Source organism: Platichthys flesus, chromosome 17 (genome assembly GCF_949316205.1).
Source record: "Platichthys flesus chromosome 17, fPlaFle2.1, whole genome shotgun sequence".
Taxonomy (NCBI): Eukaryota; Metazoa; Chordata; class Actinopteri; order Pleuronectiformes; family Pleuronectidae; genus Platichthys; species Platichthys flesus.
This window is the reverse complement of record NC_084961.1, coordinates 6,054,777-6,126,865: the sequence shown is the minus strand read 5'-3', so window position 1 is coordinate 6,126,865 and position 72,089 is coordinate 6,054,777. Positions and strand designations below refer to the sequence as shown.

Below are 72,089 nucleotides of genomic sequence, written 5' to 3'. Positions count from 1 at the left end.
CTCTTCTTTTTACTTTATGACATTTGATTGACTCGTCTGTCATTGATTTATCAAATAACCATCAAAAGAAAAATCCACATTTAACATGAGGTGTGGTTGAACTAGTTTATTTCATAATCTCTACAACTGTCAGATTTCTCAGTTTCATATTTGATGTTCATAGGAACTTTGAGCAGCGTTTCCTGTTTTCCTCGTATCAGGATCTGTCCGATAACCAAACCTGGAAATCGGAACAACGTGATTATTAGCACCTGACAGTTTGTGACACGTTGTAAACACGTTATAACTCAGAAGCGCACTGAGGGCTGCTCCACAGCTCCACAGCTCCTCAGCTCAACAGCTCCACATCTCCACAGCTCCACAGCTCCACAGCTCCACATCTCCACAGCTCCACAGCTCCACAGCTCCACATCTCCACAGCTCCACAGCTCCACAGCTCCACAGCTCCACAGCTCCACAGCTCCACATCTCCACAGCTCCACAGCTCCACAGCTCCACATCTCCACAGCTCCACATCTCCACATCTCCACAGCTCCACATCTCCACAGCTCCACAGCTCCACATCTCCACAGCTCCACTTCTCCACATCTCCACATCTCCACAGCTCCACATCTCCACAGCTCCACATCTCCACATCTCCACAGTTCCACAGCTCCACAGCTCCACAGCTCCACATCTCCACATCTCCACAGCTCCACATCTCCACATCTCCACAGCTCCACAGCTCCACATCTCCACAGCTCCACATCTCCACATCTCCACATCTCCACAGCTCCACAGCACCTCAGCTCCACAGCTCCACATCTCCACATCTCCACATCTCCACATCTCCACAGCTCCACATCTCCACATCTCCACAGCTCCACATCTCCACATCTCCACAGCTTCACAGCTCCACATCTCCACATCTCCACAGCTCCACAGCTCCACATCTCCACAGCTTCTCGTGGCTCTCAGCTCTCCGTGTTGTTTCCCTTCTTCTGGATGTGTCTCCTTCTTCACGTCCAGCTGCTGCTGTTGTTTAGATCCACACTCACACTCTCATTGTGATTTATATTCTGCCAGCCTTAATCTAACCGGTGCAACAATCTAATCAATCACACAAGTGTAATTGGAATCATTCGTAGCTTAATGCTGTGCTCCACGTTAGTCACGCTTCACTCCTCCCTCTAACATTTCTGTTTTATTTCTCCTTCCTCCCTCGTTCCCGTCGCTGTCTTTATCTCCACTGGTTCTGCTCCACTGCTCTCCCTCCATCTCCCTTGCTCTTTATTGACTGTTGAGTGTAAGGCGGTGTTAAACCAGCATTGATGTAATAGTGGGCATTAGCCCTTTGAACTGCTCTTAATCTGACTCTAATAAAGCCACATTCATTTCAGTGGCAGGGGCATTTTTTCTTTTTTGGTCTGGAGGCACATAAATGTTTGCGGATGGATGGATGGATAAAGAAAGTGTGTGCACGTCAGGAGTTGGTGATGTGTGAGGGAGAGAGCTGGTCCCTGTGCGTAGACGGCCATTGTTATGAGGACAGCATACAGGCCTGTCAGGAGCTCCTCTGCGGTGAGAACCCTGCTTGAGACTCGCCTTTAATTGGAATGTAATTGGAGAAGCTCCATTGATCATGAATCACATTCAGCTACGTCTCCCTCCTTCCCTGAACTCGGGGGCTGCTCTGTTTTCCACTGACTGACTTACTCCTTTCTCTCCTCCTCCTCCTCCTCCTCCTCCTCCTCCTCCTCCTCCTCCTCCTCCTCCCGTAAAGGGAACGTCAGTCATGTGCAGTGGTGCGATGCAGAGGAACAAGGCCCCCAACTGGGTCCGGAGCGCGTGGGTCAATGTGCGTCTGGGGCACAAACCACCAGAAAACAGGCAAAAAATATATTGCCGGAGGAAGGATGGCGAGAGAGAGAGAGAGAGAGAGAGAGGAAAGAAAAGAAGAGGAGATTAAGAGAAGAAGATGGTGTGAGCACCGAGATGGAGTGCACGAGTGGAATCATTTGTAATAGCCTGCGCGCTCTATTGCGCCATTTCATCCGGCATTTAGTTAAGCGAGATTTGTTTTGTTTTTGCCTTTGTTGTTGGGAATGCTCGGAGAAGTCAATTTGCCGGCTCATTTGTCAAACGCTGGACTGCGTCAGTGGCGTCTCAGCGGTGTCGTGGAGCGGAGAGCAGCTCTCTCACTCAGCTGGAGTTGAGATGGGAACTGGGCGCGTGCAAGATTGCCTGCGCACCATTTTATATGTGCACAGGAAAAACAATGAAAGCTAAGGGCACCGGCAGAGAACCTCTGTCCCAAATTGATTCTTAAGTGGAATAGGGCAGCGTGAGTGAGGGAGGAGATAAAGACAGAGAGAGAGAGAGAGAGAGAGGGGGAAAAGAATGATTGCAGGATACAGTAGGTATAGCCGGAGCTGAACAACAAGTAATAGTTTTAAATTGAAGATATTTGAATCATGAACCCCCGTGAATAAGCGTCTTCGAGGGAAACGTTCTACTTCACAAACATTCATCTCAAACCCTGATGACTACTGCTCCAGAATGAGTCAGATTGACTCGGCTGGAGCTCCTTGACCAATCAACTCACAACTATTTCTTGGTGATGACTGTGTGATTGATGGGCTGCGTGCAGGTGTACACGGTTTAAAGTAGTTTTTTTTCTCCAGGATGAATCACTACTGTTCAGTTTTAATTCAGTAAAAAAAATGGATTTTAGTTTTAATTTGAATGATCTATTTGTTTGACCTCTGATCGTTTTTATTTGATCCAAAAGGGGATTTCAATCTGCATCGCCATAGCAACACTGAGGATCCACCTCATTGATATTTCATACATGAGACGTTTATTGTAAGTGGTGCAGTAAAAGCATATCATAGCATAATTTTCAGCTGACCTCCAGGATTTACGACTGTGAAGCAGTTCATCATGTCGGTGACTGAAGTTATCGGTCCAGCGGTGACAGTTGAAACCATCAAGGCTTGTTTCAAATCATCAGAGCCAACGTGTGAGCAGCTGCACATTAATACCGAGATAATGTTCTCAAGTTCCTTCTCATTACGATACAGATAACGCCAGATTTAAACATAAAGATACAAATGTAAACATTAATCATTGATGTCACATATACCACTGCCATAATTTATCAAGTATAATGGTAGAAAGCGGACCACAGTCCCTTTCATTTCAATCATACTTTTGTAAAACAACAACACAATGCAGGTTATGAATTAATAATCTCCATTGTGGAAGAATTATTGCATTTTTCATCAACATCTCTGCAACGTTTTCTCGGAAATCAGTGAAAATGTTTAAAAAGGTGAATTTTTTTCCTAAAATCTCCCTGGAGGAGGTAGTAGATGTGGTCTAAATTGTTATAATATCAAATCAGGGTTTGAGCTCAACCTGTATGAAAATATTAGGGTTCATCGTCCGCATAGAAGTTCTCTGAGCTTTCAACTGCATTTAGAACAGAAAGTGACTGCATCATGCATAATGACATACAAGATTCAGTATCCTTAAAATAAAGTAAATATAGTTATTTTTAGCACCCTGACCACACCAATGCAAACATTTAGCAAATTGAAAAAAACCTTTTCCTCTGCGTTTCTAAATCACTAAAAATTACATATTTTCTAAAGCAACCTTCTCGTGGATGGAACATTTTTTCTTTTAAAGGCAAGATTTAATACATATTCCAACAAATATCTGCAGTAGTGAAGTCAAAATCTACTTTTGTTATTTTACATAAACCACAGACAGTGTTTGATTTATAATCTGAAAGGAAATATGACATTTTCTTTCAGTCGCTCGGCTCTAGTAAAGACTGGAGAAGGTAGAGGAAATATGAGAGGGCAGAAAAGAGAAGGGGATTGTGCTAGAAACCAGAAGAGGGTCAGAGACGCAGCTTGGATATTTATGAGACATTAAGTGCGACATGAAAATGTGATCAAATGAAGGACAGTTTGAACGAGCAGCGTTTACTGATGAGGAGCTGAGAACGGATGTCGGCTTGCAGCATTGGAGAGAACAGGAACAAACAGCGAGCAATCATAACAACAAAAACACTCAAACGAAAAGGGACCATGTAGAAGGAATGGCGAGTGGAGACGAACGAGGGATGAGGAAGTGAAGAGGAGGCTTGTGAGAGATATACGTGAGGAGGCTACAGGGGGAGAGGCCAGAGGGAGGTTGAGAGTCAGGGTGAAAAGGGATGGATGGAGAGATGAAGCTGGAGAGGGAGAGGGAGAAAGGGAAGGAGGGGGGTTGAGAGTCAGGGTGAAAAGGGATGGATGGAGAGATGAAGAAGCTGGAGAGGGAGAGAGGGAAGGAGGGAGGTTGTTGTTTTAAGATCAGTACGGATGAGTGCGTTTCCCCTCTCTGGGGACGGGGCCCATCGGCTCTCTGTGTCTGTCACTCCACTCATTTATGCCTCGCTCTGAGGGAGAGGTAAAGGGCGCTGTGTCGTTTTGTGTGTTTGTCGTGGGGCTGTGTGCATTGTGAGGATCGAGACCTAGGGTTAAGACTTGATTTTAGGGTTATGTGTAGAATTGTGGGTCATAATTGGGATAAGAGCTGGGACAGGTTAAGGCTGATTTATGCTTCCTCTGGCCGTCCTCTGCGTTTCATTTTGTGTACGTCTCCTGAACGTTTATGAATATTAACAAAACAGAAGAAGCAATGCAATACCACCGCAAACTGCAGGGGGCAGTGTAGGTGATAGTACCAGCAAGCGGGTGTAGAACCAATGGCAAAAATGGGCAGAACTTTTTAAGGAGAGCCTTTGCAAGGTTATTAGAAAACAGATGATCAGAACCTCCTCCACCTTTGCCTTGTTTGTTGTCGTCAGGAGATGTATAGCTTAACAACAATGGCAAACACAAAGGACGTATGGAAACATGATCACAATGACGTGCATCCTTCGAAACAGACGTGTTTATTTATGTCCTGAGATGCAACATGAATGAGCCTTAATGGGAAACACACAACGACAATGGGTGTCGGAGGGATATGTGCGTGTGTGTGTGTGTGTGTGGCTCATGTGAAAATGGGGGCAATTCAGAGAAGGAGTGTTATGCTCCATTCATCAGTGAATGAGTCAGCCTTCCTTTCATTAGTTTGTTTTTCCTCCCTCCGCCGCCCTTGCAACACCATCACTACACCAGTACAGGTTGTACTCATCTTCCAGCTCGTGTTGTTGCACATCATCTTTTATTCTTGAAACCCATACGTTCATATCCTGTTATTTGAGTCCAGATTTCAAGGGTTGAATGACTACTGGTTGGATTTCAGGCTGCAACTTGTGATCATTTTACTTATTTATTAACCTATTAAATATTATGAGCTATGATATGAATCCATCAATGTTTTTTTCTAAACCACGAGCAGCAGGTCCTTAGTAAAACATGCCCTGGTTCAGCTTGTCAAGCTCTTTGTTTGATGAACGACTCCAATCACCTCAATTGTTTCCAATTAATTTTCTGTCAAGTTGACTAATCAATTAATCAGCACTAATTTCAGTCTGGCTGCCGTCTTGGTCTCTGCGAGCTCCAACGACAAACGGAACAACAGCTAATATTGTTTACACACTGAGGTTGTGTACACGGAAAATACATTGTGCAAATGTGATTGAAGTCAATATCATTTCACTTCACTATTAGAATTGAATCAGTTGATAGTTGTTTCTCATTCATTTTCAATTTATGGTGTTTAAACACTTTCTGTGGTTGAATATGCTTCTAACTTCAGGTGTGGAATGAGCACAAAAGTTTTATTCAAGTTGATAAGAAGTGGTTTTTTGAAATACAGGTAATGATGGTGATGATTCCCCCCCCCCCCCCCCCCCCCCCACTGGAAAGTCTGAGAGCGACACCACTGCTTTTAAAGAAAGTGTAAATCCACAAAATGAATGAATAAAAATGATCTAAATGTCACGGCAGGTTTTACAGTCCGTATAGTTTATTGTATAACCGTGACTGGCCCACACCGGGTATTTAATTAAAGGCCAGGATCAGTCATATATGCCAGCGGGCTGATTTATCTGTCCAACGCAGGCAAAATATCCATAAAAATCAACACTGAGCCTCAGATCTGTTTCACCGCGATAATCAGTTCATTTGGCCGAAATTACAACATTTACAAAACGTAAAATGTTTGGGTGCGAAAAATTCTATCAGTACTTTTACGGACTGGCAGCGGACGCCCCCCCCACCACCACCACACCCCCCAGAGGAAGTTATCATTGTTTTTGCAGGTAGGCAGAGCCGCCACCCCGAGTGTGTGTTCAGCCCAGTTGCCATGAAGGTTATCAGGCCAGTGCACAAACTAGACGGGAGGTGGAGGGGAGGTGGGGCGGCCTCCCCACTGGTTAGGAGGCATAAGTATGCAGCACCGGTTAGGCGCTTATTTTTACCTGTGTGCGTGTCTGTGTGTGTGTGTACAGAGCTGTCCATCCATGTGTCTGTTTATCCGCCCGTCCTTGTGTGTTTGTGAGCGCTTACGCACTTGAGTGTGTGTGTGTGTGTGTGTGTGTGTGTGTGTGTGTGAGTGTGTGTGTGTGTGTGTGTGTGTGTGTGTGTGTGTGTGTGTGTGTGTGTGTGTGTGTGCAGAACCTCCCAGCAGGAGCAGCCAAAGTGCGTTCCTCTAATGTCATCCTGTGGCCGTCCTCCAGCTAAAAGCCAGCGGCTTGTTCTCCTCTACACTCCTCCTCCCCCCAATGTCACCTTTCCTCCGTCCACTTTTCACTTTCTCCTCCTCGAACTTCTCCTCTCGTCTTCCCCTCTTTCTCTCTCTCTCTCTATCTCTCTCTCCCTCACCCCCTTCCTTCCCCTCTCACCCTTTCTCTGTTTGTCATTTTTCATCATCTGCCCATGTTTGCTAATCTCCGTCCTTTCTCTGCTCTCCGTCTCAATTCATCATCTCTACTTGGGTCCTGTGCTGAAGGTTACCGAGTCGCTGATAGAGAGGAGATGAGGAGTAGACGATCATTGAGACTGACGGGGGGGGGGGGGCCAGGGAGGGGGTTATCCTCCTCTTATCTCTCTCTCCCTCTCTCTTTTTCTACCCCTGTCTTCTTCCTTTTCTTTTGTCTATCTTCCACTCTCCTCTCTCTCTCTTCCTCCTCTCCTGATCTTTGCCCCTCCATCTGCTCCTTCCTGTCATCGCTACCCTGACTACGCTCACCTCTCCCTCCCTCTCCTCCTCCCGCTGCTCCCTCCGTACTGACAGCCGTCAATTTCAGACAGACGACACACTTCACAGAAACAGCATGGGAAGTGTGTGTCTGTGTGTTTGTGTTTGTGTGTGTGAGTGTGTGTGTTTGTCTCTGTCTCTTTGGGCTTAATGTGATGTGAAGTGTGTGTGTGCACGAGGTCATTAACCCTGTGTTTGCTTTACCATTTTCTGCATTTTTAATACGGTCACATCATCTTTCTCTGTCACGCTTCAGTACATATGAATGCACACACACACACACACACACACACACACACACACACACACACACACACACAGGTACATACGCAGTTAGACTCTTCTATCTGTACGCCTGTAAGGTCACAGTCAGTGCTCCTGAACGCCTCGCTCCACAGGCCCGGCCGCATTAGGCCCAGGCATCATGGCAAAGCAGCTCGCTCGTGTCTATCTGAAATTCTAATCACCACTCGCTGACATTACTATTCAGCCTGTGCTCCCGCCGGCTGCCTGCACGCCGGCTAGGCTTTGCACTAAAGTTTTGGTTAAACCGTGAAGGCCAAAGCCCATTTCGTAACACCCACATTTGTATTACATATTGATAAACACTATCTGTCTGTTGCTTTCTGCCCCCAAACTGCCGTGTGCCTCCCCCCCCCCCCCCCCCCCCCCGGTCCTGTTACAACTTCAAAACACTGTTTTCTCTTTTTCATTCTCCACATTCGCGGTGCTTTCAGCAGATTCCTTCCCTTTGTCACAAGTTATTTATGCACTACACATCTTTTCTTAATAATCTCTCCTCTCATCTTTCAATTTTCCCTCTTTTGCCCCCCCCCCCCCCCACACACTCCTGCATCCCTTTCTTCAGCCTTCGCTTAAAGCATTTCACCTCTCCACTATCTGCATGCCTGGGCTCACTTCCTCCATTCGACTCAATTCTTATCTCCTGCTCTATATTCCTTCATCTCCTCTTTTCCCGATCCTCATTCTCTATCTCTCTGCCCAGCTAGCTCTTTGCATCCTCCCTCTCCGCGGCCTCTCCCTCTCCCGTCCTCCCGGCCCCTCGGCTGAAATTAAACCCTGTCGGCGTGAGCGCGGCCCGACCACGTCCCCCGCCGAGGCCCTGCCGCGCGGGTCCAAGAAACAGACCTTGAAAAACAAGATAAAGTACATCAAAACTGCAAAGGGTTCACTGCTCCATGGGCAGTGTATATTTTTGGATACCATTTCACATTTTTACACTCTCCCCGCCCTGCTCCTCCCAGGCTGTGTGTGCGTCCCACCCCCCCCTGTACGTTCTCACCCGTCTTTCTTTCCCTTCCCTTCTTTCTTTCCCTTCCCTTCTTTCTTTCCCTTCCCTTCTTTCTTTCCCTTCCCTTCTTCCTCAGACAGACGTTGTCTCAGTCTTGACAGTGAGGCGAGCCTGCAGTGATTAACATCGATTAACGCAGCTAACGAGTCTCCTTTTCATTCTGTTGGCGTGGGTTCTGTATGCGTGTGCGTGTCTGTCTGTGTGTGTGATTGTTGGTGTGAGAGTGTGTGTGTGTGTGTGTTAAGTGTATGCGCTTCTGTGAGTGTGTTTTTGTGTCCATAAAGCTGTCACTCATCTGGGCTGGCGGCGTGGAGAAAGAAAAGCCCAGCTGTGAGTGCTTAGCGGTGGAGGGACCTGTGTATTTAATGGGATTGTGCACAGGCAAATGTGTGTGTGTGTGTGTGTGTGCGTGTCTGTCTGTGTGTGTGTGTGTGTGTAGTATACATCCTACATGCACGTACAAATCCAGTTGCCTGTTGAGCAGAGACTCAACCTTTGTTTTCTTGCCACATTTGAAATGACGAGAACCAAACCGCCCCAAGTGACCAATCAAATCCATCATTTTACCTCGAGAGCAGCATGTGCATCGTTGTGTTTCTCTATGTGACCAATCTGGGTTTTTTTTTTTTCTTTTCTTGATAACAGTATGTGTGCCACTTTGGCAACTACACAGATGTTCAGTGCTTATGTGGCTTTGTTTGAATATGCCTCTCATGTATTACATATTTGATTCACAAAAGAACAAGACATTATGTAGATATATAAAAAGCATGAAAATACAATCAGATGTGGAACAAGCTAAACTCAAATGAATCGTCAAACTCTTTATATGTTTAAAATACATTGAGACTCGTATTCTTTATTTTAATTAAAGTTTTATGACCCAATAAAACTGAGAAAACAATAACACCACACATTCAAATCTTTTAGTAACATTTTAGAGTTGATCATTATTATTTATTTCCCCTGTGCTTAACTTTATTGACCTTTTACTATCTTAGTACAATCTATTTTATGTAGTACTTGTTATTTATATTATTATCTTGCATCAACTTTTATTTCATTGTTCCCCTTTCTATCGGTCTCAAGCATCAAAGTTTGATTTGTATTTTTACGAGTTTGAAAGGTGCTGTATGAATAATGGTGGATTGATTGGTTGAAATCACAACATCATGTCTTTATCTAATATTCAATATTAGCCCCGCAGAGTTTTCGGCAACATAAAAACACACAAGTTTGATTTCCCTGCACAGTGATGTTGTGTGTGCACGTTGAAACAAAAGCACAGAATCTGCATACGCCACGTGACCCGTGTGTGATTGAGCGTGTGGACACAGTCTGGTACGGTACCTGAGCACAGCGGCCCGAGCACTAACCCTCCTGCCTGAGCCTTTGAGGCGCACAGATTCACATCCGACATGGCTGCCTGAGCCATAAGAACAACTCCATGAATTATGAAAGGGCACAAGCCCTTCGCTGGGCTGCGCTGAGAGGGGAAGAGACGGAGGACGAGATAAGTGAGGATCGGAGATGGCCAGAGAGATAGTGCAGAGCGAAGCAAAGTGGGGGGAAAAATAAAGGAGGGAGAGATGGCACAATGAGAGAGAGAGGGAGATAACGCATGAGTGTGCAGTGGAGTGAGAGGGTGTTTGTTATGGAGTTGGGAGAGAAAGTGTGTGTGTGTTTGTCTCTGCGTGAATTTGTACTGACTGATTGTGTGTGTGTGTGTGTGTGTGTGTGTGTGTGTGTGTGTGTCGACGCTGCATCGTCCCCCAAATCTAACCAGCTGCGTGACGAATTGTTATCCAATGCAATTGGATCTACGCTCATCACTGGGTCCACAGATGCAACATGTTCACACAGACATGACGTGCACCACGCAGGCTTTGTTCCAGCCTCTTCAAACAGTTTACACTGCAGAGGTGGACGCAGCGCGCCAGGCGGGGGTCTGCTGCCCACCATCTCCAGACCCCAGTGGAAAACACCACAGCGAAAACACGGGGGATGATTTTCTCTCTTTTACGCCAATTATCTAATGTGTGATATTGGCGCCTGGCTGCTGTCACACGCAGCCGCCGGTTCATTCTGTCTTTTAATCTTTCCAGTAATCTCTCTGTGCCGCCGCTGAGCCGGTGTCACAGCAGTGAACTCCAAGACAAGGCAATTCCATTAGGAGATGGCATGAGGCGGCATTCATTAGTGGCCAGGGCCAGATGCTGCACTGCACTGAAGGAAGCAAGTGTGTGTGTGTGGGGGGGGGGGGCTGGGGAGGGGTGATTGAATTTGATTCCTCAGGATAATGTATTGTGCCTCATCACAAAGTTGTTCCAGAAAGGGGATGGGGGTGGGGGGGATGGTGACTATTGAGAGAGCAGGAGTATTATTGTGCGGTGTAACAACCTCGCTCCCATCCCTCGCTCTGTTCCAGCTCTATCTCTGTGGAGCCACACCTGAGCCTGCTCAGTATTCAAGGCTCTCCATCCTCCACTCAAATCTCTCCATCTACTGAGGTGATTTAAACAGGAAGCCGTGGCATCCCAGCCTCCTGCACCCAGTCCTCCCAGTCCAGTCCCCCGCCCCTTCTCCCCGGTCTGCGTGCATCACCAAGCAGCAGCTGTGCTGTTAGAAACTGTCCCGAAGAAGTAAACATGCTGAGAGAATGCATCGCCTCTCGAGGATGTCTCACACCAACTGCTTTCAGATGCTCCTCTCTTTATCTCCTCGCTTACATAAGTGCCTATATGTACCGGCGGCAACCTTCACAATTCATAGCCTTGGAGAAGAAGAGTGATGGAAGGGAGAGGCGAGATAGAGCGGTAGGCGAGAAGGTGTGAAAGAAGACACAAAAGGCCAGAGAGATGGAAGGTGGATGGGGGGGGGGGGGGACAAAAGAAGGGGAGGAACTGTGTAGGTGACGCAGAGGAGACGGAGGAAGAATGGAGGGGAACCAGAAAAAACACGCGCTGTCAATTATTCGAAAGAGAACGAGCGTAATGCTTTGAAAATGCCCGGCTGGCATCACCTGCTAATGGGACGCAGATTGACATGCTGCACCTGAGCAGAGTCCCCTCACCCTCCTCCCTCCTCCCTCCTCCCTCCTCACCCTCTCCCTCCTCCTGTACAGGCTCTTATCAGAGCTCTCTGCCAGAACGTGTAAATAATTACTCCCATGACCACTCTGCTGTGCGAGCTGGAGGCTTGTTTGCACAAAGAAAGGAGAATATATTTAAAAAGGGGGCTCTGGGTTATTTTAAGAAAAGGGTGAATTATTTATGGGGGGGGCCCTGCGAGGAAGTGTTTGTGCCTCTTAATGTTGTGCGTCTTAATGTTCGTTGTGTTACCGGGGATATCAAACGCTAAATGACATCATACAAAAGATGTTTATCTGTTTAAGTTAATTACGTTAGGCCCGTTACAATCAGGGAGCAGGGTCGCTTTGTTTAGAGATTTCGTTTATGTTTTTAAAAATGTGTGTGTACATGCGTTTGTGTGTGTGTGTGTGTTTGTGTGGTGGTTTCTATGGGGGGGGGGGGGGTTACGTACTTACATGAGAGCCATGCAGTTGCCATGGCTCGCGGATAAAAGAGCAGATTATTCTTCTTGGCATCCTTTGGGCTGGCACTGCCTGAATATCATCCAGTGTTAATCTGACCCAGAACTACTTTCCTTCATCTTTCTTCTTTCTTTCTTTCTTTTCCACCTCTCCCGACTCCCTCTCTCCTGCTCTTTGTTCCCCTCCTCCGTGTGCCAGCCAGAGTCGTGGCTTAAAGACGGAGGTTTTCTTATATTTATTTTTTTGAAAGTGAACACCCTACTGCGGTTGACTTCCTGTGAGAGGAGCCGGGGTCCCTCGCACACCGAGCTTCAAAGCTTTGCATATTGCACTTTGTAAAGATAACAGAAGCGCTGCTGTGGCCTAGAAGTTCATGAGCCTCTCTGCGGTTTCACCCTTGCGTCATATTTTACTCATATTTTCTCACATGTGCCGTTTCTTCTGTTTAATCTGAAGCTGCTGCACAAAGAGCTGTTACCTGTTTAATCAAAGGTCAGTGAAGCAGAACCAAAAACTGGAGAATAAGTTGTTGTGATTGGGTTCCGGCCGCCGCTGCTACACAGTGCTGGTCTTCTGTTTTCATTTTTTTAATAAATACCGAATATCTCGTGTCCAAATCGCACCAAATTAGAAACTGCACTTCCTACATGCCAAGAGTGGAGATGGATAAAGGACATAGTTAGTGTGAAATAGCAACAGGCTGAGTTTCTCCACCTTGTCACAAATTTAAGAAACCAATCTGGCTTGTGGGTGGAGCTCAAAAGGCTCCTCGCCTGCAAGTGACCTGTGAGGGTGGGGAGCTGGAGACTAGGGGCGGGGCCTGATTTGCATATTCATAGATCCCAGTCACAAAAAGAAGGAGGATGTCGATTTAGAGGCACGAGAAATCTTTTGAATATGTCATTTATAGGAACAGAGACATTTTACGGAGTGTCATAAACTGTTGGAGTGGGAAACCTCTTTAAATCCTCATCCACTTCTATCGCCCATGCAGTTCATTCAGATCCCCTATATTATTTCCTCCGCTAAATTACAAGATTGGATTCCTATTTAACGAAAGGTAAGATGGATACATAAATACACAATCATTCTGCCACATTCAACAACCTGAGACCATAATAAACGAATTGTTTTGATTATACTGCATCCTCCCCTGAACATGCACATAAAAACACACACAATTACTTTGCTCAGGGTTGGGCGGTCATCTTCACGTACCAATGTGTGACCTTTGTGGGAGAGCAGGCGACACGGGAGAGTGAGTTGTGCGCCTCATTATTCGACAGCACGGCTCCGCCAAGCCGACAAGTGGCGAGCGAGCGGCAGGAGGTTCAATGTTACGCCATTAACTGAGGAGTGGGCCCGTGCGGAGAGCAGATGTGGGTGATCAAGCCTTTAATAGTGAGGTACAATTAGAGCGTCACCTTGAGAGAGACGGACTTGTGTTATCGCGGCGTGTCGCAGGATACAACAACACGGCAGAGGCCTCGGTTCGGATGAGTATTCGGGGGACAGGCATCACCTCATGTGACCTCCGGGGGTCTCATGGAAAAGAATTCCAATTTCTCTTCTTCCATTCTGACATTTTAATTATCACCAGATATTTTTGGGAACATCGCAGAGACCACAGCTTTGATTTTTTTCTTTTAAATCTCAGTTGCATTAAACCAAACCCGGCTCATTAAAACTGGGAGTGTTTATAGCGGGATTTGAGTGCTCACTAAAGTGTAAGTCATCGTGCTGCCAGTCTGAGTTGCCACACCGATGCAAAGCCCTAAGCCGAGGGGCCAATTATAACCAGAGAAACCTTCCCAAGAGGCCCCTGGAAAGATCCCTCTGTAATAAAAGTAGAAAAGATGCCCAGTGGCCTCTCTTATATTTATTTTTATGCAAAGAGTCTAGTTGGAGGAGAGCCACCGTTTAATATTCAACTGTGTCATCCATATTTCTGTTTGATATTTAAACTTCCTCTGTGGATGTCTAGGAAGTAAAGAGCAGCTTTAGTCCCATAGATTAATCAGGGAAATTTACGCCTGTTCATGTTTCTTCCGAACGCGCCGGCGGCAAACCCATAATGCTTTGCAGGAGATTTAATCATAGGTCAGAGCTGTGGAAATGGCGTTATTATGCCGATCGTGATCCGTTTTGTTTCCCTCCCTGCCACTACTCAAATACGCACGACCACCGAGCGTGACGATCAAGTTCCTGCTTGACTTCTCACGTCGGATCTGTTTCGATGCAAATGTGAGCAGTTCAACCAAAGGGGAGGTTTTATCTTTGTGACTTCTTTTATTGAATGACTTTTAAATGTTTGTGTTGTCAGTTTTCTCTTTTCTCTAAGTCTGCTTTGTTAAAAAGCTCAAAGTCCAAATAAACTAAAAGAAGAAACACTGAGTCATGTGAGAAGTAGTGTAACAGCTTTTTTGTGCACCAAAATCTAACATTTGCTGCAGCTTCTGAAGTGTGTGAAGTTTTTCTCTGTTGTGCGTCACTGTAAATTGAGTTTATTTGGTCGGCTGGTTAGACAAAGCCATCTGAAGATCTTCCCTGGGGCTGTGAGGAATAGTGATCGGGCTCTCTCACCACATTCTGGTGTTCAGTAAACGAAGGGATCCATCAGAATAACTGACAGGCAGCCCTTGTACCAGACATTTTCATTTTTTCCTCCCGAATGGCTCCTCCTGGCTCCTGACTCATCCCTGCATCATTTCCCTCCACCGGCTAATAAATCCACTGGTGCAACCAGAAATCCCGAGTCGATATGTGACACTGCATGTTTGTCACAAAGGGACATTTGCCTCAGGTAGTGCTTTATATTTCTGGAGCAGCTCCCTCCAGCTCCGCCCACTTTACTAAAGAGACGCTGGGAGCGAGGCTGCGAGAGACAAAGACGCCGCGGCGACCAGACCGCAGGGTGGAACAGCGAGCAGGGTGAACAGCCAGCAGGGAGACCATCCATTAAATGAAAGCTCCATTTCGCAGCCCCTGTGTCGGCAGGAATTGGCCCCACAAGCTGCTGGAAGCTGTTCTTCAGCCGAAAACTGCTCTGTGACCTCCTACTGAGGGGGGACTGGGGAGATTGCGTTTATAGGAAATCACAGAAATATCACTTTAAACTTTCTTCATATTCAGACTACAGCAGCAATCATTTAGTGTTTCACTCGTGAGGTTGTTTGAACTCATTGATGCCGGCGTGTAAATGCCACGACCAGGCAACATCAACAAACATGTATTAACTACCGAAGTGATTAATTCATTTGGTGTTTCTCTGCAGCACAGTGGAGTTTGTGTACTCTGTGATTATTCAGCATTTAAATCTTAACGCACATAAAGACGATCAATATTCATTAGAAAACATCGGTTGTTATCTTTGTGTTAAAGTTTGATGAGCCTCAGCTTCATATTCTGTGCATTGAGCTGCAGGAAACACACTGAGTCCTCACTGCAGGCCACCGAGAGCTGACCTGTGATTGGTTTGAATTGATAACCAGCCGTTACTGTGATTGGTTCGAGAAGCTGATTGCCTCAAGGTGTCCTAAGCAACACTTGTAATTGCTTCAGCAGTAGAGTGTATTCTGTGGGTGATGCAGGGGTCAGGAGACGACGCTGTGGATTCACAGGATTCAAGGTGCAGATGTGCGTAAAAGTAAAAACGCGGTTGCAAAGCATTTCCCAACGTTTATAAAAGCAGGGGGAAGAAACATGGCAGACGTTTTCAAGTGATGGGAGTAAAGGTGGAAGGTCTGGGGATAAACCGTGGAGAGGTTTATAGAGAATGGGTAAATATGAAAAAAGGTGATCCTCTTCAATTTGTCTGCAGCCAGGGAGGACAGAGGTGGTGGAGGAAACCGGTGATGAGTCCCGGTGGTGTAATAGCGATAGAGGAGAGTTGCAGTGTCGGCCTCTTCACACAACTGGCTCAGCACTTGTTTCCCCCTCGATCCTCCATTTTGGATCGAAACGCTGTAAATCGGGCCGTTGATTGCGGCGTTAACTCAATCAGTGGCCACTCGCAGGAGATAGTGTGTTTGTGTGTGTGCGTGTGTGTGTGTGTCTGTGTGTGTGTGTGAATGCATGTGCGTGTGTAATGGGTGCCGTTGTCTTTTGTGTGCATGCGTGCATCCACGAGTAATGAGTTTAGGTGCTGAGGTAAAGAGAAAAAACCGCGTAGCTTAGCTTGTCCCCTGCCAGGGACCGGAGAGGATGAGTCTTGTCGATGGTAAACAGAAGACTGGTGAATGGCATTCTACCTCACGCCATTTCGTGCATCGCTGGCTTATCGTCCTGATGAGGCTGAGGTTGATTACCCAGAGAGTGTTTTTTTTAAGGGCATCAATGACAAAGCCATGCTGACCTCATCTCTAATGAGAGACAACAATACAAACCCGGCGCCCGCGGTACCTGTACAATATTGTAATTTCGATTAAAAGTTCAACAAATGATGTTTTCGTCTGAGCCATTGATGAAGAAAAATAATAAACAATGCACACGCACATAAAGAACAACATCGTGCCGTCAATTAGACCGAGATTAGTTACTGTGGGTGTAGGGAGAGAGAGAGTCTGAGCAGCGACAAGAGCATTTATGCAGAAGTCGATTCTTTCAATTAAATTATCCTGACTCCGCGCTGCTATTTTTGACACTGAAAAGCTCTGTTCAAAATTGCTTTGTAGATATTTGAGCACATAAACCAAGAGGGGGAAGGAAAGCTCAGGAAATCTTGGCAAGAAATTAAATCCGGAGAAAGAAAAATCTGCTCAAATAAAGCAGAGAACGTCAGAAGATAACATTTTCATTTCCCACTGATGTTATTCTGTAACAGTGAGCACTGACAGCTGCTGATATATAGATTCACATCAGATCCACGAAGAGCTGAAAGCCACAAGTGTCTCGTTCTCCACAGTCAGAAGTTATTTCTGGGATTTGGACGATGTCGTCAAAAAGCAACCACTTGTCTCTCTCAGCTGCTCTTAATGGATTTGATTTTTTTCTGGAGAACAGTTGGAGCCTGTGGCAGTAACGTGAGGCGAACCCACAGCAGAAGAAACAGCACTGACTTCAGACTGAGGGATACCTCTGTGGATTCAGACTCCTCACACCCATTCATGTCGGGAGGAAAAAAAATGAAACAAATACAGTTGTACTAGTTTTATTTTTCCTTATAAGTCAGCCCATGTGTCTGATTTCACTTTAAAGCAAACAGAACCTATCACACAGGACCAGGAGTCTTATTCTACAAAGGACATTGGTTCGGTTTCATTTGAGGCTTTGATTGACATCAGTGGTGAGCAATGTGAAGGAAACTTTCTAATTTTCGTGGTTTCAATCGACTGCATCATGATGTTTTTTACTTATAGATTTACAGCAGGTCGTAGAAAATGCTTTGTTTCTGTCCGCTGCATGTTTCTAAGTGTTTTTAGCTGTAGTGCTACGTTGCCATTGTTATTTATTGATACAGGCGTTATTCTCCAAAGACCCTTTTTAGCGCTGATGTGAAAGGTGCAGCGGTGCTATCTTTGTCTCCGTCTCCCTCACTCGCTCTTCCTCTCTCCCCCTCTTTCTCTCGGCCTCCCCTGGCAGCCTTCGACAGCTTGTGCAGCCCTTGCTAACTAGCTGTGCACTCCCACTCATAGGAAAATGATGATGAGACAGCGAAAAAACCACCACGGAGACAATGCACGGCCGAAAAGGGGGGGGGGGGGGTTGCAGGCTGCAGGAATAGAGAGACAACAGCAGAATGAGAGCCATCAGTCTTTTTTTATGCACTTTTACCACACATGTGTTCATCCCTGGGGGAGCACTATGTCTCTGTCTCGCCCTCTGCCTCCTTTTCCATCCCTTTCTTCATTGTCATCATTCAGTGCATTCTCCTCTCCTCCCCTCCTCCCCCCAACGTCACTTATTAAATCTTATTATCACCCTCTTCCTCTGTCTCTCTTCTCATCCTCTCGCCTCCCGTTCCTCTCTGGCCTGCAACCCTTCTGTCTTGTCCCACTAAGTGGACTGCTTATATACCAGTATACACCTAGCGGGACCCCCCCCCCCCCCCCCGCCTCTTCTCACCCTGCCAGCCTGTTCTTCTCACTCCACCCTATTAGTCGTCTTTCCTCCTGCACCATCTTACCTCCTCTTTTTCCTGCAGAATAAAATTCTCTCTCCTGCTTCCCCTAGCGCTGACATTTACCTTATTATTTAGGTTATTTCCTCCCATCCATAATCTATAGAGAATAGGGGGTTTAAGCTGGAGCCAACCCAAGCAGACATTGGGCAGGAGGAGGCGTACACCCTGCACAGGTCGCCAGCTTATCGTAGGGTCAACACACAGAGACAGACAGCCATTAATACCTACTGACCAACAAATCTCCAATTAATCTGAATTAACCAGTCCAAGGAATTTAACATGACGGACATGAACACATTTTGGACAGTGGATTCAATACAAGAAGCAAACTGAAGAGTGTGAGCTGTGAGCTACCTTTCTCCACATATCAAGCTGGGTTCAGACATTCACAGATACTCTTCTTCTCCAGAGGATGTGAACTCAAATGTCAGAATGAGAAGCGCCGGACTTTCTCCTTTCTCCTATAGTAAAATAATTCTGCAGAAATTCAGGAGAAGTCGATAAGAGAACAGGGCAGGGGATCATAGTGAGTGAGTGGGGGGGAATTGATGATGCTTGAAACACGCAAAAGAACAAAAAACAGAAGCGGTGTCTCACATGCAGACGACTCAGACGAGGATGTCCAGGGAGATTGTGTTGATGAGAGCTGACGCTGGTGTCTGTGTGTTGTCAAAAGAAATCACATGATCTCCGCAGCGGAGTTAAAACGTCACTTCCTGCCTCCGCCTCCTGCTCCCGGCGGCTCCACCTCCCGCCTGAATGATGAAGAGGATTTGTTGTTGTTGTGAACGTGTCTGTGCAGAGACCCTCTGTGTGCGAAAGGCAAGTGTGAAAGTAGCCGGTTCTCTGGACTTTACCCGCAGGTCATGTCTGAAAACATCCTTTTGACTCACTGATGAATAAATAAACCTGACGAATATATGTATATATATATATATATATATATATATAATTGTTGCAGGCCTGCACTCATTCCCTGCTTTTGGATTCAAGGCACGTGGATGCACCAAATAATCCATGATTGCCCATTACAGAGGCCTCGTGTACATGTTCACTGTTACATGTTCCTGTCTCGGCAGCCAATAAATCTTGAGAACCAATGCAGTGATGGTGGATTAGCTGCATTTGTTTTAGTGTCTCAGTGCGTTTCTTCCATAAATTATATGACACAAACACACACACACACAAACACAGACACACACCCTGCTTCCTTGCGTAGCACATCTTCTCACCCCTTTCTCATTTCTCAACTTTCCACATTCAGTCTTCTCCTCGCACGTTTTCATATTTCATCTCCTATCTATTTACCATTCCACAGCCATTGTACCTCTTTATCTAGCCCTACCTCTCCTCCCCGATCTCAAACTTCCTCCCCTTGCCTACCACCAACCACCCCCCCCCCTCTCTAAATATAGTCCCTTTGAAGTGGTGGCTGTGTTGTCTCTTCTCGCAACACTGCAAGACAAAAGTCTGTCATCTCACATCTGAGCAGCAGGGATAGAGAGCGCCGATAAGATTGATGGCCCAGAAAAGAAAGAGACCCTGGTTAAGAGAACTGATATTCATCTGCCTCAGCATGTGTGTAAATGAAGGGAAGAGGTGCAGATGAAAAGGAGGAGGGGAGTGGAGGAGAGGATCCAGAAAGAGGAGCAGTTGTAACGCTGCAGCGATAAAGATGGCGAGACGGCGAGAGAGAGGTGGAGAGAGAGAGAAAGCCGGAGAGGTGTTATGACATTTATGATCCTCATTTTGTAATTGAATAGTAATCCCTCTGGAGGCCTGACCTAGTAACGTATTGTTACGTATACGTTTGCACGAGCTGTGTGTATACGTGTTTGTGTGTGCTGGCACAGTGTGTACATAGTGAGGGGTGCTTGTGAGTGTTTGTGTGTGTGTGTGTATGTACCCCTTTGTATGTGTGTAACAGAAAAAAATGTGTAAGAGAGAAAAGACAACCAGGAAGAGGAGGAATAAAAATGAGTGCAGAGGAAAAGAGGAGGGAGATTTGCTCCTTGAACTCACTACAGCACAATACCTCCACCTACTGGTGCACTCGAGTCATTACAGCTAGTTGGTGCAGGTTACACATCACTGCAGCCAAGGACAATTCCCATCTCATCAGCTCACCTGCAGGAGCCCTTCTAATGACTTCTACTTTGTCTAATTACTGATTGTGTAATGAACATAATAAGTATACTCAGTGTTGAAAACAGTGAGGATCACAGCGGGGGGGCTTGAAAGGGAAATCATACCACATCATCGTCTCAGGGTTATACTGTGCCCTCATGTACGTCACACACACACACAGAGACACACACACACACACACACTCAACTTGGCCTGTACCTGTTAATACTCACTGCCTCCTCGTCCATCAGTGGTGGTTTTCCAGGAGGAGGAAGTGGGGGGGTGTGTGGCTTGGTGCATCATCATGTGCGCCCCTGTGCAGGCCCACTTCCCCAGCGGCCCCTGGCATACATCGCCCACGACAGGTTCTCCTTCCGCCTCAGTGACCTGGCCTGCAGTGGGCTCAGGGGGGGGGGGAGACAAGAGTGCAGATTATCGCTCTCAGTGCCGCGGGCTCCAGTGAGACTGTGTGTGTTTTTTTATATGGGGGGGGGGGCTGAAGGTGTAGGAGTCTATCTCTTGAAGAAGAAGGATTACAGCTCTCTGGCCTCGTTGTGTTGCTGTTGTGATTCCTGTCGAGGTGAAAAGGTCAAGTCATCGATTAGCTGGTCAATATTTGTGTTTTTAGTGATTTATGACATTTTTCACAAGCAGTGATATTGTCTCAAATGTGAGGATTTGCACGGCATTATAAAGTAAAGACAACTTCATTTGTTACTTATGTCCATGTCGATATTATACTGATGGAACAATGGTTTTTCTGATCATAAAGATGTGATTAAAGAAATATTACTCCCACTTTCGGTTTTCTTTTGTTTTACACTCACTCTCCAGCTTCACTTCCTCCCATTGTTCAGCTTCCTGCCACTTCCCTCACACACACCTGCCCGTCATCGCTCACCCAGTATGAAAACACCTGCTCACACAGCGCTCGCTGCCAGATGAGCTGTGTCTCCATTCAGGGGCGGCTTCCTTCTGAGGCTGCAGTTTAAGTCCGGCTGTGTCACAGCGGTGAAACTGTGCCGTTCCCGTTTCGAAGGCTTTAAATGTAGTGGAGTCTTTAGTCTTTCCATCGCAGAGAAGCTAAGACTCTAATGAGGGGGGGGGGGCAAGGAGGCAAGCGGCAAGACAGCCAATGTTTCAGTGCCATGTTTTAACCAAACTGAACAAGTATAAAACCAAGGTAGAGTGAAAACCTTCTCTGTAGGACGGCCTCATTTCAGTTCGGTCCAGGCGGCTCACGATGACCACTTCCTTACAGCGCCTCCCTGAATTGAGACACAGTCATCTCTGTTCTTTCCAGCATTTACTCCTCCTTTGTATGTGACAATAATATATTTACATACATACACTGGATTCCTGTGTGGGACATCTGTCTGCATTAAAACTGACATTGTTGATTGGACCTCTTGAGTCTTGGCCTGATTCCTGTTCTGAGTGTCTGTCCTTGGTCCAGTCATCACAACACACTGTCTTGAGAGAGCTCAATCTGGAGATAGATTCCAGTTCGATAGCTGCTGAAGGTTTACCTGTGAACATCTCTTCAGCTTAGTTTATATATTACACCCTGTTTGTTTGTAAAGTGTTGAATTGACCAGTTGCAGTTATTTCCTTTAATCTGGTTTCTGAATTAATCTCATGCTGATGATGAAACTGAAAGATTGAAAAAAACATATTTCTTTGAATAAAACAATTGATTATTTGCATCCCTTACTTTCCTTATTAAATTTGTTCCACATACTTAATTCTCCATCTTTTCTGTGTATTTTGAAACCAGGCTACGAAGGGAGGGCTACACGGTGCAGGTCAGCGTCAACGACTACCTGGACATCTACTGCCCGCACTACAACACCAGCCAGCGAGGGACGCTGGAGCGCGTCACAGCCGAGCAGTACATCCTCTACATGGTCAGCTACCGCGGCTACCGCACCTGTGACCCCCAGCTGGGCTTCAAACGCTGGGAGTGCAACCGGCCCCACGCGCCTCACGCACCCATCAAGTTCTCTGAGAAGTTCCAGCGCTACAGCGCCTTCTCGCTGGGCTACGAGTTCACCGTGGGCCAGGAGTACTACTACATCTGTGAGTCAGCCAGTTGGGATGATGCATAGAAGAGTGTGCTGCACATTTAATATCTTAAAGGCTCAGTGTGTAGGATTTATTGGTATGTTATACCTCTCCTTTCGCCCTCTCCCTTTCTGAACACGCTTTCAGACATGCACAGTCAGTCACAATGACATTTCGAAAAACTCTTGGTGATAAGTGCCAATGCCAGTGCTGGTGTTATGTAAACCGCAGAAGTCACTGCTCTCCTGAATCTTCTGGACATTTCCCTGTTGTTGTAAAAACACACCTGACTTGGAAACTCCTGCTGCTTCATATGAAAAACCTCACTGGCCCTCAGGTGAACCAGTTTCCACTCTGGACCAAACCTGGAAACCATAACTTTGTGGAAAAGAACCTCTTCCAATGCATTTAAATCGTTCTTATCCTCATTCCAAAGTAGGAAACAAGTCACTTCTTAATTACAGGTGATAGAACACTAATGAAAACATGATCATGAACACTATTTTTAATACCAATAGCTGATTCCTGCACACTGGGCCTTTATATCTGAGATTATAAGAAGGGGGATGTCTCCTCAGCTGCTGTCACCCACTTTGTCAGAGTGTGAGTGTTTGTAATGGATTCTGAGAGTTCAGCTGAGGACAGGCTGCTGCTGATTTGCAGCGCTGCACTTTAAACAGCTGACCGTCCAGGGCGTTGTTTCCTGCAGAGGTCACAGGGTTGACCTGTGTGTGTCTTTGTGTGTTTGTGTGTGTGTGTTGCAGCCACGCCCACCCACCACCATGGCCACAGCTGCCTGAGACTGAGGGTCTACGTCTGCTGCTCCACCGGTGAGACCTAATAACTCTGCCCCCCCCCCGGTTTCTCCTACTCATTTAGCACAGTTTCCTCTTCTTTCTGTGTCACTTTGTCTCTACCCCCCCCCCCCCCGCTCTCTTTGTGTCTCCCAAGTGTACAAAACACACAGAGAAACAAAGACAAAGAGGTAGAGAGAGAATAAACCAAGATCTGACTGTCATCTCTCTCTCTCTCTCTCTCTCTCTCTCTCTCTCTCTCTCTCTCTCTCTACTGTCTCTGCGAGGTTTTGATGATGGCATCTTCTCCCTGGCAGCGGCGCTTTGAGCCTAATGCCTTAATGTTGCTCTGTCTCGGCTCTATTACAGTAATGCTCGATCTCTCTCTGTGAATGACACGCTCTCGTGAAGACGTAGAAAAAAAGACGAACAACAGGTAGAGCTCGAGAGATGCAGCTCCTTTCGGCCCACCTTCCCTTTATCTCTCCCTCTGTCACTCTCCATCCTCCTCTTCCTCTGCTCTCTTGACCATCTCCCCCCTCCTCCTCCTCCTCTTCATCCCTCGCTGTCTATCTCCTCTCCACTTGTTCTGGCTCTCCTGATGCCTGCTGCTCTGTATAGAGTGTGTGTTATTTTTACCCTGGTAGCCGGCTCTCTCCCCTGCAGCCCTCTGATCGGGCAGCTCGGCGCTGAAAGCCTCCCCCTCTCCCCTGACCTTGTCAGCACTAATACATCCCACACTTAGGCTAGTGTCAGCCCCTGTGTACACATCACCTTAACACCAACACCACCCCCCCATGCCAGTGTCACGGCTAATCTATTGATGTGTCTGCCACGTTTTGCTTTCGTGTGTGTTTGTGTTCAATCGCCGTGTGTGTGTGTGTGTTTGTTCGAGCTTGACCATGTGTGTGTGTGTGTCTGTGTTACTTTGTCAGCTGTAGATTTAACGCGTGCACGTGTTCGCGCATGAATGTCTGCGGTTGCATTCAGACGGTTTACCGTTCCCAGCCTCTGCCCGGCGAGGTCAGTTTAACAGCTTGCCGTCAGGCGCGCTGTTGATTTCTGCCGCCCCCGGAAAACCTTTTTTCATTCTCTCTCAGCGCGTCTCGGCACCTCGAACCTCACAAGATAAGAAAGAGATGTGAATATTCATGACACATGCTTTTCATCACTCAGTGCGCATCCTCCTCCGCCAAGGCCCAACAGGCTCCTCAAGAAACCACATTTACATTCACCGGATCCAGACTTTTTCGTCTGGATGTGCATCAAATTGCACACACTCATGAATATCAGTCCCCTCAAGATGTCTGATGTCCTGAATTATTATCTGAGAAATTAACCCAAGTGTTTAAAAGTTAAAGAAAGTGCAGAAACTTTACAGGGTTCTTCCCTGACCCGATCATCCGCCTTCCTCGCAATTTCGTGGAAGACGAACTCCGGAATTCCCAATTTGATGTATATTCTCTAGTATTCATGTCTAAATTTGTCCCTAACAGTCAAAACAAACACAGATGTAAACATAACAATTTTGAAGGCTGAACCCCAAACCTCTCTTTCGGTGTTAATTAATTGCTGACACTGTAAAATCTCTTTGAATGTCGTCTCAGTCTGCAGCAGAATCACAGGCAGACATATTTAGTTCCCCAAGGCGGAGACACATGCCCATCAGCAAACCCACGCGTCATTCATTCATGTGTAATGTGACAGCGCTCGACTAGACGAACAGTAAATGTAACAATGGTTTCTATCTCCAGCTGGAGGCCTGGTTTCACAGTCCAGACTCTCAGTGGCAGGGACCCACTCACTCCTGTGTTCTGCTATGACTGTACACTATTTAACTGTGCCTGAAATATACATTGATATTTAAATGGGGTCTTCGCTGACTTCTTTATCCCCTTTGCTTTTATTTCCCACTCCTCGTTGTTTCTCTCTCTCTCTCTCTCTCTCTCTCTCTCTCTCTCTCTCTCTCTCTCTCTCTCTCTCTCTCTCTCTCTCTCTCTGTCTTCCTGTGTGTGTATCTGCTGCGTCTCTCAGTCTCCCAGGCAGACGACGACTCCAGTCAGACTTCTCCCGACTACACGGTCAGGCCGAACATCAAAATACACAACCTCGGTGAGTGACTGGACATTTGTTTCTGTGTTGCTGAAAAGGAGCCGCCGCCAATTCCCGGATGCTGGTCAATATTTGGCTGTGGCTGCAAAGCTTGATTTGTGCACCAATCATTGTGGAAGGGAACCAACCATTTGTTAGTTTCTATTTTTTGTATGACCGGAAAAAAAGAAAATCCTCGGGCCATAGCTGATTGATGAGCAGAGCCTTTATTTTCTGCTCTGGGAGTTGTGCAATAAGGAGGAGGATCATGAACACTGCAAATGTAGTGATTCAGCAGCACAGACAGACACGTACATCCTCAAATGAACCAAACACAATAGATAAAACCTCCCCTGTGCAACATTAAAGTCTAATTTCAGCTTATTACAACTTGGGTCCTATTTTCATATTTACTCTAAAGCAGTTATGGTTCTGATACCAACATTATTATACAGTTTAGTCGGTTTCATCATGAACTTCAGTGTTTCCCTCTTTGAGTTGCATTATTGAATTGACGTAGGGTACTAGGAATGGGGACACAGACGTCACACCATCATCCCTGCTCTCTGACAATGTCACATCATGCGTTTTCTGCTCGAATCAGCAAAAAGCAATTCGGCATTTCAGCGCTCACACTGTACTTTCAGCAGGAAATGCATTTTCTAGCTGTTTTTAAATGAGCTGCACACAGTGAGGCAGTCGAACAAAGACTAGGGTCTGTAAACTATCAGGATCAGCAGCGTGTGGTTCACCTTTGTTTTCTCTTAAACGTCCAGTGGGTTTTTTTAAGACCTTTATCTCACATCTTTTATTATCCATTCGACATTAGTGGTGTATCTACCATCCCTGATCTCAGATATTAACCTGAGGTGAGTAAGGTCTCATTAGTGATAAGGAGGAGGCAAAACTACAGTCCAACTAAGTAGATAAGCAATAACAAACCAGAATGATCCTTTTAAATGCAATCTTCTCCAAAGTGCAGCACACTTACACCAACACACATACATACATTCCTGTTCCTCCACACACATGCCACAAGGTCAGCAGAGGTCTTTTCAGGAATGAATGGCCCGTGTTTACCTAAGGAGAAAGCATGTCAGCCAGAGAGTCAATTGTGCAGCTGAGTGGTTATGTAAACCCTCCATTTCTCTTTCTCCTCCTCCGTCCTCATCTCAAACAAAAGCCTCTTGCCGGGAATCATTTAGCACGCTTGTTTGCGGGAGCTGCAGGCAGCGTGTGACGAGGGCTAAGAGACTGTGACCTGTCTGAGATGGAAACTGAGACCAGCCGAGTCAGAGGGGAGGGAGCGAGAGAGAGATAGAGAGCAGGAAAGTGAGAAAATAGAAGAGAGGGACTGAAGGGGGGGGGGGGGGGGGGGGGGGCAGACGTAGTTCACAGACAAAGATAGAGAAAGTGAGATAGAGAGAGTCTGAGAGATAAAAGAGAGGACGGGGGCCGTGAAAGAGAAATGCAGCGGGAGACAGTCTGACAGAGAGAGGGACAGATAAGGCCGAGAGAAAGAGGAGAGATGGGCCGGAAAACAGATATAAAAGTGAGAGTGGGGGCAGAGAAAAGGGGAGAGAGGAGGCAGAGGAAGAAAGAGGAGCTCGGTGGTGGGCGAGTTGCTCAGCAGTAACTCAGGCTGGAGCTTACGTAGAACTTAAAAACCACACACACAGGCAGGGAATCATAAAAGAAGCACAGCCTCTAGCGTTGTGATGCATTTTGCTGATACATTTGGAGGGATAACAAAATCAGGACGCACACACACTCTCTCACACAGACACACACACACACACACACACACAAAGAACCTGATGGCCCCACTGACCGCTGGACACCCACTCTCTTACTCACCCTCAGGACCAGACCAGCCCACAGACTGGCTGAGCATCAACAAAGCTTCCCCCTCTCTCTCTCTCTCTCTCTCTCTCTCTCTCTCTCTCTCTCTCTCTCTCTCTCTCTCTCTCTCTCTCTCTCTCGTCCTCGTAACTTTATTATTAGCTTTGCACCTACGTCACATTTTACCTAAGCACAGCGTTGAGGATGATTCCTACACGTTTTCTCACTGAGTTGAAGGGATAGTTCACGCAAAAAGGAAAATTCACTCATCATATACCCACCTCTATGCTGGAGGAGGGGTGGGTGAAGTGTTCGAATCCAGAAAAAATATTTTTGGAGTTTCAAAGAACGGTGCTGCAGCCCAAACTAATAAAATGGAAGTAACTGGGAAACAATGACATCCACGTGTCCTTAAGCCCCGACATTCAAAATCGACTTGAGATAGCATCATTTACACCAAAACACATGTTTTAGCCTAAATGTCCTCAGATATTCTTCTCCTGGAGTCTACATACAGATGCATTGGAGCTCACCCTGACCTTTGACATCTTGAGATCTAATCAGTTCATCTTTAAGCCAAACTTTGGAGAAATTCCCTAAAGGCAGATTTTAGATATCATGTTCGAGAGGCCAGAAGATGTGAACATGTGCACTTAATTGTAAATCATCGGAGCTCCTGAGAAGTGGAACTAGTTGTGAATTGGAAGGCTACAGCAGCCTTAACCTTTGACCTTTGTCCACTCAAATCTAATCACCTCATCCTCGAGTCCAACTGAAGGTTTGTATCAAACTGGAGGAACTTCCCTTTTTGGGGTTTTCAAGATATGGTGTTCACAAGAGTGGGAGGGACAGGCGGCTCGAAAACATGTCGGCTGCCTCCAGGTGTCATAATGAACTGGAGTCAAGGTTTAAGTGTGACTTGACTTGTCTCTCTGTTTTTTTATTGTCTTTTTACCACACAACTCTATTGTGCTTCTAAATGTTTTCAACATAACTTACGAGAAGCAGAGATTAGTTACGGCTGAGCATCTTCTAGCAAACTGCTCACAGCGTATATATCCACTAATGTGGATTCAGAATGTGTCCTGCTGCTTCCTGCTTGAATTAATCATGGCTTGATTGTTTCCTGCATCAAAGCTTAGTATACTGCACGTTTTTCCATCTGTGACACATTCGCCCGTCAGACACCGGCCTCTTATATTGAATGTCTGCTGGAGCCGTGTTCAGGTCGAAGCCTGAAACATAAATCAGGCATCGGACCAGCAAACAGACATTAGCATGATTGGTGCTTTGTTATGAGAAGATTTTATCAGAATCTGTCATAATTCAACATGAAAACCTAAAGACTAGGTAATATTATTTCAATATGTGAAGCCGACATAATCAGTGACCAGAAGAACTGCGGTGCACGCAGAGGCTGGAGCCGTGCTGTAGGGGCCACAGGTTCGATTCTGACTCAGCCCTTTGCTCCCCCCCTGGACAATGCTCCAGCAATAAAGGCAAAATGCCCCAAAAAATTTAAAATATACTGGGTGCTGATTATTTTTTTTTTTTTTTATTCAATATTATTAGAACAGCACTGCACATAAGGTCAAGAACTTAAATATTTTGGAGAAACTAAACAGTTTCCAAAATAAAACAGATTTCTAGTCTCTGCTTATCTACATTTTCCCTTAATTCAATAAATTGTGTTCATGTTTAAGTTATTTTTGAATTGAGGGAGGTTATTTCATTCTGTTTTGTTTGGATCACTCAATAGAAAGTGACGTATCCATGGGATCTTCATTTTTGACCCAGTGGACCAGTTCTGATGAACCGTTTCTCTTACTGGTGGAAATCTGCACCACTGAGCATTGATCTATTTACGTTTCTGAACATATTGTAGATGTGGGCGTTGAATCAGACGCCTGAAACCGGAAAATGTTATGTATATAGTATTGTGTTTGATTTATGATTTTAATTAAATTAAGCTATATTTAATTCAATCTTTTTCTTATTTTAAACTTAACACCAGTGCTTTCTACTGATTCTTTTTACTAGTCCATGTTCCTCTCTAGACACACTGGGCTTTGATTCCTCAGGTTGTAATGGAATAAAATACCAGTGCCTTGTGACTTCACCTGAATGTTTCCTAAACCACTCCAGTACAAATCTCCCACTGTAACTGAGAGCATCGTCTCGTTCTCGCCTCGTGCTCGATGGTCATGGGCGTGCGATGAAAAGGTTTGCTCTGGCATTACGTTATCGATCGGCAGGCGTTAAGGGACAGAAAATAAGCTGCCTGAAAATCCTCCCATCTCTCCCACTGACCTGTGGAGCTGTAATGGTTCATGATGGGTCCTTCTCCTCGTGTTGTTTACACCTCACTGCAGAGTCGGCCATCTTTGCGGTGCGGGTTGGCTCAAGTGTTTATCCGACCAGACACTCTTCCCCCTCTCATCGACAGTCTAGTGCCGGTGTTTTTTTTTATCTCACTGTAAACGCCTTGGGCGGTTTCACCGTGGACAGGAGGGCTGCCCTAGCATGCTCGCCTGTTGTTGTGCGGTACACAGAGTGTGTTCAGAAATTGATTGCCGTATCCCACGATTGTGTTGTGATGTTAAGTGTGGTAGCGAGGACCTTTTGATAGCTTGTTATGGCCTGAGGCGCCTGACGTCCTCCATATTCATCTTGCAAGGGCAGCCTCCCCTAAATAACAAGGGCTTTGAAGAGGTGCATATTGTGCAGCTTCGGGATTGTCAAAGCTGTTGGCACTGACAAAAACAAGTGTGGAAGAGTCTGTGCACGGAGCTGTGGAGTTGTTTGTGCAAAGATAAAGAAGAGGCAGCCTCCTCTTCTTCAGGGACAGAGTCTGGTCAGAGTCTGTACATTTAACATTTGAGAGAAATGCACCGATCGACCTGTAGGTGCCACGTGAGTCAGTGCTGCTTCATATCATCCCTGCTGCCTTCACTCAGTGTTTTCTGTTCGAGGTCACCGGGCCGGTGTGAATGTCAGTGTCGTGTGACGGCTGACAGGCAGACGCCTCGTGTTCCTTAAGCGCGACAGTGACGCGGGCTCCAGTCTCACGCGACCAGCACAAACCAGACGGACCAGACGGTTCACTCCCGAGACGGAGGAAAACAAAATTCCGTACATTCGCCAAACGTCAGCTGTCATGTGGTTGCTGTCTCTGTCTGTTGTCTTTTGTCTCCTTCTTTGTATCTTCTTGTCGCCGCTTAGTCTCATTATATTCTGCAAATTACAAACAAACTAACTTTAACTTCATAGTGGAACCGAATCTTTTATAAACAACCTGCTGCCTTAATTTGATGTGTAAGCCTGGTGGCTGAATGGTGGTGGTGCATCCTCCACGGCAGCTCACAGATAAAGGGCCAAAGAATAAAAACATCCCAGTGATTTTGTTGTTGACAAAATGTTGACTAGAGTTTTAATACCATCCATTAATTCATATATAATATAACGTTTATTCTGTAAAGGGGTCTCAACTGCCAGCGGATTCCAGGGCCAAGAGAGCGAAAATGGAAAGTCTCCAATTAACCCAATCTGCATGTCTTTGGACACTAAATGGACTGTATTTAAATAAATGCGCAGTAATTATGTAGCACTTCTCTAGGGCCTTCGACCACTCAAAGCTCTTTACAGTACAAGTTGTATTCACCCATTCATTCCTGCAGCACTTCAGAAAGAGAACTGGAGGTTGACAGAGCTTTTACATCGCAGTAAAAGTTTTTCTCAGGAGATATATATCCTTTCCTGTACTTGAAAAGTATTTTCAAGTATTTTCTCCTCTCTCCGGTGTCATTTTAAGATGTTAAAACGAAACCATTCCCTAAAAACACAATTTTTTTTAAATCACTGTGTCTCGAGGCTTAAAACTCCTCCATTATCCGAGCCTTTCACTTCCATCCCTCTTTTGTGAGTGTCTGGCATCAGAAGGAAAATTGCAGCTTTCTTCTGCACTTAGTTCGATTACTTGATGGAGGAAGGAAAACAGGTTTTGCTCTTAACGTCTCGCTGCAGTCGGCCCGGCCTGTCCTAGAAACTCTGATGTATTTGTAAGCAACACAGCTAAGAGTGGTTTGTTTATTTGTGTTTTATTTTGGCGGGTAATAACCCTCTAGATATAATGGGAAACATTACGTCCAAACAGAACATAATGACTCGCTTTAATCCACCCTTTTTTTTTTCACCCAATATCACTAAATGTGTCCTCGCAGCTCTTTCTCCATCTTCCCCCCCTCACAGCTAATGTTCTGTTGTGTCTAATCAATGGCACGGCCGCGGTAATTTGGTTTGATTGAAATCCCTCTAGGATAAAAACATTGCTGGTGTGAATAGAGGAGTACATGGGGGGGACGGGGGGGGGGGGACAGTAACATTTATAATTTCCCTTCCCGCGGGGGGGGAAATGGCCATATGTAGCAGTGCTGATGATAATTGGTGGTTTGTTGATAATTGCATCATGTCTCTTTCTCTGCATATGTTAAAAGAGGATTTGCATGCATCACACACACTGCCTTTGAGATTGATGAATTAATAATGGAGTAATGGTTGGTTTCCTTCTGTCTGGCGCGCACTCACTATCTCTCTGGCTCTTTTACGCTCACTTCGTTTTCTCACTTTCTTCTTGTTTTTTCCCCCCCTCCATCTGTGTCTCTCTCTTTCTCTCCCTTTCTCTCTCTTTCCTTCTCTGCAGATGAATTCAATCCGGAAGTTCCCAAGCTGGAGAAAAGCGTCAGCGGCAGCAGCCAATCACGTGACCGCCTTCTCCTCACGATGGCGATGCTGCTCCTGTCGTCCGCGCTCTTGTCCTAGCGTCGCGCGGAGTGACGCTTCACGCACAGCCTTGTCCAAAGGGCTTCGTATCCACCTCTACACCGCGAGTTATCCCACGGAATCACAGACGTGAATCTGGAACAGAACCACAATCGAAAACCCTTATATTTAACTTTTACGGAACTCAGAGGAGACAGGAGAGGCCTTTTTTTTGTTGCTGTCATATTTACTCTCCGTGTGTTGTTGGACGTTATTATCATATGAATACCGCAGCAGTTTCCATGCAGGTGCCACAACATTGGCGATTCAGAAACAGGACTTCTGTGCTGCCGTTGTGCCCGACAGGCTAGGGGGAGAAATTGGACTTGTAATGAGTTGGATGTAGACGACACTCTCTTAATGTAGCGTGGATATCAAACCACCTGAGGAGTTTAAGAAGGTGGCACATGTAACAGGAGCTGACTTTGCGGTGGATCTTTTGGGCCTCGGACCTCGGGACCACTCCGCTTTGATGTGGGGCGAGGAGCGAGCTGGACTCGGTGGAACTGAGCTGATCTCACCTGGACGTTGCAGGATATTCATATAATCAGTGAGTGATGAGAACGGCCGCCACTGTCCCGGACACAGAGGAATGTTTTCACACCGGAGCGAGGGAGGTGTCAGTAAAAAGAGCCCAAGGTGTTTCTTAAAATAAAAAAAATTCAAATGGGAAGGGGAGAGACTTTGCGAGGATTTCCACCGGCCTTTCAAGAATCCATTTTCTCCAGACGCCAGAAACACCCCCGGCTTTGTGATAGGTGCCGATGCGAAGCCTGCATTTCTTAGAAGATAGCGAGTTCCCTCCGAGAACTAGTCCTTGGTCTGCGTTTCCTGCCTTCACACAACCCCCGAGAAAAATGCAGACCCTGGACCAGTGATTCGATGGCACTTCGACGTGGTAGCTGTGTTAGACGTGTGTTTTTGTTCGGACGCATTTACCCTCAGCACTCGCCGTAGACTCTCCCGATGTCAGATGTTTCCTCACTCGCAGCCAGACGCCCAGAACGCGCCGCTAATTTACAATCCTTAAAAAAACCTCTCTAGGTAGCAAGTTCCCTTTCAATCCGCAGACATCCCCCCCGCCCCATCCAGTCCTTTTCCACACCATTACAGCAGTGGCGGTCACCATCGAAGCGACCCCATACAGTCGCCAGCGTGCGGCAGGTGCCTGAGGAGAAATAGTGCTTTGAGTCTCAAAGTAACGCTGCCGCCATTTTATAATAATATAACGGGGGAAAAAAACAAAGCAGAAAAAAAAAACAAACACGTGTGAATGTGCAAATAGAGTGTCACTTTTTTATATTGTAATACCGGACAATGTAGGCTGGCAGTAATCAGATTACAATGTTGTGCTTTCATAAATTGATTTCCTTTTACAAATGTATTTATTTTAACATTCAAATATATTATTTATCTACCTAATTTATGAGTGTGCATTTGTAGGCCTTTGCTCAAGAAGCTCTCGTGCCATTTTTCTATTCTTTTTTTTTTTATTTTTAAATGGTGGAATTTTTACTGCAGCAGTTTTTGCTTGTGTAGATAAATAGTCGGATGTAATTCAGCCTGACGCAGAGAGGAGGGTTATTGGTTTTGACTAATCAGTGGGGGACATACACTCAGTTACACTACTCTCATGTAACAGATACTGCAAACCACATCATGTTGCTGAGGACCATGTCACAGCCCAACTGTGAACGCACCAGACAGACGATTGGTGACGGGAGGGCGGCGTTAACTCGAGTGCTGCCATTGTGAAACGAAGGAGTCTGCATTGTAATGTACATTTATAACACATGCCGGTTGTGGAATGTGCGTGTGTGTGTGTGTGTGTGTGTGTGCACAAGTGTGTATGAGTGTGCGTGTGTGTGTAGGAGTGCAAGCAAGAAAAAAGAAAAAAACATATGCGTGCACAGTCGTGTGCGTATGTATGTAGAATGTGTTTGTTCCGCGCTTTTTCAAGTATGTGGCATTTAGACATGTTGGACCCGTCAAGGAGTCGTCTGTAGGATCTGAATATGCAAGTGTGTATGAGAGGATGTGCTCTACTGTATTGTTAGTTCACGGGGGGGAGGGGCGGGGAAGCGGATGAAAAGCATTTACTGACGTTGGAGACAACCACGAGAAAAATGTGTTTACCTTCGACAAGAATGAATAAAAAATATTTAAAAAAACTGTAAATTGAACCAAGAATGATTAAAAACGATGCCAATTAAAATGTTTTTGCAAATTTAATTGTGTGAGTTTATTTATTATTTGCACGACAAAGTGTTTCTCCGCACAGTTTTTCTTTTCCCTTCCTCTGTCTGCCCTTTCTTTATCTCAACATCGACTCCTTCACCTTCACTCGCCCTGCAACTGTTGTTTGTTTTTCCTGAACACTACTCGAAAGCAGCCCTCTCTCTCTCTCTCCCTCTCTCACACTCCACTCGTAGACACGTCGGTTTTGAGCAGACATGCAAACAGACAGTAATCGTGCTGCACATATTCTCAGAGTAAAACTATCACCCTTTCGTACACAGCCCCTCCTCAAGGCCCCTCGCTTCGGAGTCACAAACACCTCCTCCGCCGTAAAACCTAATGACAGCTCGGGGGTGAAGTCGCTGCTGCACATCACATATTCTATCCTTCTCTTTTTTCCCCCCAAAGAAAGAGAAGAGAAAACACCTGCGAGCCGTTCATGTCTCCACAAATCTGTCTCCCCACGTCGCTCTGCTTTCCCTTGGCCCCTGTCAGCTTCCTTCTGATCTCTGAAGGCGGAACAGAGAGAAGCTGACAACGGGGAGGGACACGGGTCTCAGATGCACTAGAGTCCACGTCAGGAGGGGACACAGGGGCCAGATAAGATTAAGTCTTTGATGTCTTTGATGATCAGGCCTGAAGTCTCAAAGAACGGTCGAGGTGATTCGGCTGTTGGCCCTGAGGTTTTTCACTTCCAGACCCCGGTCAAATTATATCAGGAAGTGTGTGTGTGTGTGTGTGTGTGTGTGTGTGTGTGTGTATATGTGTGTGTATGTGTGTGTGTGTGTATGCAGAGGGCTAGCGCCAAGAATCTTTCGGAGTTAATTAAATGTATTCTTACGTGATTGACGACTAACTTGACATAATGTGAGTCGCACTTCACCAGCGAAGTGATAACGTCCATTAATGCCTGTTTCACAGCTGTTTGGCTCCTGTGTGAGGCTGCAGCTCCTGATTCTCTCTGACATTTGTGCATTTAGCCGACAGTCTGATAATTGCTGAGTATTACATTAGGTCTTGGCTTACAGTCCCTCTGCCAACTTATAGGTTTGGACTTGCACTTAAACGTTTCAGTGTTCTGACACCGGGAAACAGTGGAAGGGTTTTAGCTCCTGCTCCCGGGCCTGAGTTGACAACTTAAACAGGCTTTTTAAATTTGTTTTTTTCCTGCAGAAAATGGGGCCTGCTGAGTTCTTGGCAGTGAGGATGTTATGCAAGGGATTAAACAACATTATACCTAAAACTCCCTGTCTGGGAAAGTTCACGTTTTGCTTTTGCCTAAATGAATCATTAATTGGTCTGCTTGTCATTCAAATGATGGCACCGGAGAGTTGCCGGTAGCGCTCACTGAGCCGCTGACACTCGGATTCCACCGGGAGAGAGATATCCAAGTGCCTCGTCCAGCTCTCTAACCGAGGAAGACATTCCATTAGGCAAAGGAGATGACCTCTTCTACGTTTGGAGACATATTATCATTTTCTGAATCATTCACTGTGAGATAAGCCATCTGTAGCATGAGCAGGCCCGGCGCCGCTGAGAAGAATTCCCCTGACAAGCCGCACCGTCTGGCCCAAACAATGAAACAGATGCTTTCTCCTCTGAGAACTTGTTACAGCTCACGACATCAATGAGACAATCAAAGAGTGCTGCCTTCGAGTGCTCCTTGGGAACTTCCAATTCTAGGTTGGGAGTTTTAAAAAATGAGTTGTGGCTCATTAAAAATGCCTCTGGCTGGAAAATGATATTAAAATCAATACCTGTTTGTTTATTTTCTTTTGTGTTTTTCTTTTATAAGAATAATCCCCAAAGAAATGTGAGGTGTTTTTGTCCAGAAGCAACTTCTTTGCCTTCACATGCCCTCAAATCAGGGATTGCTCAACAGCGAATACTCCGAGGCAGGAGGAGCAGAACCACCCACCCTCTGATTGACGACCAACCTGTGCAACCCTTCGTGGCAGAAGTTGTACAATTTATGACAATTGCTTGGAAAACAGATGTCAAGATGACACTAAATGCTCCTCACTTCACAATCCTCACTCAGATTGTGTTTGTGATATATGTATTTCTTGGAAAGCTTGAAATAAAGAGCCGCCTGAAGAGACAAGCTCTGTTCTGCCTGTGCTCATTTTAAGTCTTTCTCTTTGCATTATCTCTGACCTGTTGTGGGAACCCTGCTTCCACACTTTTGTCATGGATTTCTCAACTGCACTTTATTGAATTTTCTTTCTCTCTTCTAGACAAAAATATAGCACCATGGGAAACATCTCTACCAGGTTACATGCTGTCAAATAGGAGCTGGAATATTTCACTAGGAGAAGTGAAACCAAATGTTCTGCTCTCCTCCCATAGGTGTCGCCAAAGCTTTCTTCCACTCTGTGATTGTGCTGGTGAAGCAGGATGAAACAGATAGCGACGGGACATGTGAAAAACATTATGCAAGAGATTTACGAAGTCTATCTGCCCATAAGATAAAGATTGAATTCGGCAAAACACACAGTTGATTTATATAATAGATGTGGTCTGTGCAGTCTGGACAGATTTAGCTGTATTTGCTCATCCAAGGAGAACCGAATTATGGGTTAAGCTGCTGAAGTTCAGTGGGAGCGAAATTTAATATCTCCCCCAAAACTCATTCAGGGAAGTTTAGTGTGACATCATGACAACCCGGGTTTGGATCGTGGTTAAAATTGGTGCCAGTGAGGCCGGGCAGGGACATTCAGTATTAACATCAGCAGGAGGAACCAGTGGGGAAAAAAATTATGTAAAATAAATCTGGATTTAATAATAACAAAATGCGGCAGCCACAAGGAAACAAAATAAAAATAGCTTGATAGAAAACTGTATCTTATGTAAGAGTTGAAAGGATGAGCTGACCGAAGGCAGCGACATTTGTTTCTCGATCGTATTATAAGGTCAACTATTTCTGTTTTTTGCACAGAAAATCTAACTTTATCCTAATCTTACCCGGAGATCATTCTCCGGAGGTCCTGTTGATGTTTTGCTCCTCTGACAGACAGAAGGTTGTTTTCACACTTCACATGTTTCTCTCTCTATCTCTCTCTCTCTCTCTCTCTCTCTCTCTCTCTCTCTGATTCATCGTTCAGTTCAGCACTCATGACTGAGGACACTGAGGTCGTGACCTTTGTGTCTTTTCTGAGGATTAGGGTTTTTTCTTGTCTGCAACACTATTCCCCTTGAAACCACTAACCAATCCTCTATCCTTATACTTGTGTACCCCTGCCTGTGTGTATCTGTGTTTTTAATTTGTATTTGTGAGCTGACTGTTTCTTCTCTTTTTGGTCCTGGTCATCACTCGGCCTGCAGTGTTCTGAATCATCAGTTTTCCGTGTCACTCAGAGAGATAGATTTTTATCAATATTCTGATCTAAGAAATGTGTAAATGTGTTTCAATTAATGTGGAATTATTCCTTTAAGCGCGGCACTTGAGTAAATGTACCATATATTTCACCATTGTATTTATTCCCTTCATCAAATGACCTCAAACAGACCTGGATATGAAATCTGACAGAGAGAACAATGCATATTCTGACTGACTGAATATCCACATTGCAACGACCCTGAATGAAAACTTCCGATTTTAAAACGACAGCCCACTTATTTAGGGCTTTGATGAGACAGACTTTCTTGGACATGTTGTTAAGAGGCAGGAAAATGTGAATGTGCATTTTAATTAGAAAGGAGTTAAGCTTCCTAGAGGGCTTTGCTTTTGCGCACATTAATTTGGGCTCTTGCCAATCCTCTGCAGATCAGTCGGCTAATGTGTTGACAAGTGGAGGAAAGTTATCGCGGAATATCAAGCAGACCACATTTGCCATCTGCGGCCGCCTCTAGGACCGGCAGCAACAGCGTGTGTGTGAAAACATGGTGAATATTAAAGAGGGCACGATTTGACTGTAACACCGGGCTAAGAAGAAATGGAGGAAGTGCAAGTCATTCTGCACAAAGACGAAGATGTCATTCCCCAAATCGAGGTGCCCACCACATGTTTACATTCACAAACAGATGAGTGGATTCACACTGGTGCAACCCTCCTTAATCTCCTGATGTAAACCATTCTGTTCTCTCCATTTAAGGAGGATAACTGCTCTTATGAATTATAGAAAAACTCATGTGAGCTCTGCTGAAAGCTGTTCGCACAACCAAAAAACAACATCCTGGCCTTTTTCCCAAGTGTGAGCGCTTTAATGAATGTGAGTCTTAGGATGCTTTAGCTGCAGCTTCTTCTCGCCTGCAGTCACGCAGCCTTCTCCTCAGACTCTGTGTGGAGTCGAAGAAATCAGTGAATTTGTAATCAAATGGTGGGAGAGAGAAACGGACTGTGTGACAGCCTCAGCAATTCCCACAACGGGATTGGGGTTTTTCAAACAGCAGTCTCTCTTTTCTTTTTATTTTCTTCTTCCCTCCAGCTTTAGCTTGTTAAAAAAAACGCCTCTCTCCTCTACCATCTTATATTCCTCCATACTTTCTTTCGCTTTTCTCATGTACTTTAATTTTCTCCGACGGCTCGTTCTGCACTCTCGTCGTCGATGTCTAATCTTTCTATCATCAGGTTGCATTTCCTCTAACCCCTCTTAACCCACTGTCTTCATTTTAGTCAATCGCTCCCGTCTCCGCACTATTCGCCCAATCATCCCCCCCCCCCACCCTCCTTCTCTTCCTCTTTCCCTCCAGATTTAGCTGTAATCCCTCATTTCTGGTTGCCACATCTGCACAGCACTCAACAGCTGGGGACCTACTCACATAAACAGGCATGGACCTTATTCGATGTGTGTGTGTGTGTGTGTGTGTGTGTGTGTGTGTGTGTCTGTGTTTGTGCATCTATGTACATGTGCCCACACTTTGGGCACTGGATCAGAACTTAAGCCCAGGAACAGCTAATGCTTGTCTCCAAAAATAAAGTGTCTTAGTGAGGACGAAGGATGCAGTATGTTGCAGATTTACACAAATAACTATCAAAGGAAATAAATAATCCTATAAAGACGTAGTGCTGTGAGCTAAAGTCTGATCAAGTCTGATCATCATTCAATGAAAAACGATGAGTGCATTAGCATCCGAGACTGCATAATAAAGATGAATGACCCATCACCACCGATGACGTCATTAGGAAGTGGAGCTGCGGTCTCCAAGTCAGACCAATACACGTGCTCGACCAATCGTGAGTCATCAAAGTATTACACAAATCTAAATTGCTGCCTGATGATGGGGCAATGATGGAAATCAAGGGATGGTCATGAATGTCAGGAGCAGATTTCATGCCAGTCCAGTTGCTAAGCGCTAAGCTGGTGCCAGTCATGGTGACACCAGAGAGAAAGTCTCTCACCAAAGCCAATAGGATTCATCCTCTGAGCATCACAAGGGTTTGTGTCCGATTGTATGTGAATTTATCCAATAGCTGAGGGAATAGTTAAATGCATTGGTTCCAGTCCCCTATAGCCTGTTAAGGATAAGCATTATAGATGATGGGTGGAGGGAGGGATGGATTGAGGGATGGAGGGATGGAGGGAGGGAGGGAAGGATAGATGAATGTTGAATGGAGGGAGGGAGAGAGAGAGAGAGATGGATGTAGGGAGGGATGGATGGATGTAGAGAGAGAGGGAACGAGGGAGGGAGGGAGGGAGGAAGAGATGGATGGATGGATGGAGAGAGAGAGAACGGGAGGAAAGGAGGGAAAGAGAGATGGATGATGAATAGAATGATAGATAATGGAGGGATGGATAAATAGATAGATAGATAGAAAGATAGTTAGATAGATAGATAGATAGATAAATAGATAGATAGATAGATAGATAGATAGATAGATAGATAGATAGATAGATAGATAGATAGATAGATAGATAGATAGATAGAGTGTTGGGTTCATCCCGTGAGCCACAATAATAGTGTGACCAAATAAAATCTGTCTAATGTCTCATGATGTGTTATAAGTTCACAGATAAGTTTCAGATGTGAAACTCCATCAGATCACGTATCACACATGTCTGTTTCCTGAGAAGTCTTCGGCTGCATGACACATTTCTTCTGTGAAACTGATTCATCCCCGATTCAAAGTCAATCTTGTTGTGTACTTCAAACTCTATTTTGTACCTTGTGCGAACTTGTGTCAGATCCACTTCTCCAGCTGACTGCCTCGGATGTCACAAGGTATCGTGACTCACGTCCCCTCGGGGAATGTTTTCCCAAATGTCATATTGACAAACTAATTTTGCAAATGTCTTTCAGTTTCAGTTTCTTTTCAGTTTTTTTTTTTCACAGACTTTGATGCAGAGTCGGACGGACGTGTTGTTTGACGTTAAAAATACACATTCCAACTGAAACCGAAACACCAGAGCCCACGTCATGAAAACAGTCGTGACTGCAGTGTTTATGAATTGTCCTTGTTTTCATTGTGTTTCACTGACAGTTGTGCGTTGTCTTCAACACAAAGCTCTTTCTCATTCCCGAGCATAAATAATCTCGTTGGGCTGAAGCCACATTGGCAGCACATGAGACTTGTGTGAGTGCCACATGACACCAGCGGCCCGCAAAGTGTTAACAGCCCCCGATGATAGATGGGACGTTAACACAGACTGGGACATCTCATCTCAGGAACTCGTGAAGTGTTGGCAATGTTCAAACTGGATTTTTCTTTTTTCTTTATTAATCAGCCGTAAAATTAACAGTCCTTTCATCGGTCGGGCTGTTATTTCTTCACGGTATAAAGTCGGACTGCCAACATCTGGACTGAGTGTAAACTGTTCGCATGGTTTCCCGTGTTTACAGGCCGTGTTGCGTACTTTTATTCAAAAATAAAATTCTTCCCCAGCTGCCAACGTGATTGGTAGGAAACCAGCAGAGGTCCAACTATTAGGAAGCATCACCTGTGTCTAATCAAACCTCTGCCTTTATATCTACCACATGTGGATTTTATTGTAAATCCATCCAAACACAGCCACTGTGCAGCAGAGAGCGTAAATTTAAAAGAATAAACTATCAAATCATGGCTGTCATTAAACTTTCACATGGTACGATCCAACCCTATAGCTGATATCGTACTGATTTACACTTTCTGAAGACGGATCCTCTTCTCTATTCTCTTTCAGTGGGAAATTTGGCTTTGTGCTTAGTTAAACTTCGGTGAACTTTGACCCCTGCCTGAGGTTGTGTATTTGTTTGCGTTTGTTTATTTGTTTGTTGAAAGGATGACACAAAAAAAGTGCTCGATCAATTTCCATGAGATGGTGCGTGTGGCATGATCGGGATTCATATCAGAGGAATCCATGGATCCGGCTTCTTTAGGGGGACTGAGATTTATGAGCATGTCCAATTTGGTTCAGCAATAAAAATCCTGATTCTAAGAGTTCTGAAGGTAAGAACTTTCCTGAGAAGCATGCTCCTGTAGTTCAGTGTCTTGTGGGCGCACGGCAAACAGCCGGTTTATCAAAACTTTCTCTACGCAAACATCTGCCAGCAGCCACAACCTGAACTTTGTGATTTGTAAGAGAGAATGAAACCAGTTACAGGCCCCAAAACAATGAGCTGCTGTGGATTAATGCCACGTATCACAGTGCAAAGTTCATTGGAGTGTGTTACACTATCATTTTGAACGCTCCATGCACACACACACACACACACACACACACACACACACACACAGATCAACCAGCTTATCAGAGAAACCTGCTTTCTTGGCCCGGTTCCTCTACTTGGCTGCAGGTCCCAGCGTGTTTTAGTGTCAGATCCATATTAATAGTCATTAAAATGGGTCGTATTCCCAATCCCCTCCAGTGAGCATTGATAAAGCTGCACCAGATATTTGTCTCCTTCACGCTCAATGGATTCTCTTTCTCTATATCTAACCACTCGTTACCCATAATGCTTTATTGTGACTATGCTTTCAAAATATTGATTTGAATTAAGATTAATTGCGACACCTTCATTTAATTACATATCATTTGTTGTCATAATGGCTCAGTATTTTATCATTGTATATTTATTTAGTAAATATTAATATAACTCTATTCTGTAGATGTATCTCATCATTTTGAATGTTTTTTAATACTTACCTAACTACTGTTTTTCACATTGTTATACATTGTTATAAGAGTACGATGAAAAGATTCTTGAATCCCAGTTCATGGAGGAGGTGATACCAGCGTGTGTCTTAATGAAATGGTTCAAATTGAGGCAACTCTTCTCCTAACAATGGAGAACTGTCATCTTGAAAAGCAATTTTAATGATGAATTTGTGTTAAAATGCTACTTTGCACTTTTAATTACAGAGCTGGCATTCTCTAATGGGTCCAATTCTTATTTCGTTTTTAAGAAGGATGATAATTATTTCCAAGTATTTTCCCCTCCGTAATGTTTCAATGCGATTTCAATAAAAGATGCAGCTCACACAAAACATTGAGCTTCCCTGTTCATTTCCTCTTTAAATGACCCGGAGCAAACCTCAGTCCCCATGTGGCACCGAGGTCCCAGAATGGACGCGAGGTCCCAGTAGTGACACACGCTAATGACTCGGAGGCACAACCTCAGTTTATCCCTGCACTGCTAATGCTCATGTCCTCAGATACACCCTATTAAAGGGAGTTTCAAATGGAAACCTAGATGTGTAGAGTACTTAAAAGACCTTAGCTGGCCTTTTATCTATAATCAAATGACCCGTACGAGGGAAGTAAACAGTCGGAACATCTGACCAGACATGCATGAGCCTAAGCCCTCTTAGGCCTTCGTGCTGTGTTATGAAAGAGCATTGATTGCACTGAGTGGTTTCAAATGGAGGTAAAACACTCACTGGGTGATGCATGAAAATCTATGGGAGGTGATTGCAATGGTAAGTGAGGCAGATGCAGGATGAGTAAAAAAGAGAATGACGCGTTTGGTGCATCTGTGTCAGCGAGGACTCGTCTGAGGGAGCTGAGTGCCGTTGTGCATGTCCGTGTGTGTCTCTGTGTGTGTGTGTGTGTGTGTGTGTGTGTGTGTGTGTGTGTGTGTGCGTGTGGAAACATGCTCAGGGCAGAACTTATTCAACAGAAGGAAAACAAGTCAGAACATAGTTACATGGTTCACCTGTTCTGGCAATGGTGTTACACAATCCCTGCTCAGCTCCAGGCGCACCTCAGAGAAACAGAAAATAAATAACCCCCCCGACTTTCAGCTGATATTCAGCTCAAACTATTAGCTCTGTTGCGTTCATGTAATTAAATCTTAATTAGAGTTAGCAGTTGTCGCTACAACTGTGTTTACGCCTTACACAACATATGCCCCTCCTTGCCTGCGCTCTGTCATAGATTGTTTGTCTTTTGGAGGTGAATGTGTCATAGGGTCAGCAGGGTTTGTCATGTGGGGTTTGTTGTGTTTACAAGATCACGCACATGATATCACTTCACATTGAGACGACTCACTGTCGTGGCATTTTGCAATCTTGTCAACGGAAACATTTCTGCTCCAATTTCATGATCAGTGTTTTTCCATCAGAGTTGGAGTTCAATCCTCTTTTTTGGATTCTATTTACACACGTTTATTGCTCCTAAACATGATGTTAAGAAATAACTTTCAAACCAATTCTCCTTCAACTAGAGGCTTTTCATGACTGAGACCACATGGACACAAGCGTATTAATTTAACTTCCCATCTCCATCTCGTTCAAAGGCAATACGATTGGCTTTAACTACAAAACAATATTCATGACCCATCAAGAGGAGGACACTCTGGTCCTGTAGCTTTAGATCTCAGTTGTACCAGTATTTATAAAGTGCCTGCTGCTTCCATCACAGTTTCACATTATGGCTTCTGTGCCAACGTAAGCAAACCAACTGCAAGTGGTAGCCTTGTATTTAGCGTTCAGATACGAGTATGGTATCGACCTTCTCATCCAACTCTCAACAAGAAAGCAAAGGCCAGCTATCACTTAAAGTCTGGTGAGCGGACATTGCGCGACTACAACCACATTTTACTTCTCACTGCTCATACTGGGAACACAGGGAATTGAAGAGAAGCCACCATGTTTTGTCCGTTGACCCACAAGACGTCACAACTTTACCGAGCTTCCAGTCCTGCCTGTTTCATGAGCACACGCGAATCCATTTCGTGACAGCCCCTTTTAAAATCTCACTTGTTATTTTCTCTTCTCCCTACGTGCCTTTCACCAAGTGCTCCAGACAACTGCCTCTGCTGAACAGAGAGATCACCAGTCCGTTAATAGCAGATCACCAGCACCACTGGAACCCGCTTCCCCACTGGACAACAACTAATCCCGCGCTAATACGATTTCTCGGTGGAACAGTGAAATTTGCCAATGGCTATGTGGTGATTTAGAGCACCAGACTGGGCTGAGCCCCTCATATCTCTTGAGATGACCGTAGCTTACTGTATTTCTCTAATGCCTCCTTGAAGCCTATTGGTGGAAATCCAAATGAGGACACATCATCCCGGTGGGCATCCATATGCAAGGGCCCACCACGAGGTCCAGGCTGGCTGCAAACAGACCATCCAGCTGTTGTGCCAGTTGTGTGGTAAACACAGCAAGGATTAGCCCCTGCTCTTAAGCTCGGAGATAATGATTCAAAATGGTCTGGGGTCAGAGGTCGATTGCACGTTTCCTGTTCTGGGGCAGAATAATATGCTCCACGTATCCTGTCTGTTTTCAGGAATAGAAAGACCTGTGGTCGGGGTTGGGCTTCCGAGCCTTTTCGCCGTCACGCCGCAACTTCCGGACTCATTTGGACGTTTTGAGACGCGGAGCTGGAAAACTAATACGTGTGGTGCAGGTTGCCCGCAGAGGCAATCAAGCACTCACACAAAACTGCATATGCACATAATTTGCACATTTCAGTGTGTTATGCTGAGAGAGAGAGAGAGTCTCCGAGTGACCCCAGGAAGACTCTGAGCCTCTGGATGAAGTCGACAAGTCACACAAGGTCACGAGAGGTCTCAACTTGCATAATAGACATTAATGAGAGCTCCGATCAGCTGAACCCATTAAGGTCAACTGATGAATATGACCTTAACTCGCCTCAAATATTAAATCTGATTGCAGAGTATTAACAGAGCCAGAAGAATAATCACCCACTGCTGTGGCAGCAGGAGCCGAGGATATTGGATATATTCACAGTGAAAATTCTATCGGTTATGAGCTCGGAGAAATCCATATAAGTATATAATGAACCTTTGGAGCTGCAGATGTTAGAAAGGCATGAGTGATAAACCTAACATCATAATATTATATATATTAAAAAACTGCATGTTAGAGGTTTTGGTTCACATAATAATAAAACTGTTATTTGACCACATCTTCAAAGTTTAAAGACAGATTCTGCACTAAGGGATACCAAGCTATCCCAACTGCTAATGTCATCTCAGCGTTATGAGTTCTATCCTGTTTTTGTCCCCGTTCAAATCCACGAGAAGCATCTTAAGGCTCACGTCTTCTGAATGTTTTTCGGATACGGACGAAACAGACAAAACTGCGCAGTGTAGCCTAGCGTTTAAGCGAGATAACCTTAAGAGACGTGGAACAATCGCATCAACTTTTTGTGGAGGTACTTGATCGTCTAAGCCGGTGGTTGTTGGTAAGAAAACTACAGGAGTCTATATGATGACAAACGTTTACTTTTACGTTTACTGTTGCGATGTTTGTTGTTATCGGAAACTCTCGGCTCTGCGCTGCCCTCTAGTGGATGTATTGCTTGACAACCAACCAACATTCATCCTTTGCTTTGATGTGTTTGGGCAGTGATGGACCAGATATGGACAAATCTCTTTTCATTAGTAAAAAAAGCGGCATGACAAATAACTTTAGTACGAATGCTGTAGCGGTAGAAATGAGATATCCCTGTTATTAAGCTAAGTACATCACATTCAAATATGTAATATCATATTTCAGGAATAATCACATAACCATTCATTGTCCCACAACGCTACAGAGCTGCAGTTCAGCCTGAGTTGATTCTCTGTTACTCATACAAACTCTTCATCATTTTATTAGACAGAAATGGGCCCACACAGGCCTTGTCCCAGTCTAAACAGGAGGAGTGTACTGGAATTTAGTGGTGATGGATTTGTTGACATGATTTCTCCAGCAGCACTTTGTCCTCGTTGGCTTAAAAGTCAGCTTTCAAAGTTCAGTCTGACCTTGGGAGGAGCTGTTTGACAAAAAAAAAGACGATGCTTGTTTCCTGAAAGGTTTCACAACATAAGAGACTCCACCGCGTCAACCCCGCTGACACATGCAGACACAGTTCTTTGTCAACTCCGTCCTGTCCAGTCACTTTGAGCTGAAGAACCTGCTCGACAGACAGGACTTGTCTCGCACTTGGCTCAGAAAAACAACTTTCCCTGTGCAAACATGTTTCCGTTTAAAGAGTCTCCAGCTCCCCTGAGGAGACAGCACGTAAGTGAGTATGCATATTCATGACGGGTGCATACGTTGTCATGTTACGCGTACCCACTAACTCCCACATGCTCACAGACACAAGTGCATGGTGCATGGTGAGGAGTGCACAGGCGGCCGTGCAGCGAGATAGATTTGGACGATAATGGATGCAGGGTGCCAGCAGGAGAATGCAGCCTGTTTAAGAATGATAGCTGAAAGCCACGGCTTTTGAGTGGGGCAGATCCATAATGTAGAAATCCCAAGGGGCAGCACCTGCTTTCTTATACAGGCAAGCACACACACGTTTTGTTTTTTCCCCCAGCGCTCACAAACACAGTGAGCAGGGCCAGTGGAGGCTGTTGCTGTGGTGGTGTGAGGTGCAGAGTGGGGCCCCTCTTGGGCTCAGGGCCTTTGTTCCTCTTTCATAGGCTCTGCTTCCCTCTGATGATGGGCCCATTGTCCATTGCTTCCAGTGGACCTGCACCATTCAGGCCCGCTGATAAAGCCCCCTTTCACAAAAACCAAAGCAGGGGAAGAAGGTGGGAAAGAGGGAGAGAAAGGCAGTGATGGAAGTGTGGAAAGGCAAAGGAGATGGCGTGGACAAACTTTAACAAGAAGCAGATAGGTTTAAAGGTGTAGAAGAGAAAGGCCTGGGATGGAAGAGGGAGTCTGGGTGAGACTGGTGTGATTTTTTGGAGGGTGGAGAAGAAAAAAGAAAAGAATCAAAGTTAGAAGAAGAAAAGAACAAAAGAGTAACAGGATTGAAGTTGGGCTGTTTCAAGGTGGATAAAAGGCGGTTTCGCTCACTTCCCTCACCGGCTCCTCATCTGCTGATCTGAGATGAGCCATCAGTCGAAACAAAAGCTCTCGTCTCTCCGGTTGTTCCCAGGCTACCTGATCACACGCAGTCTAAACCAGCACACCTCCAGTGAGCATTCGTGACCCCAAATGTTTTCCCATCATTGCATGAAAACCAAAAAAGCTCCCCAGAGGACAAAAAACCTGCATTTGATGATGACAGCACCTTTTTTCTTAACGTTGAGCAGAGCTCGGTGCCACCCGGGATGAGAGCAACCATCGCCACTTGACTCACAAAACTCTCTCTCTCTCTGCGGTTCAGCAAAACACTGCTTACGTAATTATGCAGATTTGTTTATTTATTGTGTGTAACCATGCGACGGATCCCTTCTTTTTTGTTTACCCAGAAAGGGAGGGAATGAGGTGGAAGAGAAGGAAAACCGCAGTCGCCGTCATGCAGCAGCCGGAGGGGATGCTGCTGAGAATGTCACCCAGCGTCCGGTCATACCGACAGGGCTCGGCCTCGGAGCAGCCTCTCCCCTCTCTCCTCCGCAGGATTAGAGGAGCACTCATCGTGGTCGTGTGTTTTCTTTCCACTGGGGAAGAACGCACAAGCAGAAAACAGTCAAAAGTGGTCAACAGTAGCCAAGCGACACAGGAAGACATGGGTTGAGGCCGCACATGCCATGGAAGGACAGGGATCGAGCGAGGCAGCTGGTGGTTAATGATCCGGTTGCTGTTCGCTCGCCGGCTGAAAAGCAAGGGAGCAGAAATAACAGATTTGCCCTGAGAGAGATATTAAAACAGATTTGTCCCGAAGATTTAATGAGATCTTTCCCTCATCAAGAAGTTCATTAATCTGCAGTGAAAAGCAATAATCCCAAAATAGCCCGCGACCTCGAGAACACGTCCGACACATTCGGCGCACTATTTGTGGTTAAAGCCTTTTGACGTGATGCACTTCAGCGTGAGGTGGTCATCATAGCATAATCTGCACTGAGCCCATCCAGAGTGCTCCATATCAAAGTGCAATGGCTCGAATCGCAGCTTCACGCATTAATGCATGTGTCTGGCTGCATAAACACACCCTCTGTGCCAAATGCAAAACAGGAGCCGTGGAGGAGTCTGCTGGGAGCGAGCAGGTCTGGTTCTGACACACGAGATGAAGACGCGATTGCGGAACGAGTGAAAGATAAATCAGAAGCGGTGGCGACTCAGTTTGACATCTCCCCCACTCTCATTCGGGCTTTTATTTTTAAACTTTCCTCACATCTGTGAGAGAGAAATAACAAATTGCTTTGCAGATCTGCATCAGAGGGAAGTGGAAGCCAGTCGGTGCGTTGTGGCATTTCGGGTCAAATAAAAAAATAAGTGAACTTTCGAAAAAAAGGAAGAAATATTCAGCTGTGATTATAAGCGCTGTCAAAAAGCCGCCGGGGGCACATTAGTAAGCCGACGCAATGAGCCATTACAGAGGTGCAGTGTCCGTGGAGTTTTAATTTTAATTTTGTCATTTTAATCCGGCGACTGTGCCCATTACACGTCCGATATCTCACCGCCTGGTGTGCGTGTGCAGGGTCACTCCGAGGGGACAGAATAGATTTAACATGTATCAGGAATAGAGCTGAGCAATTATGTAAGCAAAGAGACCCACTAAATGAGCATTTGCATAAATCCTTACACAAATAGACATGATGTATAATAAAGAAAAAAAGGGGGGGGAGAAAAACTCTGTCGCTCAGACTTGGATAAAAATACCCATTTTGTGAATGGCGGAAGGGGGGAGGGGGCAGATCCTATAGGTTAAGACGGTAATTACAGGCGGGCGAGTGGGGGAGACAGGAAGCGAAGAAACCGAGCTGCGAGCAAAGCCGCAGGGAGGACATGTTTTTAGAGGAGACATGGATGTTTTCAGGACGTCCATCCGCACAGCAACAGGCACCGGGACAAAACAACAAGGAGAGAAAACAAGAAATGTGGAGGGAGGAGGAGGAGGAGAAGGAGAGGAGAGGAAAGAAAGTCGGAGTGAGAGTGAAAAGAGGAAAAAAAGACAAAGAAGAGTTTGGAGGAACTCATGTGGCTTTCGAACATGTCATCCTGATATTTAAGGTCCCGTGTGGATTCAAATCAAATGATGTTCAGCCGAATTAAACCATTTCAAACATTCCATTAGTGAAAGCAAAGACACAGAGGGATTAGTGTCACTGGAGTGTGAGGGAGGTATATAGGGAGATGGGGGGAAGGTTGTGGAAGGCTGAGGGACGGAGCAGGAGGGTTAAGTACAAATTTGGAACCACACAAGTCAACCACACGCTGAAACACTGTAATTTGGATTTTCCCAGAATAGCCAGTAAACGAGGGAGAGAGGAGGGACAGAATAACATAAACTCTGCAGCAGCACGCAACACACACAACAACCGACTGCACGGGACAGTCATCACATCTCACCAACACACACCAGGCACATACACTGTACTTATATGTAAACACACACACATACGCCCACATGGACAAGCATCGCAGAGTTATATGTAGGCAGCATGTGCTGAGACCAAATGGAACATAATCGCTAACGGGTTGAAGACTTAAAATCTATCGATTGTGTTTTTGAAATTTTTCTTAAAGAACGTTTGATGAAAAGATCAAAATCACTCTCATCAGCCAATCAGTTGTTTAGCTTAGCTTAGCTTAGCTTAGCATAAAGACTGGAAACAAGTGGAAACACCTAGCCTCACTCTGATTTATAATTACTGTTAATGCATTTGTTTAATCTGTGCAAAAACTGCAGTATAAATCGTGAGGATTACGAAAACTTGAAACTTTACTTTTTGCACAGATTAAACATACAACATATATGTATCATGGGAGAGTTTTTAAGATTTTGATTGGGCGAGAGCAGCTTTTCCATGTTTTCAGTCTTTCCACTAAGCTAAAGTGCAAAATGCATGTTATTAAATAAATGTTGAACTTTTGCTTTTATTTTCTATATAACTCAGATGTGATTTTGAGTATAAATATAAGATTATATTAGTTTTCCATTCAATAAAATATCCCTGCACTCAACCCCCACCTGAAAAATAATGTTCACATGTTATTAAACAAGAACAGTGTTTGTTTTTTTACAGAATAAACACAAAAAACTCCATGTCCACTCATTACAATAAGCTCCTGGAATCGCTTCAGTTTCTGTGAAGATATTAGAGCGACTTCATCATTTTCCTGTCAAGACAATGATGAGGCATGTTTTTCTTGAATGTCAGTTTCTTTAACACTTAGGTGTTTTTCTTTCCTCAGTTTCTCTCCAGCAACCTGATACAGTTAAACCCGTATCGCTCCTCTCCGCGAAGAACCCTAGAGACATCTGCATGTTTCTTCAGAGAACCATAATCCCAGCCTCAGAGTTTCCACTGACGGTTGTTTGAATGCTCTCGATACAATCTTCAATTCCTCACTTTTTCCTTTATTTTCTGTTCCTGCTTTCTTTTCTTACACAAATCTGTCCCCGTATCTGCACATTCCTGCGAGAAAGTAATTCTTCTGATCCGTCCCAAAACATCTGAAAGCAATATTCTCATCAGCAGCAGAGGTGTCACGGCAGATTTATGACTTTGCATTTAACACTTCTATGCACCGCACAGTGAGATCTAGATATCCATCTCTGTGGAGGTTGTGTCCTCGTCAGTACACTCTCAGCTGCACGTCAGTCGCCCAGACAATGAACAGACATGCGTGGCTTGCAGCGGCTGTCTATCACACGTGCAGATAGTTTTAGATATACAGGCGTTCGGCATAACTGGATCCAGATGTTGTGCTAAAAATCAGTGCAGGATCTGACATGTTGTCTGAGACAGCATGGATCGCAGAGGAGTATAAACAAAGTGTCCATTATCGCAGGGAATTGAAAAAACATTTCAGAATCACTTCTAATATATCAAGTCTTTCCATGTATGTTTTAAAAGCAGCTTTGTTTGATTAGCGTGTAGGTTACGATGGCACGGACTGGAAGATAACTGGTTTCAGTCGTGGCCCTGCTCTGAAAGTTTAATAAGAAAAAACATACAATGATCAAAATTGCTCAATGTTATTCCAGTAACTGCTGCTGAAGTGCCCTTGAGCAAGTTATTGTTGACTTTAATTAGCACTTAACAGCTTATCGAGGGTGAACTGCAGCTGTGTACTTAAAGTAGGGCAGGAAAACAGTGGCAAGGTTTATCAGCGCTCACACAGATAAAGGGGTCAAACAAAAACCATTATGATTGTGAATACAGTTTGATTTTTAGATTTGTCCTTATTCCCAAATGATCCCTCACATGTACTTTGAGATACTGCAGGAAGAAGAAAGTGGAAAAGACTAATTTAATGGCCAAATACAAAAGATTGAGAGAATGAAAGGTTAGAGCAAGCGCATGTCATCACTGTTCAAATGAATGAATGAGGCCACTCTTTGATTTCTTATCATTGTTCAGTAATTCATCCAATTTAACAGCATTGTTTAAAATATTGATTCTCCATCATTGAAACCAGGACAATGAGAATGATCCTTGTAACCTTCATTTGGAACATGTTCACATAAATATAGCTTGAAACAATGACTATGATTATTATAATTATATTACAATTAAATACATTTTTCCAAACCAAAGTCACTCTGAATTAGTTGTAGTAAAAAACTTATCATGCCAAACCCGGAAGATTCCATTTCCTGTGTAAAACTCGATGTTATCTTGATCTCTACATTCGTACCATAAATATTATCACCCACATTCATTAAGAGAAATCCGAGGCCTTCTTATCTATATCCTCTGTTTGTGTTGGCTTCATGTACTACGGTGAAAATATTTACCCAGTCCGTGCTGTGCTCTCACTTCACTGGAACACAACCTTTTATATTTATTTTCACCTTGTCTGCCTTATTGTGCATCAACATCGAATCACCAGTTTGGACGGGGGGGGCGACGCCATCGGCCCCTCGCGCTCCGTCCCTTTGCAGCAGGTCAAGCGGATGAAGTAGGTCAGCTGTTGATTTAAACTGGGTCACAGCGGCGTATTGCCGATGGCCCTTGAGGCCGAGGCAGTGTGGGTATTAAGTGTACACTGCCCTCATTAACATTAACAATCATTTTCACTGCTGCAGTATCACCCTCTGATTCTGCTTGACGACTTAAAGTGTCGCTTGGAGTGTGAAAACTAACGACTCGCTCACGGATAGAGAGAGATTCAGTGTCATTTAGGGTTTTTAGAGAGAATCGCTGGAATACTCTTCTTCTTCTTTGTTTCGCTTTAAAATTAATTCATGTCTATATCAAATCCCCCAATTTGTGCATTTTCCTTTAACTCCACCTACAGCTCTGTAAAAATGTGTGAAATCCATTGAAATTATCTCTGGTTTGACAAAAGCATTGTGCTGAAATACAAATATCTTTTATTTGCTTCACTTAATTAGCTATTTTCATGACTGTGCGTTAATATGGAGCTACAGCCAAAACTCAAGCTAAACTTAGCCAGGAAACATCTAGCCTGGTTCCGTCCCAATGTTACCACAAGCTGTTAAAAAACATTATTGTACAAATTGAACAAATTATTTTTTATCTTGGACAAAGCAAAGCTGTCTAATTGTATGTTCCCTGCCTTAATAGCTACAGCTAATGTCCTCATTTTCTCCAGTTAGCTTAATTTGGCTGTAAACTGGAGTCAATAGCTTTATATTTACCGATGGATGGTTGGTTGGATGATGAATGATGGATGAACGGCTGCTGTGGTTACTGGGCGTTTGCCTTAGCGTGGCCTGTTGCACCTCACTGACCTGTAGCTGTCCGTTGACTGAGTGAGGTCATGTGCTGTTGAGGTGTCACTGTGTGTAACGGCCTCAGGATTCCCCAGTGAATGCACATGTTTCATAAAACGCTTCACTTTTAACCCCCGATGCTGAAAGAATGCGTGTGAAGAATCCGGACTCTAACAGCTCAATATTTTCTCCGCGGTGCAGGTCGTTGTTCAGACGTCCTACCTCATTAATTCAGCCACAGAGGAAAACCTTCCTTCCTGTGGGATAGAGCTCACTCTCTGAAACGTAGTTGTGATTTTATTGGCTCCGTGTGTGTGTTATTACCGCAGTGTTCTTCTCTATGGTTTCTGTAAAAGCAGCCTCGGGAGCTGAAGTCACTGCAGAGACGAGTCAACCCATCAGAGGGAAACCAGTATCACCACCGGGCATGTGTCATTAAATATTCCCCCGAACCTCCCTGTCGCAGCTCCGCAGCTGTCCTCGTTGTGTTTCCAGATTTCGAAAAAGACATTCGACACATCTGTGATTTTCATTCTCCATTAGCTAAAGCAAATAAAGCAGAAGTGGAGCAGCCGGGCTGAAACCGCAAAGATGAGCCCGATATGGCTTCACTTGTTTTGGTCTGATTTGATTTGCGATTGGATTTCTTATGAGCGGTAAACAAGCTGGAGGGCACACTTGACATCTGGAGGGAGACGGGGGAGCAACCTTTGGCTGTCAGGACCAGTCACGGAGATGGGTTTGATGGCATTGTTGTGCTCGCTGCATCGGGCATCATCAGCGCAAATGTTGGCAGGGAGAAAAAACAATACGCGGTTATTCTAATCCTCCGTTTGGTTTCTGAGTTTCCACGAAGATTTGCTCCTTGGCCCCGATGCCAACATTGGCAGGGGGGGGGGGGTGGGGGGGTGGTTCAGTGCAGCACGGGAAATAGACGTTGACATCCAGGCCTCATTGTTACTGGGGACACTTTGTTTCCATGTGGGACATTTTTCTGTTCTTGCAGTTTTGACCACATCGTTTTACTGTCTGTGAATTCAGCGACAACTCTAATACAAGTCCCCCCCCCCCCCCCCCTTTCCCATACACAAGCAAATCTCTCTGTTCCCAATGTCTTTAAACTCTTCAGTCCAGATATAAAGACTTCCCTGGCAAGCCCCCGATCCACGCATGGATGCAAATAAATCATTCCGGTAGTGCACACATGACAGTTAGTGTCTTTCAGTGGCTTTGTGCAGCTCTGAGCTCGTGGATAACTGTATTTGATCCAGGGATCTCCTCCTCACACGTTTCCTCTGTGCTCTTTTTAAGAAACAGGGAGCAGGGTTTTGATGGAGAGATTGTAATCGTGGAGCTGAAGGTGCTCAGGTGTGTTTGTTCTGCCTGCGAAGCCGCCCCGGGCCGTTCACACACCCGTCATCAGAGGAACGTTTAATCACACATACACATGGCTCTACACACACACACACACTCTCTCTCTTTGTATTCATTACACGAGAGCAGATGATTTATCTCGTGATGGTACCGATAAATTTAACTTTTTCAGTTTCAAATGTCACTTCTGTACCGATCTGCTTCGCTGGTGGAAATTTGAAACCATCGTGAAATTAAACGCAAAACAGTGAAGCTTCCACAGAACAGATCCCGATGCATCATTTCTAAACTGTTATTTGTGTCCTGCTGCCGGCGACTGTCACCTCACAACACTCAGATCAAAGTTGAATTAACCGATGAATTGAGGACACTCTTTACCATCGATTTCACTTTGGCCGACTCCCTGCTGAGTACTTATAATGTGATTGACTTTTTGTCACATCAATAAAGTTTTAAAGTATAAATAACAACCTGGTTTCCCCCCCTCGGGGCAAAAACTAGAGGTTCAATCGCCCCCAAAAAAAGCTTTTAGCTGATGCCTCGTTCTTAAAATATGTTCAGAATTCCCAGCATTTTTCCTGAGAGAACTGAACACGGACTCTCCAGTGATGAATCAGTTTGTGTTTTGCCTCTTAGAGACCCACCCACAGGTCTTTGTTGTCTAAGATAAACCAAGCCGCCCAGTCCTGACCCATGATTGTATTTAAATACGATGGTTTGCTGCCTTTTTGTGGTCTTCTGTGTTTGGTATTACACCGCGACTGTTTTGTTTTAACATTTCCAGTGTGGTCAGGACTCACACGACACTCATGTCCAGCGCAGGGCGGGTTGTGCGATATGTGCGAGCGTGTGAACATCGCTGGCTGAAACTGTGCATATCACAAAAAAATCCTGAATGAAAATATCTGCAATATGTGTTTAGCATTGTCAAAAAAAAACATACGTCTCCTCATTTCTAAAAACATGTGTCTCGGCAGTTCTTGGAATTCTCACAGTTTTTTTCTCTTGAACTTCCTTCTGCATGTGTTTGTGTATTTGCGTTGGGGAGAAACCTGGGAAGGGCCGGCGTCTGGACAGACGGACCAACCTGCCAAGATGTGACCGAGAGAGAGAGAGGAAGGCAACGCTCGAAAACAAGGGAGGACGAGAGGAGGACGAGAGGAGGACGAGAGGAGGACGAGAGGAGGGAGACGTCGGACGGTGGAGAAAGAGAGAGGGACGGGGCCCCTGACCTGACCACACTGACACACTCGGGTCCCTCTCTCCCTGCCAGCTGTGCATTGTGGTCGACTCGCGGAGGACACACTCGCAGACACACACATATACTTATCTACGCAGGCTGGCGATGAGGACATACTTGGCCTGTACGCATGTGTGTGTGTTTGAATTAGTGTTTGGATGTGACAGCCCGTCCATGCGTGCTGAAGAGAGTGCGAACGCTACCAAAAATCCCCCCCGTCTGTGTTTGTTTTCCCTGCAGCCTCTGTGCCTTTGTGTTCGTATCCCTGGACCTGTGTGCACATCTGTCCGTGTGTGTGTACCCGTATATTTACACGTCTGCTGGAGTGTGCTGCTGCTCGTTTCCATCTGTTTTCCTTGCTCGGCAGCTCGAGTGTGCGGGCAGGATATCGTTGTGTAGTGTGTCCCCATGTGGCACTCCATCACCTCGGCCTCTTCTCCCCGTCTGCACATGTGTGTGTCGCGTCTGCCAACCATTAGCGACGGCGAACGCAAACGGAGTAATTAGGAATAAGTGCTCAAAGGTGCAACCGTTGGACCCCGAAAATCTCCCAGAGATGCCTTCCCACAATGCTTTGCCACATTGTGAGGCCGTCCCCGTTCCCACTGCCGGAGCCTGCCTGTTGCCCAACACACACACGTCTCCGCAAATAGAACCGGTGCTGCTAACAGGCGATGTGGGCACCCTGTGTTTTCAGAGCGGGGCCCATGTGCTGACTGGCCCTCGCAAGGATTATTTTTACCGTGTGTGTGTAGTTCCATCGGACTGGCAGAGGAGAGAGGAAATGCAGCATGGTCAACGAGTCGAGGAGGGGAAAGTTCCCTCTGAACGCAGCAGTTTGTCATGTCTCTGTCTGTATCACTCTGAGTGGGTGTGTGTGTGTGTGTGGACGTTACACTGTAACCAAATGTGGGTGGGCTTGTGCAGTGTGTTTAGACGAAGAGAAGCGTCCGTGTGTCTTGTTTGAATGAATGTTGTGTGTTTGTCTCCCCATTCCTAGGAAACAGGCTTTCCTTGGCAAAGAAGGCGGCCAACAAATCTGCTGTAACCTCTGTAACCCCCACCCACCACCACCGCCGCCACCGGCACCACCACCACCATCCTCCACCACCTCCACCCTTCCTCACCCTCCAGGAGAGAAGCTGGGAATCGATACTGCACAATCTGGGGGAGTGAGCGTGCCAGCATCCGTGAGCTGAGGTTTTGGGCAGGGAAACATCAGTCGGCTGCACGCGCACGTGTGCATACAAACAATTACACGTAAACACACGCACGGTCGGGCACATACCGCGCACACATGTTAATGTTTGCGTGGACGTGGGGACTTCCCACACAAGCTCATGACATCTTAATTCTGCAGCACCGAGTGCACAGTGGTGTAGAGCGCAGGGAAAAAACGGAATGGAAAGACTGTACGGCTCCAGCTGAGGTCAGTTCTGCAGTCAAAACCCACATCGAGTGAGCAAAGTAAAAACCGGAAAAAATGTGCCTTAATGGCTGTCCTCACTCTGCCCTCCAGTGAAACGTGCTCCCGCCTGAGTCAAGCAAAGGACGCAGAGGGGAAATCAGCACAAACATATTTGCATATGCTCACAGTTTGCTCATGAGCGAGTGCAAACGTTGTGTGGGAAATGGATCCAAATAATCCTAGGTGCAGTTTAATGAAGATAACCGTCTCTTTTTTTTCCAGCTGGGTTCTAATCAGTTACACATATAAACAAATCTGCTTGCTATGCATAGATTTTATGGAGAAACACACCTACCCATGCACACATGCACACACAAACACACACAAGCGTAAACACACTGAGGCCACCATAAATTACAGTCATCCCATCTGGGAGCATTAAGAAGCTGTTAATGAATAGGGTGCAGGAGCAGCAGCCACAAGTGGAGCGTGGAGGAGGGAGGAGGCAGGGAAGGGGGGGGGGGGGTAGCATCTGGGCTGCAGATATGTGTGTAGTCATGTAAAAGAAGTTGTGGTGAGAGTGCACATCTTGGGGGGAGGAATTATTTGGAAGCCAGTGCTCCCTGCTGGAAAATGCCCTGTTTGAGTAAAGCAAATAAAAATAACGCCCAATAATCATAATAATGTCTCTTTGTAAATAAGAACAGAAAAGGTCGAACGTGAGCGCTCACATTTTAAACTCCAATGTTTAAACGTTGTGCTGTGCCAGGATCAGGGAGTCAGATAAACTCAGTGAACCCTCATAGAGCCACAGATCTGCAGGGGAGGGGCAGCTCGGCCTCAGACTAATGACTTCACCTTATCTATGGGAGGTGTGGGAGGAGGTGGGGCAACAGAAGGGCCAGTTATCTTAAGTGACCTTTTAATACCCTCGGCCTTTTCACAACGCCCCCGCTGGCAGGCGTTCAAAGTGGACACATGGGCCGTCCCCGGCCCAAGTGTGTCCCAGGAGGGGACAATGGACACCACCTGTATGCTAATGCGTGGTCAGGCTTTCAGAGGCGACGGCGCGGCAGGAGCAGGAGGATGAAGTGTGCCGATCCTTTTGAGCGGGGGAACGCCGGGGGGGCTGTAAAACGGAAGCAGAGGGCAGAAATTGATTCCTGGACCCTCTTGTTTTGTGAACTAGAAAGAGAAGAAACAAGTAAACTCTGAAGTCTGCCACTTTACCGGAGGAGAAGATGCTGTAAAATTGATTTTCTCCTTCGTTAAGGCGGCAAAGGAGAGAAACAACAAGAGCAATGCAGATGAGGAACTATAGGGTTGTGCTGTGGGGAGAGGAGAAAGGGCACGGGCAGTAAAATTCATCTCCGATCTTTGTGTTAAGTAATGAGAAGGAGAGTGTGCCACTTCAGATGGGTGGCAGGGGGGTGTTTGAGGAGACAGATTGGACCAAGGGCTGTAAAATGCATTTTCTCTTCCTCTCTTTAGGTAAAGGGAGACTAGGAGTCATGGAGGGGGGGGGGGGGGGGGGTGTCTTGCCTTTGTGAATAAGCAGAGGGAAAGAAGACGGGGCCATAAAATTCATTTCCTCTGCACTTATTCCGTATTTTCTTAGAGAAAGAGAGGTTTGACTCGCGGAGTGTGCCGTGGCAGAGGGACGCCTGTTCATATGGAAAAAAGGGAAGCCAGGTCAGCGGCTGTAAAAGTCTCTTTCTCTCATTGCCTGGAGTGATAAGGAAGAGTGGTAGCATGTGCCCGGTTGAATGGAGGGAGGAGTAATTGCCATTAAGCTGATTTTGAGCCTGGCACACTTGCACTGGGAGAGAAAGAGGCTGCTCCTCCTTTTCGCAGCCCGTGGACCACACATGCATCCTCCCGGCTCATTCATAAACAGGTTTATGTAAACACGTCTTCAGCATGCACACAGGGACGCCGCTCGTGTCAGATGGATTTACCGCTATCTCCGTGCTCCTCCAGACTTCGGAGCGGCAGATATTTTATTTTTTTTCACACACTATCTTGTTTTAGCTGGAAAAAAAGCCCCGAGCCATCTATTTACCACGCCGTCTCTCAGTGTGCGTATACATCCAGACCTCTGCACTGCATATTTTTTCACACCCTCTCTTGCAAAGCCCCTGAACCGTGTTCAATTATATAACACATCAAAATCTCTGTCCGTATGTGGCTCACATATCTGGAGAGGCTCTCATCGTATTAGCCTCACACTTGGCAAGTTTGTTATTGTTTACAGCCCAAGGAAGGGCAGTGTCTAATTCGATTCTATCTGGACAAGTGATATATATCAAAATCAACTTTGACTGCACAGATGACACTTACTGAACTCCAGATAATCTCCTGACAATCTGCGGCGGGGCTGCACGTGAGAACGCAACATCCGAGTTGGAACCTGATGTGAGAGAGCAGCAAGTGTTCCTGCAGAGAATTCACCTCGGGGCGAGTTAATGACGTTTCCAACACGTGAGAGAAGCAAAGAAAACAGAGATCTCAGGATAAACAAAATGTGATGCTAAACACGTAGAAGACACAGACAAAGATGTGAAGGGAGATTTTGTTGATGCGCTGTAAAGGAAAACACATGATCTCTGCAGCGTAGTCTATACGTTATGACCTGTTGTACCCCCCCCCCCTCCCCCCCACCCGCCCTCACCTGGATTCTCCAGAGATTTGTGTTTTCCTGCTACTTCCTTCATGTGTGACAGGCCAAACCACGCACAGATAAGATGGGATACATGTATTAATCCTACACACATGCACAGACACACTCGTGCAGATGGGGGGGAATTTGTCCTCTGCTTTTTACCCATCTGGTGAACACAGCAGGACACACAGAGCAGTGGGCTGCCATGCACGGCGCCCGGGGAACAGATGTTGGTGGAGTAAGGTGCCTTGCACAGGAGCACTTAGACACTGGGTAGGGAGAGTCCTCTGGGACTTTTTTGGACAGATCCAGGTGTTGTCCATCCATTTATGTTTTTTTTTTTTTGGTTGTCATTCCGTGGAGTAGAACCAGAGACCATTTCTACACATAGTTCACCGCCTCTCCCCAGGCATGTTTAAAATGGCCCCTGCACTAGTATCAGTAAAATCGGCAGAATACAGTTGGCAGGTTGCACCGGTGCCACCTCCCATGTGTTGGCAGGAGGCAGCGGTGTCTCTGTATCTGTCCACTGCACATGCATGTGGAGTATAACCTCTTGTTAGTGGTGTCACTTGCTGTAGCCGTCACCGGGACTGTCTGGATGGCACTATTCTGGGTATATGCCAACTGCCTCCCTCGAGGCGCCCTGGGGCCTGAGTTCTAGGAAGGTCCGGGCCACTGTGGACAGATCGCCGCTCTTCGGGGGTGAGGCAGAGCGTGTGACTTTCATTTCAACTTATTTCAGGGGGGGTAATGAGCCGGTGTGAACCTCTTCGGCATCCTTGACAGCGTGAGAGATCTCTCTCTAATCTGGTCGTGTTGACTACCCTGTGGGATCAGGTGCATCCCGCCCACGGCTTCTCCCAAATAAAAAAACCCAGCATCATCACTATTCCGCTCTCCTCTCACCCATATCCTCTGGAGGAAGGTGCTCAGCTGGCCTCCGCGAGATTGTCAGCGCTCTCCCTGTCTAAAACCCCATTGTGCGAGTGGAACGTGTTGTTTACCAAGCGACATGATTCTGAATTCCCTTTCAGTTGCGGCCTTGTACCTTGTCGTAATGGTATAATTGTGCCCCCGAGCCCACGTGGTAATCTAGTGGTGTAGGTTATTCACGCCGAGCCCTCGACGCCTCTCCTAGGGCTGCTCCAGTGTTGTTGTGTCGGGGAAAGGCAGGGGATGGTAAACAGAGCGTCTGGGTGGTCCCTTCAGACTCCCCGGTCACGCTGTAAAGTCTGCTGACAGGAGGGAAGAGCTCATTTCTTTTCAGCAACAACCTGCGTCGCCGCTCCCAGCCGCTCCTTCTGTGGCTTGTTTGTGGCGGCTCTATGGAGCTGCCCCTCATACATATTGAAGGGGCTTTTTTTGGGGAATCCACCAGTGTGCAGCTCTTCTTTTGCCTCCTCCTCCTCTCCCTATTTAAATTTGAGTGTCAGTCCCTCGCTCTCATTCTCCCCGCGTCCGTCTGTACTTTTTCATTCCGCTATTCAATTTCCGGCTTTCTCACTCTCTTCCACCTGCCCACTTCGGTGTTAGCCCCCCCCCCTTCTCCTGTTCTCACACCACTTAGCTCCAAATTTTTCTCTGCATGTTTTTTGTAGCTTTTGTTTTGTAGATGAAAAACGGCCTCTCATCTCTCAAAGCTTTCCCACCTCAACTCAAACTCCTCGTTCTTTCTCCCGCATTCCAAATGTGTATTTCGGTGCGTTTCTGTTTTTCTCACCGTCTCCTCCCTTGAAATTATACCTTTAATGAATTTTTCAAAACCTCTCCTTTCTGAACTCTCGGCTGTTTTTCCTCAGACTGTCAGTCCTGCTCCAAATTTCGCTCCAGTAAATACAGTAATAATCTATTTCTGCCGTTCTGATCATACTTTCCCTCACATGTGTCCTTCTTGTTTATTACTTTGGCCCTTCGTCTTCTCCGGCCTTGCTCACGTGTCCTGCTCCCTGATCTTTGTGTTTGCAAGTTACTCCTCATCTTAACATCTTATTACATCGTGTGCCTCTCTGCACTTCCTCCGTTGTTTCCTGTCTATTTCCATCGTTCTCACTCTCCCTCTTATTCATTTGGCATCCTTCCGTTTCTCCTCTGCACTCCCTCTCGCCTCAAGTATATTTATGTTTACACACGAGTCTCTTTTCACCTTTATTTTGTTTCACACCTCTTCTCCTCCTTCACATCTCCTCCTCGTTATTAAACTTCCTGTGGATTTTTCCGTCTCGAATGCAGATTTTGCATTTCAGGGATGTGTGAGGCGGACTCACTCCCTCCGACCTTTTCCTGCATTTCCCCAGAGAGGAAACACTGCATGTTCCTGCTGTTTGCCAGTCACCTGCAATATACTTTCTCTGACAGCACTAACTACATTGTAACAGTGTGAGGGGGAAATGATGCATGATCACACCTCAGAACATTTCAGTTTGCTCAAGGGAGGGAGCCACGTTCACAGGTCAGTAAATGTGCCATGTTTTTCTAATTACTGGCCCAGAGGTTTCCATGCATATTAAATCTGTGAAAACGATATTTATTATGTGACTGTAGCTACTTACAGCCATGCATGGAAGGCCGGATATTTCCCTGAAGTTATCAGGAGGGGCTGTGGGTGACAAAGATAAAAGTTGCTAACTTACCAAAAAGAAAAACGAATATGAAGATGAATATGAAAACTTGGAAAGAGAACGAGATTAAAGATCTTTTTACGATTTGGACAGATGCCGATATCGATGTGCTGTAAACTAAAACATTACCACTATGCTATGCTATGCTATGCTATGCTATGCTATTATGTTATGTTATTTTGTGCTATGCTATGTTGTGCTATTTTATATTGTGTTTTGTTATGTTGAGTTGTGCTATGCTATGATATGTTTTGTTGTGCTATGTAATGTTGTGTTTTGTCACGTTGTCTTGTGTTGTGCTATGTTCTGTTATATGTTGTTGTGTTATACCTCTTCTTTCCTCTTTTCTCCTGCATCCTGCTACTTTGCATATTGTCCCTCATAAGAACATCTTTTTTTTTAAGCCCCTCACTCTCATCTCGCACGCCTCCTCACTTTTGCTTTCATTCTTGGTTCTTACACTCCTGTTATCTAACATCGTGTTTTACATTTCTCCTCGAGCCTCCTCTTCCTCATCCGCCTCCTTCTCAGCTGCTCTTTGTCTCCCAGTTTGGCTTGTATGGTGGTTAAGCAGGCGAACGTATTTGTGTCTGTGTGTGTGGGTGCGTCTCTGCGTGTGTTTGTGTGTGTGTGTGCTTTCCCAAATGTCTGATCACCGCGGCTGCCTGACTCCCAGCGTGACATGTCACAGAATTCAGACTCCGAACTCCGATCTCTCGGGTGACACACTGATCGGTGAATGTGGCCACGCATAATCAACCACCTCTTTGTTTACCTCTGATAATTAACCACAGCTAATTAGGAACTGGCACTTACCACTTCATCTCTTCCCAGCAACGCTAGAGCTACTCACTAATTAGCTTTGTTTTGCTTTTAAATTGCTCCACCTAATCATTAACTGTGCTTTCTGTCGCCTTGGGAAAGGCAAAGAGGAAAAAAAAAAAAACACGTCAACAGTTGCACCAGCGCATGAAGGCAAAAACAAGACCATGAACAAACTTGTTCTTCACTGGCAGACAACTGAGGGAAGGAGGGTTATGCCGTCTTTACAGAGTCGCTCTATTTCATAAGCGGAGGTAGAGCTGTTCAATGCTAATTACAGGAAACACTTCACTTCCATTGTTTGCGAAGAAAGAGCTCATAGGTTCAGGAACGACTCCTGCAGAGGAGGTGCATTGACTCACAATAGAGGACACAAACTGGGGAGGCCAGCGCAGTGAGTGACGCACTGCACCGAGCACCGGTGGGTTGGGGGATTCTGTTTGGGGATGGGAACATTATGACAGTCTGTCATTAAACCTCTCATTTGTATTCACAGCAAAGGGCCCAAGCACTTCTCCTGTAATGGCCACATCCGAGAGGAAGGAGGAAGAAAGTGGCAAAAGGCTTCAGCCGAAGAGAAGTAGGCAACTTGCTGCCTCTGTGAAAACCTGCTCAGGTGGAGGCGAACTGGAAAGAGCAGATTAGACTTGGTCTGAGAACGTGTTATACACATTTATTGTGTTTTCAAGTTGTGGGCAGGTTGTTCCCGAGACTTGCCTGGGAAACAAAATCCTGTGTTGTGATTTTCTCCTTTCAGGATCACGGAAAGTGCAACTCCATGACATCATCTAATTACTCTGGTTGAGATGGTGGAAGAAAACAAATTATGGACGCTTGAGTTCCCATGCAGACATTAGATGGTTTTCCCTATCATTTTCCTATATCGTATTTTCGTGTCGTGGAACAGACTCTGTGCAAGTTCCGTCAGGGTTTGAGGTGAATAGGGTTGTGTTTATGTGCATGTGTGTGTGTCTATATTTGCGTCTTTGCACTCGTCAAAGCCGAAAGAGATCCATGCATGAATAAAAAAATACACACATCAGGGTGGATTCCCTCCATCTTTCTATTTACTCATGCATTATTTCAGGTTGGTATGAAATTAAAGGTCTGCGCGTTTCCTGATGGAGTTTTGACATAAATGTCTGCCGTGCGGTGGAAAGCTTTTCCACAACAAATTTTCAATTGCGATGCAAATGACAATTATGTCGTCCGTCCCTCTCACCTTCTTATCTTCCCACAGACCCAGAGAAAACAATCGGAAACTGAACGAGAGAAGAAAAAAACTGGATCCACGGGGACGAGCACTCTTCATGAATACAGAGCACATCATTTGGAGTGACCTGCTTGACACGGAATAGCACACAATTACCATGTATATGTGCCTTTCTGTATTTGCACTGTCGGATCTGTAATGGTTTGTCAGTTCGGCGAGAATTCTTAAATGCAGATTGCATAATACGGTCAACACTGAAATGCATGTAAGTCCTCTTGAGTCCGGTTCTCCTGCAGCAGATAACCAAAATAAAGAGTCTGTACATAAAGAGCTCGGTGAAATGGCCGCGTGGGCGTCTCACTCCAGGTGATTATTCAAAGATAAGGACAACGGAGTACCGCAGCGGCAGACCCGGGGTTAACAAGGATTGCAAACAGACATTATTCGTCACTCTATCTGCTCGGAGCACCGGGTGAGTGGGAGTGACGGCGCCGTGACAATTCAATTGTCAGATAACGTGTGTTGATGCGCGATCAGCAGCCTCACCTGACACTTTAATTATCTGGTGAATCTGTCAGACCAACTGTGAAAGCCTTGACCTTCTAAAGTTTCATCCATGTTCATGTGGTTTAATCCAATCGAGATGTGTCCTGTTGAAAAGGTAAATCACGATTGATTGAGTTCACCACTAAATGCATTTCACTGCACTTTTACTTTTCAGATGAAGTCTTGCATTGTGGTTACATCAGGAGAAACTTGCACCCTCTGGAATCCATCAATGTCTCTTCTTCCACATGGACCAACACTATTGTCCCTGCAGCGTTCACCTGATCACGTCCCTGCATCCACATGCCCACAGACATTCAATATGCAAAAAGCTTTTCCTTCTTTCCGCTTGTTTTTTTTTCTCATTTACCGTGATACCTTCGGAGCTGTTGCACTGCTAAGCAGGCATAGCAAATGAAGTGCCATGTCAAGCAGAAGCAGGCCTGAAAACCCCCTCCGGCAGAACGGCTCACCAGGCTGAAGGGGTCCAGATTACTCATGTCAGTGGAAGAGAAAATGAGAATCAGGGTTTGGGTTTCAGAAGCTAATATGCTCCTAGGTGAATGCACAAGTTTTTATGTGTGAATCATCTTTTCACAGTGTAAAACCCTTTGATTAAACACACAGATTTGCATACTGCGACAGGGGCCGCTAAATGCCAGCACTCACACAAAGGACTCATTGAAAACCTGTTGGCTAGAAACACCACCTTCAGTTCAAGAAATCACTGTGCAAACACACAGGATGTTGCCCAACCAGTACTCCAGCGAGGCTGGTGCACTTGAATGACAGATAAGGAGTGTGGAGACAAACTTAACTCACTCATGGGCGGATGATAGAACCTGGAGAAACAGCAGAATGTTGTTTTGCAAATACTGTGAACTTAGTTTTTTTTTTGCGGCTTGTAATGTTCAGGTCTCATTTGTTAAGTATCAGTGAGCTGCTTTATAAACTCCATATGTATTTATTCTGTTTTTTTTTATAATTGCTTCAAGCATATAACAGGGAAGGGTTTTAATGTCTGATTTTCTTGTTTTGTTTCTTTCCCTGTGTTCTGTTTACAGCATTTCATAACTTTGTTTTGAAAAGTGCAAGATAGAAATAGTTTCTAATTGTATTTATACGTTTTTTTGGGATTGCAGTACTAGCAGTTTTACTTCCTGTGGGAGTTTGATTAAAATGTAAGCAAACTAGATAACAAATCGATAATGTGAGGAAATTATGACAATTTATCAACACTTTAATTTAAGCTGCTTCTATAATATATTATACATTATAGCTTATTATTAGGGATCTGCTTAATGTTTACTAAATTGAATGTAATATTTCCAAATTCTGTAAATCACTGTACACACTTGATAAATCTATGTTCGAGGCTCATGAACACATGACGCCGTAATGTTGTGAACAGGAGCTCGCGTCTCTCGGACAGCCCTCTGATTGGTCCTCTCCGGCACATGGGGCGGGGCTAGCGGCTGTGGGCGTTTCACAAAACCAGGCTCCACGCACCTCCGGCTTCATTCACTACGGACTTGACGAGTTGTCGCGACCTCGCTGCAGTTTCCACTTCTCCAAAGGGCTGACTTGCGTTTCTTTTATATTTTTTTGGTGCGTTTAGCGCTGCGTCCTTGCGTAAAGCGCGCGCACTGCTCCAGGAGCGCGGATCAACCTCTTCTCGTTTCAACTTTTAAGTTTGCATTCCTTTTAATACAAACACCACCCCCCCAACCTGAGTTGCGTTTCCTCTGGTGCACGCTTCCTCTCCTCCACCATGGATTTGGTTTGGATTGTGGGCTTCGCAGTGAGCGTGTGCGCCTGGTGCGCGTCAGCGGAGCGGCACAGCGTCTACTGGAACAGCACCAACCCAAAGTAAGCATCTGTTGAATCTGCGTTATCCCGATGTTAATCCCGTGCACTCGAACCCACCTCTGCAGCCACTTCGTAACGCATCGTTGCAAAAACGAACACGTCATATATCATTCAAAGATAATTGGTGGGGATCACTATTCAGATGCGTGTGTGCGGCTGCAGCTTCATGCATATTCAAGGATGTGGTGGTGATGAATTTGTGATGGAGGCAACTGCCTGTTGTTGTGATGATAATTCAGAATAGTTGCATGGGAGTCTCTCTCTCTGTCTCTCTCTCCCTCCCCCACCTCCTCATCCCTGCCTCTCAGGGCTCGAACCTGTTATTATGCTTCTGTCTACCTGCAATACTTTGTCTAACCTGTTCAGATGTTATCAATTTCGCAATATTTCTCTCTCTCGGAGTGTGTGTGTGTGTGTGTGTGTGTGTGTGTGTGTGTGTGTGTGTGTGTGTGTGTGTGTGTGTGTGTGTGTGTGTGTGTGTGTGTGTGTGTGTGTGTGTGTGTGTGTGTGTGTGTGTGTGTGTGTGTGTGTGTGTGTGTGTGTGTGTGTGTGTGTGTGTGTGTGTGTGTGTGTGTGTGTGTGCGTGCTACAGGATGAGTTACCTCAGGGTTTTTGTGATCTTTTGTGAGCTCTGGAGGAGCAGCTCACTCTCTGGAGGAAAAGGGACTTTAATTTGGGTGTAATGTTTTTCTGTGGAGCTCACTTGTTCATTTGAAGGAGGGGGGGGTATGATCTATGATTTCTATTTCCTCCTCTTGACTCACGTACGGCATGTAATCATTTCTCATCATTTGCTACAAGTCTGTGAATTTGTGCTCTTTTGCTGCAGTGTTGCCTTCATTCATGGGATTAATTTCAACAGGGGAGGGCTGACATTTCTTACTGGCAATGTGTGTGGATTTTAAAGGCCTGAATCACTGCACAACATGTTGAAATATCTGTTGCAATATCCTCCACATCTGACCGAGAGGCCTGAACCCTCCTGGGTGAAGAGGTGGGAGGCTGCCGCATCCACTAAATCAAGAGATATGGCATTGGGGGTTATAACGTGGCTGTCGGGGAGAAGTAGAGTGTTCATATGTCAGGTGGTAAGACGAGTGATAATGGCGTTTGACAGAGACAGAGGAGGTAACTTGAGAGCTGCCCAGTAGGTCACGCTGTGGGAGAGAGATGGATTGCTCAGGGAGGAGAAATTGGAGCTGAAATTGTCGGGGTTAGGGGCCATTCGGCATAAGTGGGGGTCAATTAGAATTATGGTTGATGATGGCTGGGGCGCACAGGCTCCGGGTAGGGGAAGGGTTAGGTTTACACACCACAGATGAACTTCTACACGCACCCACTAACAGACGGGCAAGCACAAACAGAGACTCCTGACACACAATCACCAGCCAGGACGGTCAATCACGCACACACACACACACTGACACTGTCCAAATCAATCAGTGTGCGCAAACACATGTCTGGTCTTGGTTTGAAACACCTAGATACTCAAAGTATTCCCTCAGACGCCACCTCTCCTCTCCGGAGCTCCAGTGTGGTTCAAACTACAGCGTTTACTGTTCTCAGAAAGGCCATAATTACAGCGACAAAGCCTTTCACTGCAAATCAGAATGAAGTCAAAGTCCCCAGATGGAAAAGGCGTTTTGCTGTGTCCCTGCTGCGGGACGACAGTAATCATTCCTGTGTATATATACACTTGTAATCCGTCCCTTTGCACTTGCTATTTTTTGTCCGGATGACTGTGCTAAATCTCTTCCTTTGGCTACTCTTAATCCTGTATTCCCAGAAAAAGCACAGAGATTCTGAGATGTTTTTCTCTTTCTAATTTGGTACTTTTCATCTTTCCCGGCAAGCTGCTTCACCCCCCCCCCCCCCCCCCCGACCTGTTACTCGACAGACGTCCCTCCAGAGATCTCTCTCTCCCTCCCTTTAGTTTCTTCAGTCTCCTCCATCCCGCTGGTCAGGAAGCTGCCGTTAATCAAATCGATCACAGATTGATCACTTGTGGTGCAGGCTCATTTCCTCTTCCCTCATTGTGCCTTGCTCACTACTCACTTCAGTGTGTGTGTGTGTGTGTCTGTGTGTGTGTGTGTGTGCTTGCTCGCCTTGGGGCCTGCTGACTCCCAAGGTCGTATCTGCCTGCACTTTAACGACTGCTTTGTTTCAGCGCGAGTGAAATATATTCCCAACAGTGTGTGTGTGTGTGTATCAGTGCTTCCTGACCTTTTGCGTGGCTGTTGTGTTTGTAACCTTTAGTGTCTGATTAACTGTGTGCACCGATTGATTCCCAGAATAAGAGGCTCACCGGCGTTGTCCAGTCAGCTGGGGTCCCGGCGTGCCAGTATGCGTACGTGTCTTGTTGTGAAGGGAGTGACTGTGTCGGAGCTCGCTCACATGTGCAACAATGCATTCAAGTGACTCACACGCTCTGATACAGATTAACCCACATCCACACAGACACACACCCACACACACACACACACACACATGGGCCACACAGTTGTGATTGATGTTAACATCGTCCCAGGAGCCCAATGGACTCTACAACTCTAACGTGAGGAAATAATCTGCTCTTTCACTCCTCTCCCTCTTCTGCTCGCTGACAGAGCATGAGTCGACCACCACCGCCCCCTCCTCTTCCTGCTCCTCCACCTCCTCCTCCTCTTTGTACCTGTCTCTCCCTCTCTCCAGCACTCCCTCCCCCTCCACTTGGCCAGGTTCCCTTTTCTCAACTTGGTTCCGTGGTCTGCAGCTCGGTGAATCTGTTAACTGTTTCATGGCTCATGCTCACACACACACACGCACATCTGATAGAACGTCTGATTATTTTCACTTCTTTATCTCTTCGTCTTCCTAACCAGGAATGTTATCATAACACATTTTTTTAAAACTAATCCAGTCTAATTCCCAAGTCTTAACTTTACTGTTTTTTCAAGGAGCTCTTTGATTCTGATAAAAATCCAGCATTGACTTGCAGATTTCTGGATGAATTTGATTACCTTTTCCAAAGAGGTTACATTTTCCTCCTTGTGTTCTATTGTGAGCAATATTACTGAAGAACATCTGGACTAATTAGCGCAAATCTTGCTGAAAGAATTCCGTATGCGTCAGGGAGGAACCAACTAAAGTTCAGGGCGGATCCAGGAATTTCTTTTAATCCCTTTTTCTAACATTGCTAGATAAGGCATCTTTTTGACAGTTTTACTGATTTCCCAATGGAATAATGATTCATGTGTCTTGATGAAAACATGTCAGACATATTTATGAGACTGATGCATGTGTGCAATTTGCTGCAGCTTGATTGAATTCAAGGGGACGATTTGTGATGTTCTGGCTCAAAGTTATTTGAAGCTACATTTCACCCAGATGGAGAAATTTCTCGGTCTTTATCCAACCAGTATGGGTGTTTTTAGGATACTTCCTATACAAATTGGGGAAGGGTCTTTACAGCGAGCCACAGAAAGAGAATGGTAACTGGTGTGACTGATTGGGGGTCGGAGTTCACTATGTGATGAAGTGGCACAGCCTCTATCAGTCTGTCAGTCATTCTGTCACGCCGGCGGTGCCTGAATACTGGCTGCCACTCAGGCCGGCCTCTCTTCACACGGCTGTGGCTCTGCCTCTGGGAAACTGTCTTTCCCCCTTCCCTCCTTCACCAGCTTTTATCTCAACTTTACAAGCTGTCCCTTTTCAGTCTATTATTTCCTCACCTCCAACTCTGGCTCTTGGGAATGGAGGGAAGCAGGCTAAGAGGTGTGGAATTTTTTTATCGTCCTTGGCACCCATGGCAATCCGTCACAAGGCACTCTGCCCTTTCCTTCACGCTTTCTCTCCCTCTCACTCGCCTAAAGCTTTCTTCTCCTACATCCCCATGAAAAGACACTCCAGTCTTCTCAGCAAACCTTTTCCCCTCTTCCTGGTTCCTTTCACTTGTCCGCCTGTCGGCCAGCGTATTCTTCTCCGCCCTGGAGTGCTGTCGCTGAAGCGGTGAAAAGAGTTTGAGCCGGTGTGAAAAAAAACACACAGGATAGAAATTAAATGAAGGAAAAACAAACGTGTAGGAGTGGGTTCAAATGTCTGTTTGCATTCCACGTCTTTGAGCGTGTGGATGCCGGAGAGATGAGAGATAAGACCGGGTCGTCTCACTGTGATCTCCGAGTAATCTGAACCGAAGCTACTTTCCTGGGAAAAGCATCCAGGTTCCCCACTTCACCTATTAATCCAGCCTTCGCTCTAAACCCACCGCAGCCCCTTCCCCCCTCCTCCGCCTGGTTGTCCTTCTCTTCAGTCAACTCTTTAAATCCGTTTCCATCTTTCTCTCACATCATCTGTGCCCCCTCGCCTCCCACCATCCTTAATCTGTTTCGTAATCTGTCTGGTGAATTCAATCTGGGGGGGGAATACCAGATTTCCAAATGGATAGTAATCGCCTCTTAGGCTCAATGATCACCGCAGTTGTGTTTATGATCTTTCTTGTGTCTGCAAGGAGACTTTACCTCAGTGACAGTATTGACCAAAGGGATATCTTCACCTGGTTCAATATCGCCTGCAAGGTGTTGTAGCGCCGCAGTGCTTATCGACCGCACTAGACAGTGAATCCAGGCCAAAGGTCTTAACTTCCCGAAGGCGTGCTGGTGGTGTTAGCAGAGTCTGCACGCTGTCTGCTGTGCGTTTCCCTGTGAAGCTCGGCTCTTCCTGGCTACGGCTTTTCCCGGGAAAACAGCGTATCCTGTCTGCACAATAAACAATACAGTTCTCACACACCAACACACGCGAGACCGTAACTGGTCTGGACTCCCGCAGGGGTCGATTGAATTTCCCAGACTCGTTTTTTAGAGGTAAAGAACTTGAAGTGAGTAGATTAGGAGTCATCATTAGTGAGAAGTGGGTTTTCTTATGAGGGGTGTGCTGAACCGTCGAGCCCGGAGGAGGATTTGGAATCACACATGCCAGTCCGTCAAATCTCTCCCTGTCTCTATTTCAGATTCCCCTCCGATCAGTGTCAAACCCCCGCCAGCGTTTCTCTGACCCCTGCCCATCCTCGTGCCTCTTCCTTATCTCCGCTGCAGACTTCCCCTGCTCCTTCCCTTTCTCCCCCTCCTCTCTGCCCTGCTTCAATCACACGTAAAAGCAGAAAGGAAGAGCACACAGATTTAAGATCACACTACAATTATGAGGAGAGCCTGCACATCGTTCTCACTGTGTGTGTGTGTGTGTGTGTGTGTGTGTG

General features: G+C 45.7%; 2 protein-coding genes across 2 annotated transcripts in view; both read left to right on the top strand.

The window, feature by feature from the left end:
* The first annotated feature begins 16,288 nt into the window (after window positions 1-16,288).
* Window positions 16,289-32,020, top strand: LOC133972713 (ephrin-A3-like). The gene is made up of 5 exons (XM_062410279.1): window positions 16,289-16,440; window positions 22,076-22,377; window positions 23,127-23,192; window positions 25,191-25,268; window positions 31,789-32,020. The coding sequence occupies exons 1-5, from the start codon at window positions 16,289-16,291 to the stop codon at window positions 31,905-31,907; spliced, it is 717 nt and encodes a 238-aa protein (XP_062266263.1). The 3' UTR covers window positions 31,908-32,020.
* Window positions 32,021-66,529: 34,509 nt separating this feature from the next.
* Window positions 66,530-72,089, top strand: part of efna1a (ephrin-A1a) — a 13,844-nt gene continuing 8,284 nt past the window's right edge. Inside the window, exon 1 of the mRNA XM_062410564.1 lies at window positions 66,530-66,859. Within this exon, the coding sequence (XP_062266548.1) occupies window positions 66,762-66,859 (98 nt within the window). The 5' untranslated portion in view covers window positions 66,530-66,761. The remainder of the gene's footprint in view (window positions 66,860-72,089) is intronic.

What these genes read in the sequence shown, in the direction of transcription:
- LOC133972713 (XM_062410279.1), top strand. Translation starts at nt 16,289, where the DNA reads ATGGCATTCTACCTCACGCCATTTCGTGCATCGCTGGCTTATCGTCCT. An exon ending in CTACGTCTGCTGCTCCACCG is followed by an intron (nt 23,193 to 25,190) that starts GTGAGACCTAAT and finishes TGCGTCTCTCAG; the next exon opens with TCTCCCAGGCAGACGACGAC. An exon ending in CATCAAAATACACAACCTCG is followed by an intron (nt 25,269 to 31,788) that starts GTGAGTGACTGG and finishes CCTTCTCTGCAG; the next exon opens with ATGAATTCAATCCGGAAGTT.